The 72,089-nt window shown below is 38.6% G+C and overlaps 1 protein-coding gene across 1 annotated transcript; it reads right to left on the bottom strand.

Moving 5' to 3' along the window:
* Positions 1-25,944: 25,944 nt before the first annotated feature.
* Positions 25,945-41,240, bottom strand: CLDN1 (claudin 1). The gene is made up of 4 exons (XM_032337927.1): positions 40,766-41,240; positions 32,006-32,170; positions 29,719-29,803; positions 25,945-27,809 (listed from the first exon to the last, which is right to left on the bottom strand). The coding sequence occupies exons 1-4, from the start codon at positions 40,986-40,988 to the stop codon at positions 27,647-27,649; spliced, it is 636 nt and encodes a 211-aa protein (XP_032193818.1). The 5' UTR covers positions 40,989-41,240; the 3' UTR covers positions 25,945-27,646.
* Positions 41,241-72,089: the final 30,849 nt, after the last annotated feature.

Here is a 72,089-nt window from a genome sequence, read left to right as displayed (position 1 = left end):
TGAAATTTGAATAATACGATAATACATTGAATAACTATCTTACTATGTGACACATATAGATATTTTTTTCTTTATACCTCTTTTAATTTATAGATCCTTAGCCTATCAGTGAACTTCAAGCAACAGTGCTTGAAGTATAGATGTTATAAAAAAAAATTCCAGTATCAAAGTATCGAAAGTTATCCTGATGTTCCTTCCAATCCAATGGCAGTGCTTCCACTCATAGCATCTTTGTGTTCCTTATACGAATAAAGGTTCTTGGGTAAGTATATATATTTGCCCAATGTCATACAGATAGCAAAACTAAAATTAAAGTCTAGGACTCTCATCCCAAAGTGTAGTGTGTGTGTGTGTGTGTGTGTGTGTGTACATACGTAAACATGTATATACTTTTTTTTTCTTTCTTTTCTATATAAATGCTTTCCAATATTTTAGGTACATTTTCCTAATGTATCAGACCACAGAAATACTTTTAATGTTATAACGTAATGATAGAAACCCATCAGAGAATCATGAGGTGTAATAAATACTAAAGACACTAAAAATGATTTCACAACAGAATTATTGGAATAAATGATAAGAATTTATTTTCCGGGGCGCCTGGGTGGCTCAGTGGGTTAAGCCGCTGCCTTCGGCTCAGGTCATGATCTCAGGGTCCTGGGATCGAGTCCCGCATCGGGCTCTCTGCTCGGCAGGGAGCCTGCTTCCTCCTCTCTCTCTGCCTGCCTCTCTGCCTACTTGTGATCTCTCTCTGTCAAATAAATAAATAAAATCTTTAAAAAAAAAAAAAAAAGAATTTATTTTCCAATGTGTTCCCTTCAACTTTATAACAAAGGAAAATGAGAATTCATATTATTTTATATTTATTTGAGTACCACTCAATATGAATGTCCTATTTTATACATATCCATCATAGTAAAAAGAAGAAAATTAAGTACTTAACAATAAGCTGATAGATTTGGGGATGCCTGGGTGGCTCAGTGGTTTAAAGCCTCTGCATTTGGCTTGGGTCATGACCCCAGGGTCCTGGGATAGAACCCTGCATCGGATCTCTCAGCAGAGAGCCTGCTTCCTCTGCTCTCTCTCTCTGCCTATTTGTCATCTCTGTCTGTCAAATAAATAAATAAATAAATAAATAAACTTAAAAAAAAAGCTGATAGATTTGTATTAAGCTTTTTCAAGCATGGTTAGTACTTATATCTTGTAAAGATTATCACTATCTCCACCATCTTTCCCCACCCTCCCACCACCTGGGGCATCATACTTTTTTTTTTCCCTTCTTTTTTTGTTTTTTTTTTTTTAAACAAAGTCTCTAGTAGCTTAATTTGAATCTGGGGAAATCTGATTTTTGCTTACTCCATTTGGTTACAGTTTGAAAACCTCAAGCTTTTTTTTTAAGTTTTCTCCTCTTAGCCACAGAATCTACTTTTGTATAACGTAAGTATTCAAGATAAACATAAAATACATTGTATTTTCTAATAATAAAAAGATACAGGAGCACCTGGGTGGCTCAGTTGGTTAAGCATCTGACTCTTGATGTCTGCCATGATCTCAGGGTCTTGAGACTGAGCCCAGAGACAGAGTCTCCCTAAGATTCTCTCTCTCCTTCTCCTTCTGTCTCTGCCCTGCCCCCACTTGTGCTTGCCCACTCTTTCTAAAAAAAAAAAAGCATACAAATTATTAGAATAGAACTATATAGACAACATGCTTTCAGAATTAGCAACAATTATGATGCACTGAAATTTTCCAGCTCTGCCATACTTTTTTATAGCTAAGATTTCTTTCTCTGTATATCTGACCAGTTGTCACAAAGAAGTTGGGTTTTTTAAAATAACACTAAACTAAAAAGAAAGAGGCTTTCAATGCAGTTAAGTCTTCAAATATTCCAACTAAAACATCTGCTTATTTATATGTTCAAAATGGAATAGTACTGAAGTTAGCTGAAATCCATAGCACTGAGAGTTTTCTATACCTCATCACTTTTAGAAAATGATTTTTTGTGTGTGTCTTATCCATAAAAATTATAGTCAATGGAATTAGGAGAGCCTTTCTGTGTCTTAGTAAAGCTTGTCACCTTCCAACTGCATGGAATAGGCTGGCTGATGCCAGTCTCTCCCTTAAAAGGTCTGACTAAGGCTGCAGCTCAGAAGGGTCCTTTATTTAAAAAATGACAACTGGAGCGCCTGGGTGGCTCAGTGGGTTAAGCCGCTGCCTTCGGCTCAGGTCATGATCTCAGGGTCCTGGGATCGAGTCCCGCATCGGGCTCTCTGCTTGGCAGGGAGCCTGCTTTCCTCTCTCTCTCTCTCTCTGCCTGCCTCTCCATCTACTTGTGATTTCTCTCTGTCAAATAAATAAATAAAATCTTTAAAAAAAAATACTTTTAAAAAAAAAATGACAACTGCCTTCTAGGAACTCATTGCCACTCTTCCATACATGCTGGAGTACAGTAGAATCAATCAATTGAGAGGAATAAAAACTAGAAAATAATATAACTTTATTTTATCTATCTTCAAATAAGTTTAACAAACAATATGTGGCCTCAACTGTGGACAGTGTTATTGAAACAATCATGTTTTTATTTGAATGATGACACTAGATCAGCATATTGTTTTGTTTCATTTTGTTTTAGAGATTTTATTTGTTTATTTTACAGTGAGAGAGAGCAAGAGAGGGAACACAAGCAGGGACAGTGGGAGAGGGAGAGGCAGGCTTCCTGCTGAGCAGGGAGCCTGCCACCCCACTGTGGGGACTGATCCCAGGACTCTGGGACCATGACCTGAGTTGAAGGCAGAGCTTAAGGACTGAGCCATCCAGAGCCACTAGATCAGCATACTGTTAAACAATGGCATCTAAATGAGAAAGAATGCATTAACAAAAACTACAAAAATAGAACTGAAATTTAGAGTTCAAGGTCAAAGCAAGGTACCGAAATTTTTGGAACAGGGTTTGAGTCTTAGTTCTCTTTATTAAAAAATGGGCATTCCTGTACAAAACATGCCATTTCTGTGACCAGTTTCTTCTATATAATCAGGTAAGAAGATCTGTCCTGCTTACTTCACAAGATTTTAGGATGAACTTATGGTACAACTTAAAGCAATGTTATAAGAAACTAGTACAGAATGTATTAACACATATTATGTAACAAATATTTTGCTGGATGCTTTCTATATAATGATTAATACAATGCTTATACAAATACATTATAAATTATTAATTACTATACAAATATATAGAAATATTATTGTGTATAAGAGAACACTTATCCTTATACATTAAGTAATTTAGTATTTCCCATATTGAAAGGAGCAGGTGACATTTGAGAACATTTATTTCTTTCCATAGCCCATTGATAATTTAGCATTATGCAGAGATATTGCACCTTTGCAAGAATAAAAAATGTAAGTAGATTAGATTCCTTAGGAAAAAAACAAAGTCTCAAAAATAAAATAGGGTGACTGGGTTGCTCAATGGGTTAAGCCTTTGCCTTCAGCTCAGGTCATGATCTCAGGGTCCTGGGATCGAGCCCCGCATGGGGCTCTCTGCTCAGCAGGGAGCCTGCTTCCCCTCTCTGCCTGTCTCTCTGCATACTTGTGATCTCCCTCTCTGTCAAATAAATGAATAAAATCTTTAAAAAATAAAAAATAATGAAATAATAGAATAAAATAAAGTCTAACTATATAAGATACCAACTTAAAGTAAAACTTAGGCACAGGTTAAAAATAAAAGAGTGAAATGATAATAAATAATCAAAGGCAAATGAGAAAAGGGAGGTGGCAATAATGATAATAAACATATGACGATTCAAGGCAAAAAGAATTATACTGGATCAAAGTCATCATTTTATGTTGAAAAATATTTAATCCACACTAAATAGACAGAACCTTTATGAACAGAATAACATTAGAATGACATAAAAGGAAAAAAAATTAAAAATACATAAAACAACATATTGAAAGACTCATAATCTTTGGCAGATACAACAAGCAAAGTTAAATTTAAACTAAATCTAATTGGAGTCTAAGTATTGCAACTAAAAGGAATGACTATTAAACGGGATAAATAAAACTTTTACACTGTTCACAAGAAATACAATTAAAACAGAAGGATATAGAAAGAATAAAAGTTGAAGGATAGAAATACATGCCATGTAAATATTAACCAAAAAAAAGCTGGTGTAGTTATTGTGATATCAGACTTCAAAATGATTAAATATTTAATTCACAAAGATATAATAAATTTAAGTTCATATGCAAATAACACATATTGTACTAAAAACACAGACAGATTCCAATTATATAAGATAACATAAAAGCTATTTAACAAAACAGTAAAAATTCCTCTATGAATACTTGAAAAATATAGATAAAAACTTGATCTAATTAACATGCATGAAATACTATACTCCAAATTTCAAGTGATGCATTCTTTTTAATCACTGAGTAATAATTGATTATATTCTAAATTATAAAGTAAATTTTAGCAAATTTCAATGGACTGACATTACAGTGTATATCTTTTGACCAAAATAAAATTAAAATTAAAATTAATGATTTAAAAGAGAGATAGCTAAAACAAAAATTGTCACATCTTTTAAAACTTAAAAATGAACTTCATGGTACAGCTATTATGGAAAACAGTATTTCAAAACATTAAAATAGAACTACCTACCACATGATCCAGCAATGCTACTTTTGAGGGTTTTTTTTTTTAAAGATTTTATTTATTTATTTGACAGACAGGAATCACAAGTAGGCAGAGAGGCAGGCAGAGAGAGAGGAAGGGAAGCATGTTCCCCACTGAGCAGAGAGCCCAATACGGGACTCAATCCAGGACCCTGGGATCATGACCTGAGCGGAAAGCAGAAGCTTCAACCCACTGAGCCACCCAGGTTCCCCATCTTCTGAGTTTTTATTCAAAAGAATTAATCAAGATCTTAAAGAGATACTTGTTTTCTGGCAGCAGCACTATTCATAATAGCCAAGGTATGGAAACAGCCCAATTGCCCATTGACAGATGAATGGATCGAGAAGATGTGGTATATATACACAATGGAATACTATGCAGCCATCAAAAGAAATGAAATCTTGCCATTTGCGACAACATGGATGGAACTAGAGCGTATCATGCTTAGCGAAATAAGTCAAGCGGAGAAAGACAACTATCATATGATCTCCCTGATAAGAGGAAGTGGTGATGCAACATGGGGGCTTAAGTGGGTTGAAGAAGAATCAATGAAACAAGGTGGAATTGGGAGGGAGACAAACCATAAGTGACGCTTAATCTCACAAAACAAACTGAGGGTTGCTGGGGGGAGGGAGGTTGGGAGAAGGGGGTGGGATTATGGACATTGGGGAGGGTATGTGCTTTGGTGAGTGCTGTGAAGTGTGTAAACCTGGTGATTCACAGACCTGTACCTCTGGGGATAAAAATACATGTTTATAAAAAATAAAAAATTTAAAAAATTTAAAAAAATATAAAAAAAAATTTAAAAAAAATCAAATGTTGGTTGCTGGAAAAAATTAATAAAATTGCTAATCCTTGACGAGATTAGAAAGGGATGCGAGAGACAAAAGGAAAATAAATTTGTTTTACTTTAATGACTGGAAAGAAGGAGGAAACGTAGAATGAAGAAAAGGTTGTTATCATTGACAGAGTCTTTGCAAATATAAGTTAGCAAATGCTATACTGGTTTTTGCAAAGCAGTTTTTTATACGTGATGGGTTGTTTCCACAGGGATTCACTGTAGCAGCAGGATTTATGACACTCTTCATAACATTTTCAACTGCTGATTAAAAAAATAGGTATTGAGGTGCCTGGGTGGCTCAGTTGTTAAGTGTCTGCCTTTGGCTCTGGTCATGATCCCGGGGTCCTGGCTCCCTGCGCGGTGGGGGAGCTTGCTCCTCTCTCTTCCTCTGTGGCTCTCCCTACTTGTGCTCTCCCTCTCTCTCTGTCAAATGAATGAATGATTTTTTTTTTAAATTAAAAAATAAAAAAATAGGTTTTTATCTTCCCCGGATATTCTAACCCATAATACAGAACACAATCTTCTTTTCCTCCTTGACGTTCCATAAAAAGACAGAAAATTTCCCAATTCTCTATCAAGTGAATTGAACTAAAACACCTGAATTTCTCTTCATGTTTACAATGGAAAGGAAAATATGACTTGAGCTATTCTGACATGTCTTATGGCTTGTAATGAAACTAAGGAAATGTGCAAACATACTGGTATGAATATATTTATTCTTGTGGCCAAAGAATTGAAAGCACAAAAATACCAGTTGCTTAAATCTCCAAGCAGTAATCCAGATGTTCGTATTTTAAGTAAAAAAACTGGCTAGATCTTATTCTTGGAATTCGAGTGTTGCTGTATTTCATGTCTAAGTATTCTAGAATCTGAACCTAGGCAGCAAAGTTAATGGCAAGATACAAAAGTGCAATAATAAACAGTGCTATCTTGCCTTACAAATTTCTTTATTGACTATCAGATAAGATGCGCGTTGTTCATTCTGATGTTCTAAACCTTCCACAAAATGGTCCCAACCCCTTTTTCACTTTTGGGTACTGATCACCTCTACTCGGGAGAAGCCTTAGACAATAGTCTATTCTCAGCTCCCCACAAGTACCTCTGACATTCCTGGGACGTCTTTGCTATTCCTGTTTCTAGCTTTTCATGATGAAACCATAATTATCTTTCAAGGCTCCTCCACGAAGTCTTTTCTAAATTTTCTAATAAGTTGTGATCTCATTCAATTATTTGCAACCATGTAAAACATTTCTTATATTTCTTGTGTTTTATTCAAAAAAATAATTGTGCTTCATCATTTGTGAAGCATCTAATCTTGAACTTCTTAAGGACTGGACTGTGTCTTCCAAATATTTATATATACATTTTTCTGAAACACTCAGCTTGAAGATAGGTAGTCATGTAGTCAGAGCCCCAATGGAAGAAGACCATGATGTTTCCCACTCATAATTTTCAAACTATAACCATTACATTGCATCTGACTGAATACAGTTTCAGGCCTTTTTGCTTCTTTCCAATTTTGTTGCAATGCGCTTACAGGAAATGAAGTCTGTGAGGAAATAAGACCTAGTCAGGTTCAAAGTATGATTCCCAAGGGATATAAATATAAAAGCCTATACATATTTTTAAAAGCCTGTACATTTTAAAATTATGGAGTGGTCTAAACAGGTTTTGTGTTTTTTTTTTTTTAAGATTTTATTTATTTATTTGACAGAGATCACAAGTAGGCAGAGAGGCAGGCAAAGAGAGAGGGGGAGGCAGGCTCCCTGCCGAGCAGAAAGCCCGATGCGGGGCTCGATCCCAGGGCCCTGAGACCAAGACCTGAGCTGAAGGCAGAGGTTTAACCCACTGAGCCACCCAGGCACCCCTAGTACACAGTGTTTTGACCACCAGCATCGCTGAGAAACTGCTAAGGCTGCAGAAAGGGGCTTGTGTGCACTGCATAGGAGTCTGGCAATTAAAGATAAGCCCATACTGGTACTCTTTGCTCAGTAATTGTGCAAACAGCAGAACAAAAAAGACCCTGCTCACCAGAGACTTTCATCTGAGCACCATTGGTATACTGCTGCCTCTGCATCTGCCTTCGTGTAGTCTGTCTAGCCAGATGCAGAAGCTCCCACCAGTCATCATATTCAAAAAGAAAGAGTTAAATGGCTGAGAGAATCCACATGGTAAATAATCATTAGTGGTCTATGTGGGGAGTAAACAGTTCAAAGTCAAGTTTATTTTTTTTTTTTTTCTCTTGGTATGTGGTTGATGATTTTTCCTTCTAACTGGTGACTTTATTCAGTTTCAAAGGTGGGTTTGTAGTCTTGGGTCTTGATACATCTCATTATAATAGGTTTGTTACTTTGTGCCACTGGAGTTAACAAGTAGGACAACAGTGCTAGACCCTAAAATTGCTTGGTTGTAGTTGTCATATTTCTCTCCTGACAGGTCCAGTCTGGGAAGAATCTGCTGACAGTTTGCAGTTGATGAACTGGTTTAAAAGTCAAAAGGTAATGGGACACCTGTGTGACTCAGTTGGTTAAGCATCCATGTGGCTCTTGATTTTGGCTCAGGTCATGATATTAGGATTGTGAGATGGAGTCTCACGCGTGCTGGGCATGGAAACAGCTTAAGATTTACTCTTTCTTTTATTTTTTATTTTTTTTATTTTTTTTTTTTTTATTTTTTTTTTTAAAGATTTTATTTATTTATTTGAGAGAGAGAGACAGTGAGAGAGAGCATGAGCGAGGAGAAGGTCAGAGGGAGAAGCAGACTCCCCATGGAGCTGGGAGCCCGATGTGGGATTCAATCCTGGGACTCCGGGATCATGACCTGAGCCGAAGGCAGTCGTCCAACCAACTGAGCCACCCAGGCATCCCAAGATTTACTCTTTCTTTCTGCCCCTCCCTGTTCATGTGTTTTCTCTCTTAAAAAAAATAATAATAATTAAAAAAATTTTTTTAAGTCAACAAGTGACAACAAGGTAACCCAGAGTTAGCAACAGTAGGAGTCTTTAACACACCAAGGCTGAAAGGACCAAGGAAGGAGGTGTTATTTAAACTGGTGCCCAGGGTCCAGGGTCTCCTGGCAGAAGCTGGAGGAAGCATGGAAAATGGGAACGAGATCACAGAAGACAGACAGTGCCAGAGAGGCTGCCCATGGTGCGGAAGGAAGAGGGAAATAGCTGGTTTCTTCCTTCCTTCGTTGTCCAATCTCCTGCCACTATCTCCTATTGGCAGAACCAGGAGGAAGCCAGCTGACGCATAGCCTAGTTATCATGATCTACGAGTGGAGCGTCAGCCTCCTACAATGTCAAGCAGTACATGGGAAAAGGGAGGGACTGATCTAAGGGGATTGGCAAAGGAGCTGGGAACAGATGGGTGAGGGGTCACATATTTGTGGGTATTTAAATAGTTCAGTGGCTTAGACTAAGGTAGTGGCAGAGATATTGAAGAAAAATAGATGGTTTGAGGTATATTTATGAGAAAAAAAAAGCATGACTTAGTGACAGACTAGATTGAAAATTAAGGGGGGAAAAAAGTGTTGTGAATGACTTTAACAATGTTCGTTGATTGGGTTTGTTTTGCAGTTTCTGCAGAACTGTAAGGCTCCTACTCAGAAAAACCCCTGAATGCTTAACCACATTGTTCCTTTAATTATTAACATGCAAGAAGAAAAGGTGGTCAGCATTTGGTTGGACCACAGAGAAAGAAGGAGATTGGTTACTGCTAGGGTTACTGTGATTATTGTCGTTGGTGATTGTTATCAGAAGCCACAGAAGCTATATAACTGAGGAACAGAGGATTTGTGGAATAAGACATCTCCTGGATATCTCGTTAGACTGAAAAGCTATATTGTTTTACTAGTTACAAAGACCAGCTCACTAGAAAAATGAAAAGTATACCATAGCAAGCAGTTATGGTCATTGCTAGGAGTGTGTGTGTGTGTGTGTGTGTATTAAGTACTTGAAAGTACCTTGAGAATTTCTATAAAGAGCCAATTAGGCTGTCCAAAAATAAGGTTTTAAATTCAAGGTGTGAAAACAAAGGTGGAGACTAAGGTGTGTCTAAGGAATTCGCAAGTCAAAACACAAATAGCAGCAGACTTGTTCCCTGCAGCTGTCCCTGCATGTGAGGGGTGGGGGGTCTGTGAAGTGGAGTGGACAGAAGAGCTCAGTAGTCCCTGGACTCCCTGTCAGCAGCTGTTGCCTGTGAAATCCTCAGTGGAGAGCCAGAATCCAGACACGAGATGCTTCCATTACTACTATTCTATAAATTTTTAACTTTAGTAATGATGTGAGCAAAAGATAATTGAAGCAACTTTATTAGTAATAATCCAAGCATATGATGATAAAGTTAGCTCTAGGGCCCACTAAGGAGACATATTTAAGTGCTTACCCTAAGTAGAGCTTTTTATGCTAAATCCTGAAAGGACTACAAAGAGATATAGGACAAATTTCAACACAGTTACAACAAAACCCTTTCATTTTTAACTTTAGTAACATAATTTATTAGTTCGAATAACACTGAATTCCCAGCAAATTCACCTTCCTGGTACATATAGAGATCTCAAATATACTGAAACTTCCATCTACATTCATGGGAAAAAAAAATCAATGACTATGCATTTTTGAATCAAAAAAAGTTAATGTATGTACTTAGGTTGCAGGATTTGAATAGATCATTATAATGTGGATATTATCTGACTAGAATGAATGAAAAATTTGAGATAGATAAAAGAGATGTTAAATAGTTGGTCATGTCAGAAATGCCCCCAAATGCTATCTTGACCTGTACAGGATCTCTAAAGCCCAACAGGTAATTATTGGAGATACATTTCTGTACCAGGAAAAATAATTTTAAAAAAATGGATGATCTTCAAAGGAAAATCATTGAAAATCAGTTAGGAAATCAGGTGAATTATCGGTGCTGGGAACCTGAAGAGCAGGGTACAAATGTTTTGATAGAAAATATATGAATAACAAGTTGGCCAAACTACTGAGATTGAGATCTTTGATTTGTGGATGGTGTTAACATCTAACTCTCATTCTACAGGTACAAAACCAATAGAACTATACTGGGAGATAATTAAAAGATTTACAGATAGTACCAGGACTTGTCCAAGATACGTGATAGTTACAATCAGAGTCCAGTCAGAAATTTTGACATTCTAAGCAAGCAAGAAGCAGGTCCTCAAATCAAAAGGATTTATTGGACAGTAAGGCAGGAGAGGAAAAGATGAAAGTGAGGCTTCTGAGTAAATTCAGAGTAATGTCCAGTTATCTTTCTCTGAAAAGTTCGTTGACTATGGCCCTGGGTTTTTAGCTTTATTCAACTCCAAAAAAGGCTAAAAGATATCATCTGTTTTGGAGCTTTGGCAAACTGGTCAATGGGAGGAGAAAGATAACAGAAAGTAAGGTGTAGAATATTTACCAGGTAAAAGGGGGATTTAGAAAGTTTTGAAAAAACAACATTTCCAAATTTGGAGTCCTCTACCTTGTGATGTCTAGGCCAAAATCTGGCATTTGTGTATCATCCATTAGATAGCAGTTTGGTAAGACCTATGAAGTACTGTAAAAATAGCCAGTAATCTCATTTATGTCAGCATAGCAAAGAAAATTTAAAAGTAGGAAAACGGCTATATGCGAGAAGAACATCACCAAACTGAAAATGGGAAACAATAAAATGTACAGTTTTAAGAGAATATTTAAGTAAAATATGTCTCATTTTTAGGGGACAACATTAGGTGATAAAGCAATGATTATGGAGACTAAGCAGAGCCATGAAAAATATTAATACAATCAGTGTTGAATGAAATAAACAGAACACTAAATTAAAGGTATATTCTGGTAATAGTAATGAAAAGAATTATCTATCTGTGGACAGACACTGGACGATATTACGGTAAGCATCTTTCTTTCTGTTGGCTTGCGGCAGCAGCTCATAAAAGAACTTCTCTCATGTTGGAATTTTGGGGTGGGGGAAGTCTGCCTTGTCTCCAAAGGTGTAATCGCACATGTAAAATCTAGCCTTTTTTTTTCCTTTCTGAGTCCTGGCCAATGCTCGGGCTTCAGACATTCTTTTCTCCAACATCCTCCTATGGGTGAGCATCCGGGGACAGGCCCTGCCTCTGAAGAGAATTCCTGACATTTTTCAATTCCTCTGCCTATGACTAGGTGCATAAATCAGTTCTATGGGGCTAGAAACAGGATGTTCTTCTGGGCTTAAGATGTTCTTGATTAGATATTTTATAATCAAACTTTATAGCATAACGCTGATATTTTGATTTATACCAGAGGACTAGGACATGACTTTTTTTTTTTTTTCCTGGTCGAGGTAGAACAGTGATATGACTACCACCTTCAAGAAAAACTAGGAAAGACCTCAATGCAAAAATCCTCAATAAAATACTAGCAAACCAAATTCAACAGCACACCAACTGAGATTTATCTGTGAGATGTAAGGATAGCTCAATATATACAAATCCATCAATGTGGCCACCACATTAACAAAAGGAAGGATAAAAATCTTAGATCATCTGCATAGAGGGGGGAAAAAAGAAAACATTTGAGAAAATTCACCACCTTCCATGATATTAAAAAGAAACCTCTCAACAAATTATATATAGAAAGAATGTACCTCAACATGGCAAGGACCATAAACCCAGAGTGAACATCATACTCAATTGCGAAAGGTTGAAAACTTTTCCTCTTAAATCAGGAACAAGACGTGGACACCCGCTCTCATCCCTTCCATTTAACATACTACTGGAAGACTTAACCCCAGCGATTAGGTCAGAAATTGGAGAAAAGGGAACCCTGACACACTGTTAGTGGGAATGTAAATTGGCACAGTCATGAGGGGAAATACGGTGGTTATGTAGATAACTAAGATCACTAAGTTATGTAGATCTTCTACAGGGAGGGTACATTTCATTCCATGATGTTGACAACTCGTCTTGGTTGATACCACCAGTCTCATCAGGAAAGTCTAAGTATTGGTAAGCTGTCAAGCTCCTGGGTGCAGATGCACATTTTACAATTATAAATGGATATACAGTTTTATTTGAAAGTGCAAATGTTATCATTGGTGACAAATACTCTTAGTTGTTTTCTGTGGAGTGATAGTCTTGCTTCACTTATTTGCAAAAAAATGGCTGCCTTATATCCACGTTTGATTAACCATAGTTTTACCTTCAGTCATCCTTTCCAGTAGAAGTGGTATTCCATGAAAGAAGTAGTTAGTTCAGTTTTCAACTCAAATAACCATTCAAATGCTTTTCCTTGAGACAGCTATCATACTTTGGTATGTAACAGAGGTGCCTAATGCATACTTCTCATTTCATCACACAGAATGTTAACTAGGCGTGTTGCCAAGGGTTAAGGTTTGACAAAATCAATAATCCCTAGCACTTCCTAAAGGATATTCTGCAGTGAATGGAGGAAACTGATGTGGCAGAGAAGAATACAGTGACTATGAGTACAGTTGAATGTCAAAGCCTCGGTCCATGTTCATCCACTGGAAGTTTCACACCATTGGCAAAAAAGATACACTAGTTTTGAGTTCAGAAAATTCCTGAACAAGTCTCGAGGTCCTCCAGAAGATTGAACATCAAACTTTGAAAACCTTCGAATTTGGGTGATTGTGCTGCAGGACTGGAAAAGCCTTTAATTTTATGATTTTCTGCAACATCTTGACAGGACCATACCATTTGTGCAAAAATCCAAACCCACTATATCTGAGAGACCCAGAGTTACCATTGAGAGTAAATGTTAATAATAATGACAAGAAAAGATAAATGTCAATGAAAGTTATCAAACTGTTTAAATAATTGAATAAAATGTCTTGTGATTATGATACTACTTATTAAGTGGAATGTCTTCAAGTACTTGGTTACCTTTTAATTTTGGCCTGTGGGCCATGCAGTCTTTTTGTTTTTTTAAGATTTTATTGATGTATTTGACAAGGAGAGAGAAGAAACACAAGCAGGGGGAGTGGGAAAGGAAGAAGCGGGCTTCCCGTAGGGTGCCCGACAAGGGCTAGATCCTAGGACCCTGCGATGATGACCTGAGCCGAAGGCAGATGCCTTTGCCACCTGAGCCAAAGGTGCCCCCCAGGAGCCACCCAGAAGCCCCTAATTACCTTTTAATAGAACAATATATTTGCAAAATATAAAAATTCTTTTGGAATGATCAATAATCCAATTTTTTTTTTATAATTTCTGACAAATGTTACCTTTTAGTTACTTCTAAGTGGGAACTTTCACTGAACCAATAGCAAAGAATACTAGAAGATAAACCTTATACTATTTTCCCCATGCTATTTAAAGGAAAGAATAACTAATAATAGATAAGGTTACTAAGTGACTATTACAAACAAGAAGTGTAACTATTTAATACCAACATCACCACAATAAATTAGGTACCCATAATTCCCAATGAAAGCTGAGGAAGTTGAGGCTTTGAGAGGATTAATGACCTCACCAAGGTCACAGAGTAGTAAATGGAAGAGACTTAATCATAAAGCTATGTAAGTGTCATTGTAGATTCCAGAACTGGTTAGAGACAGTTAAGAAAGCTCATGTCCAAGTAGGTGGCTCCTCATCCTTTGAACTGTGACTGACATTACTATTCACTGGCACTGACAAGCCTCCCATAATCTAGCCCTCATGTATGTTCATGACAAAAGAGTCTCTCCCAGGAGTTTCTCAGACAACAGTGTCTCTTTCTGTGATCTAGGAGCTGAGTCACAGTTACAGAAAGCCTGACAACCTTGCCGCAAGGCCTTGAGCCTGGGTGGAGAGAGAATGGCCTGTTTTTGAGCTTCAGAAATGCTGACAGCTTTGACGCTTGATTAAAGATCATGGCTGACAGCAGATCTGGAAGGTAGTTTTTGGGGAACTTGGCAGGAAAAAAATCTCTAGTGACAAATAGGAGATAACCTCATAATGTACTAAAAGGTACTCCTGAGGGTAGAGCTGAGAAGTTTCTGACTTAATGACATCCATGGCCCTGCACTTCAGTGAGTTTCTTGCCTTTGGATGTAAAAGGATGATCACTCCTGTAGGAGGCTGAAGGGAGGATTCAGCCTCTTCTAGATTGTACCACTCTAAGCAGACTTAGGTAAGGGAGAATTTTGACCAAAGAAAACATATTGCCTTCTTCCTTATCATTTTCATCTCCCTTCCTGGTAGTCAGGTAGTCAGTTTGTCCCCGGAATTTAACAAACATGTAACTAAGCAGAATATTTCATCTTTTATTCCATACCTCTGCTATCTCACGACGAGTATCTTAAAACAGAAATGTAATACCACACCTTATAAAGGGGTGTGGAAAAAACCAGAAATGAAGAATTATTATAGTTCCTCTTTGTTAAGAATCCATGGAATAAACTATAGGATAATGTTAAAGGAAAAGAAGAAAAGTTAATTACTAATTAATCAAGAAGTTATTGAATACCTGCTCTGGGCCAGGCAGAGTTGTAGAAGCCAGAAATAGAACAGTGATCAAAGCAGAAACATCCTCCATGGTTAGGTAGCCCACATTCTGTTGGGGGAGATGAAAGATATGCACCTAAGTATGTATGTAATATATCTGTTTGTGATAAGAATTATGGATAAAAAGCGGGTAAGATGTCAGTCAGTGCTGGCGGTCTTGGTTACATGTTGTGTTTAGGTTGGTCAGGAAGGCTTTTTAAACAAGGCGGCATTTGAGCAAAAACCTGAGTGTAATGAGGAATGAGTGAACTACCCGGCTTTCTGAGAGAGGAGCTGTGCTGTCAGATGATACGATAAATGCAAAGGTCCTAGGTTGGGAATATGGTTTTTCTATGTGAGGGTTATTTGCGATTCAGAAAGAGTGAGCAGGGGGAGGGAATGGTATCAGAAAGGGAAGCAAAGGTCATCTAATGCATGGGGATTTACCGGCAATGGGTCAAGGTATGCGGTTGGAATTTTATTCTGAGTAAGATGTAAAAGCTGCAGAAGGTTTTGAGCAGAAGAATATCATGATATGAACTGGGTTCCAGGATAATCATGCTGCAGCCTAGAAATCAGACCACGAGAGAGTCGATGAGGACTGAAGCCCAGTGAGCAATGAAAGGTCTAATGAAACATCTGTAATCCAAATGAGAGATGATGGGACTTGGAAACAGGTGGTGAGAGAGAGATTTGAGACAGATTTTGACAGGATTCAATGATGGACTGAATGTACTGTGGGAGTAAAAGAACACAGTCAAAGGTGTAGTTAAGACTTTGGCCCGGAGCACTGAAGAAGCAGTCACGTTTAAACTGAAGAGGGAGCGGCAGTCTCAAATTTTCATTTGGATTGCTTTGGTATCAAGAACTTGTTTTTGTCCATGTTTTGTCTGAGATTCCTATTAGACTCCTGGCGGAGATGTTGAGTAAGTAGTTGTGTATCAAGTTTGGAGATTTTGAAGAAACTTGAGTCTGGAGTCTTAAATTTCAGATGGTTTTAGTTGAGAGAGTATTGACAACAAATTATGAAGGAGAAACCAAAAGAAGATGAGTAGTTTTCAGAGTTGTTTTCTGTTCAGATTTATCCCACTCTAGAGGATTTTTCAGCGAGCGCCGTTATTTTTGTTGTTGTTGTTGTTCTAACAAAAAACACTACCCTCTAAGCTACTTGTAGCTTAAAACGATGTCTCACAATCTTTATAAAGGGAAGTTCTGGCTTTAAGACTATTTCAGGGAGACAGCTCAATTAAAAAAAATGGTAATAATTTTATTAGTGTTAGGTAAGTGTTCAGAGCACACCATATACAGTTTGTTGTGGGTACTTAACTTATAATTTTGGTTGAATAAAAGGCTGATTAGTATAAAAGCACAATGTATTAACAAAGTGAATACATGAGCTACAAAATCTCAATCTAGAATGAGAATTAATTCACTAATGTTTTTTTAAAGAGAGTTTAAAAAGCCATGAGTAGTAAAAACATTTCAGCATACCCTGTTTAAACAACTGACTAATCTCCTTCGAGAGTTAAAAAATTGGTATTTTCATACAAATTGGTATATTCATATAAATGATATATTCAATAAACATTACTTTTATGCCTTATTTTAAAATAGTCAACTCTAAAGTCCATCTAAAGAACAACATTCTTTAACCTAATTTTATCCCAACAACTAAGTCATTGGTTCTGACAAATTCCGGTGTTACTTATGTTGTTCCTACTATATTAAATACTTGAATATAAACTAGAAACTCCATTATTTATAAAAATTGAATTAAGTAGAGTTTTTGAAAATGTCTTAAAAATCCAATAAGAAAGTAATGAGGATTAAAACATAAAGTCTATCAAATTTCTACAAAAGAATTCTATATAAAATCTACAAAATTTCATGTTTTTTCTTCTCCAGTAAAGTCAAAATATAATGTGGGGATTGCTCTTTTCTAGCTTTATTTTAATCATCTGCTAATATATATTAAAAGCATGGGGCTTCAATAGAAGTGATTGTTTCAGAGCTCGAAAATTGCAAAATTTAGGAAAACTGCCCTGCAAACTTCCTCATTACTATGGAAAAGACACATTCGTGTTCATTTTTATGAACAGAAGTTATCAGTTGCCTACTATGTGCCAGGTACTGGGCTGGACACTTTCTGAGATTCTCTGACCGTCCCGAGGTTGAATTTGTGGGGGTTGGCCGGGCCACAGTAGTGCACAGAAGCAATGATTCAGTTACATTCATCCGGATGCAGGGAATTAAAAGATTTATGACGTGCAATAAAACCAGGGAAAGAAAAAAAATGAATGTTACAAGTTTCTGAGGAAACAACAAGTCTTTATAAAAACAATTTTCCTTTCTTTAGAGAACCTATAGCTTAGGTTTGACTGAGAGGATCAATCCTACTATTGTTGTTGTTTTTTTTTTTCAAGGAATTCTTTTTTCCTTTTTTCTGATCTAAACTCCCCCACGGTGAGGGAGCAGTTTAAATTTTAAAAGATTAAATAACACAAGGAACTTCATCTCAATCTACTTAATTTCCTAGGATTCTTGGCCCAAATACTAGGCTGTTTTATAAATGCCCAATAACCTGAGATCATGAGGAGGGGGAGGTTTGAATCTATTTGTGCAGTCAATTAAGCAAGAGAGTGGAGAAGGACCAGGATTTGGATTCAGACATTCTTCGCCTAAGTCTGGGCTCCAACATTAATTTTGTGAGTTTAGTGAACGTGCCCCCTACCACACCGTGATATATTTGTATATGAAGAGATTGGTGATTATATTAGACAAGACTCTTTCAGAAAGAGAATTTAAGTCAAAAGAATTAAGAAAATAAGAAATTTACCAGTGCCCATAACGGAAAAGTGGAGTCACAGCTAACTTCAGGCCTGGCTGCAACTAGGGGCTGAAATTGTGTTATTAGGCACTGCTCCTCTCCATCCTACAGTGTTGCTTTTCTCATAGAGGGGGGCTTATTTATTATTTTTAACTTTTTTGGCTGTAGGTTTTTCTTTCTTCATCTAGCAAATTCTAGAAAAATAAAGGTCCCCCCCCCAATAATTATAATAAGGAATAAAACAAGAATGAAGTCTCATTGGTCAAACTTGGTTCATAGGTTCTGCCTTAATATAGTCATTCCTCACTTGTTTAATTAATTTATATAGTAATAACTACTTGAGGTCTACTATGGGATAGGCACTATGGTCCTAGACCTCTGTGATATAGTGGTGAATGAGTATATAAATATATAAACATATAAATTTCCTGCTTTCATCAAGCATTTAATCAGAGAAAGAGGCAGACAATACACTAACACATGAATAAATATACAGTATAACATTCTGCCATTCTTGTCATGTTAGAAAAAATGAAGTAGGACAGGAGACTAGAGAGTGATAGGGCTCTTTTTCATATAGGGTGATTAGACACAACTTTTCCGATGTGGTGATATTTGTGATTCTTTCGGGAGAAACTGGGAGCAAAACAATAAATTGAAGATGCTTACTTGTGTTGCAGGGCTGACTAGGAGACCAGAGATTGGCGCAGAATGATTTAGGGGAACAGCGGTAAGTTATGAGGTTGGGAAGACAGCTAGTGTCAGATTTCATTTTACATTAGTTGGAAATTCTGGAGGATTGTGAAGAATAAAGACAGGGAATTAGCCAACTTACATTTTCAAAAGATCAATCTTTTTGCTGTTTGGGGAATAGACTCTAGGGCATGGGACTGGAACCAGGGAATCATTTGAGAGGTTACCCCACTGGTCTCGGTAGGAGAGGATTGTGGTTTGGGCTGCAGTAGCAGATAGAGAGAAATGGTCTGATTTGGGACGAATTTTGAAGGTAGGGTTGACAGGGGTCACTAACGGATTAAATATCTTTCTTCAAGAGAAAGACCAAGAATCATAATATATGATATTGTATATCATATATTATGATTCTTGGTCTTGGCTATATGAAGAATCTGCCAGACATACCCATCTTCCTAGGGATGAAATGGAGATGGAAAATTAGATATGCATGTCTAAGGGAGTCTTGGCTATTTTTCCTCTTTATTCTATGATAATATTCATCATGATTATTACAGCCCACTCGAGAATATCGAATATACTGGTGTTCCAAAAAATTGTAAATATTTATGCACATATAAAATGTTCCTATACTGCTGGGTGGTAGGACAGGCCATCTGAACCATACCTACAGAGAGTAATGTAGGATATTTCTCTGAAACAAACCATAGTGCCCTTAGTTAAAAAGAGGGAGTAAATATTAGACCTTAAAAAAAATCACTAAAGATGACTAGTATCAAAAGATGTTTAGTGTAAAATTTTCTTAAACTCTAAAGCTTGTATCTGCCCATTAATTCTCAGAAAAAAAAAGTTATTTGTGGAGCATAACAAATAGCATGGAGGACATGGGGAGATAGAGAGAAGAAGGGAGTTGGGGGAAATTGGAAGGGGAGGTGAACCATGAGAGACTATGGACTCTGAAAAACAATCTGAGGGTTTTGAAGGGGCGGGGGGTGAGAGGTCGGGGTACTAGGTGGTGGGTATTAGAGACGGCACGGATTGCATGGAGCACTGGGTGTGGTACAAAAACGATGAATACTGTTATGCTGAAAATAAAAAAAAAAATTTTTTTAAGTTATTTAATGTTTGTAGACCTACCCAAATTCCTTCTTCTGAAGTTTGAATCTTTGCATATGCCTCATCTTTATCACATTTTTTCTTCTCTTTTTTAATACTGTTAATTCTTTTTTTTTTTAAAAGATTTTATTTATTTATTTTACAGACAGAGATCACAAGTTGGCAGAGAGGCAGGCAGAGACAGAGGGGGAAGCAGGATCCCTGCTGAGCAGAGAGCCCAATGCGGGGCTTGATCCCAGGACCCTGAGATCATGACCTGAGCCAAAGGCAGGGCTTAACCCACTGAGCCACCCAGGCGCCCCTTGATCACATTTTCTTTTCCGCTTTTGCTTCAAGTGTTCTGGGTCACTTAGCCTAGCTCCTGCATTTCATCCACTGTATTGTGTAAACCTGTGTCTGCCTACCCTGTTCTCCACTGGGACTGCCTTTTTTTCTTTTGTCCATTTGGTATGTTCCTGACCTTGCCTAGGTCAGGTGTTTCCCTCTCAGCTTTCTCAGACTCTGTAAAGCTCTTACCTGCTCCCTGCCTCTGGGCTCCTTAGCACTTAGCACCAAGAGTCTCACTTCTACCACACTCGCCACACTGAGGTGCATGTACATTTGCTACTCAAGGATTTCTGTCTCAAGTTAGCATTGCTGTATCACAGTGAAAGAATCAATATTCTTAGTATTTTGATATTTGATATCGGTTCTTTATAGTTAGTGATGGACCAGTTTACATTTGTAAATGAGAACCCATTTCTTTATATCCTGGCCAACACTTGGTGTTTTAGGTCTTAAGACTTTTATTGCTCTGAAGAATAGGAAACTATCTTTTTCTGATTATTTCTCACAACCTGATTTGTACCCTCATTGGCTTTTATTTTTCTCCAAATTTTTGTTTTTAAGGTCCTCGGTGTGGGCTTCTGGGCTATCCACGGCACAATCTCTAGGGAACATCATTCATATAGACCACCTTGAGAATAGTGTCATTCTGGGTGTTTGCAAAAAAGGTGACCCTGAGGCAAAGACTGTGTTTTACTCATCTCTGTACTTCCTGTTTGCATCAGGATTTGGCACAGAGTAAGCACTAAATTGAGGAGAGGATAGTTTCACTGATAACATTTCAGCAAAATTGCTTCCCTTCCAACATCTCGTGAAGAAGTAAAATAGTAAAGTGGGTGCTTCTAGACAGTTTTATATATGTGCATTTTATGTTTTATCATCTTTTTTAAAGTCATATCATCAGGAAATGTGCCTGAAATCGTAACCTGGCATTTTAATTCTGTAATATGAGTCTCTTAATCCTGAGCCTGTGTATTATTCTGGAAAGCACATATGGAGGTAAATTAATATGAAGTCATAGAAAAGACCCTATCCAATCAACAGTGCACTTGAAATTGTCAAGGTAATGGCTTTCATTTTACCAAGAGAATTATTCCTGAGAACCATAATCCTTTACATTTGTTCAGTGTTTTTGGTTTATAAAGGACATTCACATGTATATGTCATTTGATTTCTGCTAAAACTCTGTGGGTTAAGTCACACACAAATTATTACTGAGGCTGAGACCCATTAGTAAGTTGGCTGAGGTGATATAACTAACGAGACAAGCAAAATCTGATATTGATGGGCAGCAGTGTGCGCATCTGTGCAACTCAACTTCCCGACTTGCTATGGAATGTGGCCATGGGAACACCATTCTATTCAATGAGACATAAAAGTGAAAGCTTACTGACATTTCTTTGTTTTATTACATATTTCTTCGTTGTCTTTTATGACATATTATTGGATACAAACAAAATGATATATAACACATGCAAGTTTTAAAGAATAATAATTATATGTAATGAATACCTGTGAACCCTCTACCTAACCCAGGACTAGAACGCAGCCAACAACATCCATCTGCCTCCGAGTTCTTCACCTCTGCCACTTGTCTTCTCCCATGGGTGACATTGTTCTGAGTTTTGTGTTGATCATTCCTATGCTTTTCTTTTTCCATAGTTTTGTCTGTTATGTCTATATACCTTAACAACGTATTACTTAGTTTTGAGTTTTATAAAAATGGTATTTTATGTTCATTGTGTCCCTGTGGGACTTGTTTTTTTTTTTTTTTTGATGACTCAAAATTACATTTCTAAATAACATAGTCATTGAATGAATAAAATGATTTATTTTATGTATAGCTCTACCTTATTCATTTTCACTCCTACAAGATATTCCATAGTATGAATGCACCACAATTTATTATTCTCTCATCAATGGACATTTGGAAGTATTCCAGTTCTCTTGTTGTTATAGTTACTAGAGTGGTCATTTGTGCTCGTGTGTCCTGTTATATATGTAGGAGTTTCTCCAGTAGTGCATTTTATGTCAGGTTGTTTAAATTTACGGTACAGCAATATTTCCAACTTTGTTGGACCAACTGAGGGGCCCACCATCATTCATCCACATTCCCTTCCACATTTATATTATCAGACCTCTTGAATTATGCCTATTGTCTAAAGTTACATTTCACTAATTTTATTGATAAGGTTTTATTATTATAGCTATTAATGAAGTTGGACATACTTTTGCATCTTAATGACCTTACATCATTCATCTTTTATGAAACGCCTTTTTATGACCTTTGCTTATTTTTCTATTGAGTTGTATATTTTAAATTAATTTATCAATGTTCTTTATATATTCTGCATATTAAATTTTTGTTTATTATATGCTGTGTGGTGATATTGACTCCTAATTATGGACTGTCTTTGTATTTCTCTATTATGTTCTTGGTGAACAAAAGTTCTTCATTTTGATAGGGTTGTATACATCCTTTTTGGAAAATTGCTTCCTTTTGTGTTTTACATTAAAAAAAAAATTCTGGGGGTGCCTGGGTGGCTAAGTGGGTTAAAGCCTCTGCCTTCGACTCGGATCATGATCTCGGGGTTCTGGGATCGCGCCCCACATCAGACTCTCTGCTCAGCCGGGAGCCTGCTTTCCTTCATCTCTCTGCCTGCCTCTCTGCCTACTTGTGATCTCTGTCAAATGAATAAATAAAATCTTTAAAAAAAAGAAAGAAAAAAAATTCTGTAATTCATAATAAAGACTTGGTTCTCAGATTTTTTTTTCCTTCTACAATTTTTTGAGTTTTTGTTTTCCTATTAAAGTCCTTAACCCATATGGAATTAATTTTTGTGCTAAATTTAAAAAAATAAAAGCTCCTTTGGGAGAATAAAGTGCTTTATTTCAGTTCAACTTAATTAAGAAATACTTGTCCAGTTTTCAGATTTTATCTTTCCCAAACTGAGGTGTGTGTATATGTGTGTGTGTGTTCACTTTTTTTGGGGGGGTGGCTGGGAAAGAGAATCAAAACAATTATGTCATAGAGATGATGAAATAAAGGAAGTAAAATCACTAATCAATTAAAAATAAATGTATCGAGATTATGGTTTAGCTAAGGACTTCCCTGAAAATTTCATATAACAGAGGAAAATAACTCAGACTATGCTTTATAATCATTTATCCTCTTAAGACAGTATTATTTGTTAAATAGAAGTAAGCTTTTAAAAAAAGAATTTGCAAACAAATAAATACAAATTAAAAAATAAAAAAAAAAGAGTTTGCCTTGTATTAATGCCCATTTTGGGGGGGGTAATTTAAAGTTATGGAAAATGACAAGAAAATAGGTTATTTATTAAAAAAGACAACAGTAGTCCCTGAAAACCACTTCCCTTTAACTCCTTTTCTCCTCTCACTAAAACAAACTAACAACAACAAAAAAGCCAGAAAATAAAACCACAGCATAAGAGGAAGGGTGTAGACAACAGTGTAATCTATAGAGTACTTGGGTATATTCTTTAGCTAGAACAATTTTTGGGCATCACTGATGCTAGAGGATGACACAGCCCAAGGGGTTATAGTCCAGACCATGCATTCTGGAATCTCTCGTGAAGCTACTACCTACGACCTTCCTCTCAGAGGTTCTGATTGCTGTGACCTGGCATAATGCCCTGGAATTGGCAAGTTTCAAAACTTCACAGGTGATTCCAATTTTGTTATGGTTAAGAACCACCACATGGGGCCAAACTCCTCATTTTACAGATTGAAAAACAAGGGATGGAGATCTCCACAGCTCACTGTGGCTGACCCATAGCGGAATCAGTGTGGATTCCAGTTAGTTCTCTTCCTACACATCATTCACCCTGCGCAGGCCCAGGAGAGGGTCCTACTCATTTCCTACATCATTCAGCCTTGTCTACGTTTAATAGCACTGGGTCTATCGTAGATGTTTAGTAAATATTAAATGAATAAATTCCTATCTCATGTCCAATTCCAATGCTGGCCACGTTGGAAAAACCTGCCAATGGAAGTCCAGTATACAAAATGGATGAGGTTGCAGAGGCTCAGAGCATTGAGGTTTTTTTTTTATTATTTTTGGACTCAACAAGCTGTCCCCACACCACCCTAGAATCTGTAGGGACTTCTGTCAGTTTCCATGGCACCAGCTAATTGTAGAGATTTTAGGGCAGATTGGGGGCACATGGAATGTGTCTGGGGTGGGAGAGCAGGGTACAAGGAAATCTTACCCCTCTGCTACATGCAAAAAGAAGGGAAAGAATTCACTACCAGATTTTATTAGGATTAGCCACAAGCTTGAAGATGGGAAATATAAAAATGGCATGGAGTTTTCCCTGAACTGGGGCACACATCCACATAGGAAGTCCTACGTGAGGAAAGGGGGAACAGCATGGATTGTAGAATAATGGCATCCAATAAGGATGAGCTCACATGAAAGTGTATGCCTACTTGGTATGATTTACAATCCAGGTTTTTCCCTTACAAGTTCTTGTCAGGAGTACCTAGGCATTTTATTTCCTCTCAAATGTCATGGGCCTGGACCCCACCCCCAGAGATTTAAATTCTGCAGAAAGAGTGGGGGATTCTGACGCATCTGCTTAATTAGTTCAGGTCAAACTGACCTTTGTCTCTCACCCAACCTGCTGATGCCTGAAATTCCACACAGAGCCATAATCATTTGTTGACAAGCCTATCTCTTTAATATGAAAATTGCCCAGGGAGAGGTTACAATTAAGGGTTTATCAATTAATGATATTTTCAGATAATGAATGAATGTGTTTCATCACTTGCTTTCCTTGGAGGTAGTTTTGATAATAATCTTTACCAAAATGATAATGGATTTCTAGCTTACCTTCTGTCACTCTTCTATCTTCTGAGGAACACACCCTCCTTAAGCTTGGACAATAGTTTCCAGTTGGCTCTTTTACCATTTAGTCATTCTTTGTAGCATATCCCCTGTTTGTGGATGAGGAAAATAAAGCAACTTCTCTTGGCATTCTCTTCTATTACCACCAACCTTGATGAGGAAGAAACTCCGTTTGAGAGAAATAGGACATTCAAGTGGGCAGAGTCACTCAGTTACTTGACAGATGGCCCAGAAGCACAAGAGTGCATTCCCAGGTTCATAAAGTGAGTCAGATCCTATCCCAAACCACAGCAGCTTTCAAGCATGGTGATCTTGAAATAAATAATTAGAAAAACAAGCTAAGGGTTTTTTTTTTTTATTTAAAAAACACAATTTATTGAAAAAGAGTAATGCTTTATACAAATTCCCATTACAAAACTCCAAAATATCTATTTGTCTGTTTCCAGGCATAGAAGCAGAATACAAAAATATCAAAATTAGATGAATTCTGGTGTACAAATTCTGTTGGCCATTTTGAACTATCAATTTCTCTGTAGAGTTTAGCAACCAGTAACCACCATGCATTTACACTCAGACATGATTAGAACCTTTGTATATAGCAAAGACTCTTTTGAATTATACCTTCTAAGAACACAGAGGTTCAGGTTTGGAAGACATACTAAGCTTTATGGGTTCATACCTTCATATGATGTAGTCCTTTGGATAACTCCCCTGATGTGGTGTCACTATGAATTACCATTCCCCAGCTACCTATTTGAGCAGTGCTCCCTGCCAGCCTAAGCAACACCTCTGATAGCATCACTTAACAGAAACTCACCTTGTATACCCTTGCAAATTATTTTAATTCAAAAAAGTCTTCTGTACCTTGGCTTTGCTGATGCTCACACGTCTACATTCTAAGTGTAAGTCTGCATTACTGAAAGGAGAAAAGCTTCACCTTAAAAAGCATCAGGACACACCCACTGAAGAAACTAAGACTTCCTTAGAATCTTTTTCATTTAGTAAGCAAATTTCACTTCAGTGTCTCATCACATGAGAGATTAAGGCAAGAAAACCATTTCTTAGAATTTCTCTCCTTTCAGGGATTTGAAAAGCAATCCGAAAGCAATACACTTAAATCCTTAATTCTTTCCCCAGAACAGTACACATTTTTTTTTTTTTTTTTTACCTTTTAAAACCACACTTACATGTATCCCATCTTACTGGATCCCCACAACAGCCCTGTGAGGTAGGCAGGTCAAGAATTTCAATCTCCTTTTTACAGATGAGGCACTGAATCTAGGGCAGCCAAGTGCCTTGCTGAAACCCAAACAGTAATTGATAGCACCAAGACTCCAGTCACCAAAGCCAACACCTTTCCATTACATCATCTTGCTCGTGTGAAGTAACAATTTCTCAGTCAGGAAAACTAAGAGCAATTGTTAAAATGGAGCGGAGAACCAAAAGCATGCTAGACACCGTTCATAGAAAGGAGATGGGCCAATGAAGAAAGGAAGGTGCCAACCAATATAAAAATGTGTTCATAGGTTTGATTCCGTGACTTAACCGCCAACTGAGCAAATAAAAACACTACTTAAGCATGGTTCATGTTCAAAGAATGAGCATAATATCAACTAATTAATACTCACACCGCCTCTACCAGCTGGTTAAGTGTCATTATCTCAATTTGACAGGTGGGAAAAGAGGAGAAAGACTAGGTGACTTGCTTACAGTTAGAGAGAGAATATCTGTCATCAGATTATCACTACAGGAAGTCTAGTACTTCATTCAGACCAAACAGACAAATGAGCCATTTTCTCTCTAGAAAGGGGTAAACTACACGATAAGTACATCGGAGAAAACAATACAGTTGAGGTGGGTGGGGGAGAAAAAGTTTGAGGGCATACACAACTGTGAATAAGTAGCTTAAAATTCAATCAATAAAATTGTGTTACAACACTTGGGAAAGCAGCACAAAGCAACTGAATCAGACAAATATTTTCAAAGCAAACAAGAGCACTGTAGGTCAGAGTCCAGAAATCGTGTGGAAAGTAAGCAGGAACATATCATCTTGGTCTTGCAGAAAGACATGCTCCCAAAGTTCTGATCTGTAAGAGATTCTTCCTGACTCTTGGAATTAAATTGTAGGCTTATGAAATGTGTTATCAGATTCAAGATTTAAGCTCAACCTCATAAAAAAAAAAAAGGCATGAAGGAAGATGAAAGCACATGCTATAAGATCATAATTAAAAATAATATAAAAGAAGCACATGAAAAGCCACATGTGAAGAAGTAAAATCCATACTTAGTAAAGCAGGTTAGGTCTTTTGTCAAAGATGGTAAAAGCTGATGAAAGTGGGAAAATAATATTTCACCTATTATATATGTGTCCATATAGAAAAAGAAAAATATACCAGATAAACTACTTTTTAAATCAATATAGAATTAAATATCTTTTTCTTTTTTTAGATATATTTTAAGTATTCTGGTACCAACATAATAAGAATTTTTGCTATCTAACTTTTAATAGAAAAACATGTATATGTACATATCTATATATATTTAAGGAGCTCCCCTTCCCCACATTTGAGATGATTACTCAGTGGGAAGCAGTAATAAAAATGGAAAAGGCTTCCCTCCTGCATTGAGGAAAGGAGGTAAAATAAAACTAAGCCATTTTTAGCAATGTGCATTTTAAAAAAATAACTTTTTTTTTTGCATTTGTTGTTTTTTTGCAATACCGTAGTTCATACTACAATAGTCAAAAGTCTAAAGTCCTAATGTCAATGACAGTATTTCAATGTCCACTTTCTATTTGTTTCAACAGCTGCTGTCTCCTTTTGCTTCTGTGTCACACATAGTCTTTCCCACTGGAAGGTGCAGGTTTTGGATAGGGCCGCGGTGTTGGGTAAGATGTTGTTTTTCGGGGACAGGAGCAGCAAAGTAGGGCACCTCCCAGAAGGCAGAGAGAGGCAGCAGCCCAGCCAGTAAAGAGAGCCTGACCAAATTCATACCTGAAAAGATAGTACATTACTTTAGTCAATGAATCATTGGGAATTTTGTAATATAATTAAGGAAGGAAATCAACATCATAGTCATTATACTTTTTCCCACTGGGAAAAAATCCTCCATAGTCCCCTGAGGGAGGTACTCTAAGGTTCATGAATATGGACACACCAGAATGTTCACACTGCCGTTGTAGGTGCCCTGCAATAGTAGCTCAGGCAATACGGTCTGTAACACCAGGGTAAGCACACCAATATATCCTAAGACTTCACCACATGTAGGAGACTTGTGAAGTGTGTTTATGTATTTTAGAAGTCGAGTTTGGACCATGATTCCCAGGCGAAAACTTTACAATTATGCTATAGCCAAGTAGCAACCATATCCTATGAAGAAATTGCTGGGAAGTGATGGAGACCAACGAAATTTTCAATAGTTGATCCGAGGTATCTCTATACCCTGAGATCAGAAATCACAAAAGAGACTTCTAAGCAATCCATAGACCATTCTGGATTTAGCTGATACAGGTGGGTGCATGCAGCTGGCCTCCTGCGGAGAGACTCTGTGAATGATGGCAAGACGATGGGCAGAGCAGGCCTGGCCTTCAGTCCCGATGCAAACTCTCTCATGCTACACTCTTGGCTAGTAACTTTACCTCCCAACCTTAAATTTCTGCTTTTCTCTCTCTCTCTCTTTTTTTTTTTTTTTTAAGGTTTTATCTATTTATTTGACAGACAGAGATCACAAGTAGGCAGAGAGGCAGGCAGAGAGAAAGGAGGAAGCAGGCTCCCTGCTGATCCCAGGACCCTGAGATCATGACCTGAGCCGAAGGCAGAGGCTTTGACCCACTGAGCCACCCAGGCGCCCCAATTTCTGCTTCTCTTAAGGCATGACAATCCCTTCTGCCTCACTGGACTGCTTTTAGGATCATGGGAGACAATGTAAATAACACACGGACAGTGCCAAGCAATTTATAAAGTGCTTTCACATCCATTACTGGTAAAAATTTAGCCTATTGCTGCTTGCAGTTTCAGTTCCTATACTATAAGCCTTACAGATCTAAGGCTCCACCACGATCACGATCACTGCAGTATACGTTCTCCAGTGTAGGAGATTATATGAAGAGAAGCACACCTTCTCCCTCTAACCGCAGGGATTCTGCATCCATTCATCCCAGCATGCAACAAATAATAACGCTGCCTTAACATTCTGACTCTTAATGAAGTCATTAGGCTTTAATGATGTGAACACAGTGACACAAAAAGCCTTGGCCCTGATCAAGGAGTGTTGTTACAGGAGAGCCCAGAATCAGCTCTTTTACTTCCACAAATCACAATTTAAATAAAAATGTCTTTTGCAAAGCCAATTTTATAGCTGCGATGGAACATAAAATTTGAAAATGGCATTTCAACATATTTTTTCATAAATAAATTAAATTTTGTTTTCCTACATAAAATTAAACTATTGGGAATGAAGTATTATTCATTAACCTCTACAGTAGTACTATCTTTTCAAACAATCATAAACCATGTGTTAAGTTATTTAAAAAAATCACTTAATCAATTAAGTGTTGGAAGTATTGGGACATACCATAAAAAGGAAATTTTAAATATGTTAGCATCTTTATTGATATTTTAAAAAAATGAACCAGAAAAAAGGTCCAGTATACAGTTGGAAAGTACAGAGCTTGGAAATTTACTACTTCTAAGTGTATTTTGTCATAGATATAAGCTGTTAAAGCAATTACCAAGCTCATTTTAACATGAGTCACAGGCCTTTCAGATTATTTTCAAATTTGACAAAAATTTCACAAAGTTCCAGAAAGCAAATCTGAGAAATTATGGCACTGGCTGGAATTTGTAGCACATAAACAAGGTATGTTCTAAGAGAGCAAACTATTTTACACATGAATAGCATTACCTGGCATTGACTGGGGTCATGGGGTCATAAAATTCTTGAACAATTCTATTGCCATACCATGCTGTGGCAACTAAAACAGCCAGACCTACAGAAATTAAAAACAAAATACTGTTAGTCACTATGAAACAATGAGCATAAATATACAGCCCATGAAATTTATAAGCATTTTACAAGAATTAAAACTCATCAATAGTGCTGACATTTTTAATTTAGTCAGTTTTTTTTAGATAATTTTCACTTAGGGAGATTAGAGATTCAGACACGATTTATTCCAAATACTCTGTTAAGACAGACAAAAATATTAGGCTGAAGTTGGGCATAGTTTATACTCTTGATGTCACCTAATTCACTTACAGTACAAAGTCATGGACAGTTATAATGCTTTTTTCAAAACAGTTCAACAGGTTGATGTCAGTTAAGAGCTCTTTCAAAGATATTGTTACACATTAGTATACTAAACTACTTTTGATAAAACCAATGTCATTATTAGTATACAGAGTCACTTGCAAAAGGGAGGGTGAAAACCTGTCTACATTTTTCCTTGACCAAAATTCAAAATTTACAGTACTGCAGAAGCAAAAGGAAAGTAAACACCTAGATAGCAGGGAGAAGCATGAGCTGTCTCAGTATGGACCAGACCACCCAAACCCTACTGCCCTGCTGGCCAGACATGCCAGGTACTATCTGGAGATTTGCTGAAGTATCACATCAGAGCAGTTTATACAGTATCCTCTCAATTTCCCATGCATTTCATATTTCAGCAATACCCAGGAAACTACTTAGTCAACATAATTACTTCTATCATTTATAAGAAGTATAAAAATATCTCAATATTTCTTATCCAAGGAAACTAAATAACTTCTTCGTATAGTAATTATACAAAACCATCAATATAAATAGATTAAATATTTCCATGCTACTCCCTCTCCACCCCCCCCCCCCAAAAAAAACAGTCCAATCTAATTGCCTCTAATACTTGACAGAAAACGCTACTGCTTTGGGCTGCTTAGATACACCATGAGAATATTCTGGAACTTGCCACCCTTACTCTGTAGGAAGTCCCTGAAACAGAAGTGGGGGTGTTGTAGTCACTTATGGGAGTTATAAGAAGGGAAGCAAAGGAAGGGCGCTATGCAGTATGTTTATTCACAGCCTTTGGGATCAAACCATTGGGAATGAAATGCTACTCATACTTTTTCTGGCCAAAGCCAATTTGAAAAAACGGAAAGACTGATCCCTTTAACCAAATCTTTAGCAAAGCCATAGGCACTCTTCCTTTATTATTGATTAAATCCACATATGATGCTGGGGTAAAGGCTCCTAAAAAGTCTTTTTCCAAAGAGAAAATGAGAAAATAAATTCTAATTCTAGCTCTTCCCAATGGTCGATTATATCACTGATCTCATTTTCAAAAACAATAGACTGTATATAATATATACTGTATATATGCTTATGTAATGTAAACTCATTTTATATATTTGCATGCACATACCATTTTATCTGCACACATAATACTATCTTATTTAAGATAATCCTTATTATAGAGTTTTATAACGGAACTACCCATGTCTTTTCCTGATACTCATTTTTCAAAGGTCACATATGTAACTCCTCAATCAACACTTGAATAAAACAACAAACACATACGTATTTTCTATGGAAAATATAACTTCATTCCTTTATCAAGGTTTTCTCTTTGTTAACTCATCTAACCTAACTTCCTACCATTCCAGCCTCTTCTTCCACTCCAACTGGCCGTCACTTCACTTGTCTATAGTACACCCTGTTTATTCTGGAATCAGATCTGCCTATCTGGAAGGCTGTCCTCATTTTTCTCCAAGAATCCTGAATCCATCCACTCCTCGAAGACCTGTGTGATTCACACATTCTTCACGTTCTCTGTCATAACTCCCCGTCTTTGCCACATAATGTTCATGGAGACACTCCAGAAATTTTCTGAATTTTATAGAATCGTTCCTTAATGCTTGCTAAATAGAAAATATCCCTCTTCACCTGGGAGACTGGTTCTAGCAAATCAGTTGGCACCCGGAACCTCAATGAACAGAGCTGCCCACCGTGAGCACAGATCTCTGATTTTCATTTGGTCCTATTTGGGAATGTGCAAGTTAACTAGACAAGGTTTCTATGTCTTCAAGATCTTAAAGGAACTGAAAAAAAAATCAATCCAAGGGCGATGCATCCAACAAAATGTAAGGACACTCATACCTAGGTCTTTACCCATGCCAGAGACAGATTAGTAAGGTGAAGGGGGCAGGGCCTCTCTTACCTGCAATAAGAAAGATCACGCCCCCAATGACAGCCATCCGCATCTTCTGCACCTCGTCGTCTTCCAAGCACTTCATACACTTCATGCCAATTGTGGCCACAAAGATGGCTATCAGTCCCAGCAGGATGCCAATCACCATCAAAGCGCGGGTGGCTTGCAATGTACCTGATGGGAAACATTTTAGAACATGTAAAAATCGTGCCTAGGGCAACCAGAGAAGAGTGAGTGAAGGCATGTCTATTTCAATCATGTATGGAAAGATAAAAATGAACTAGGAGACACAAGACCCCAGCTCCAATGATGTTTCCGCAGGTAACCAACACAATTTCCACTCCAGAGAAACAAACGCCTGGCTGGCTGATGAATGAGAAGCCTCCAGCTCTCACATTTTACGTTTTTAATATGAACTTCAAATCCTCTGGAGAAATAATTAATGATCTGGTTGAATAGGTTTAGCAGAACTAATACATCTTTAATCCTCACTAACACAGTATTTTAATTCTGAAACAACAATCGTATGTATGATCCTTAATGTTAAACCATTTATAATTAAAATGGCTTACAATATACTTTGGTAATAGTCAACAGCTTTATACTCCAGTCGTCAAGCCTCAGAAAATAAAAACAAAACAGGTGAATTTGGAAGATAAGTAATGAATTTCTCAAAGATTGTCATGGCTGGATAAGTAACATCTGCGTCTCCAGTGAGTGGCCTGGGGGTGGGGGATATAAATGCCATTTTCTTAGAACAAAACAAAATAACCTTTGAGATGTTACTTTGGAACATGGCAGTTTCATATTCAGAGATATCACCAGTGTTCAAAACTATTAAACTGTCCTATTGTAAAATAGAAGACAATAATTTAATGTAGTATTTCTCAAGATTACACTAATTTTCTGCTTTCCTGTTATTGTCATTAGTGTACTAAATCACTATATAGTCAACTTTGGGAGATTATGCCAATATGTTTAACAAAGAATAAAAACATGATGCTATCATTGTGGTATAAAGGCACAGATTTAAAAAAAAATGAGCTGAAACTACTCTAGTAAATGAGTTTGATTAATTTTAGATTTATTTCCTCCTTCTGGTAAAGATCATTATCCTATTGACAGTGTTTACAGGTGGCAATTATTTTTCCATGTATAAATGGTATTTACATTGTAACAAACCATGCTATCTTGGGTAAGCTACTTATTATTCTTTGGGACCATGTTTCTATTATGTAAAGTGTGAATGATGATATCTCTAACCAGGAAGTTGGAACAATTTCCTGATGGTCTTCAGAAGTGGCTGACATGGTGGAAAGGTTCTGTATTTCCCAATTAAATTGATATCTAAACTCAGTCTTAACGATGTTCAGGACTGCAAACTTACATTACCAATCATTATTAGCTCTAGAGATTTCTAAGACATTCTATTTTAATTTGTTAATATTTATATCCTTGCCATAACCAGGCAATCTCTGCTAAAATCACAATAACCTCTTTCTAAGAGGAATCAAAAGTATTTTTTACTGTATTTGAGAGATATTTTGGAAGCCAAGATACATTTTTACTTGATTTAAGTAAACAGCAAAATGGAGACACTCCCCTCACATACCCAGCTCCTTGTAAACATGTGGGGCACACATGCACCCTACCCACACACTTCTCATAAGATTCCTGGGGAGTGTAAAAACTGCTGAATCAAAACACATGTTCCATGCACTGTGGGTTTCCCAGGAACTGAAGCTGCTTACAAGATTAGCATAAAACTTCTTCCTTGGATCACAAACAATCCTGTGGCAAGAAGAGGAAAGTACCAAGGAATCCACCGTTATGGCATGCCCTTTCTTCTCATTTACCAAGAGTTTTTGCCAAGACAATCATTACGTGACAGGAAATTGGTAAGTAAAATAACGAAGTTCTAATACACAACACACATCTCAGATTGGGTCCTAAATACCCCTCAGAAGAAAGGCATTTCAGGCTAAAGAATGCTGGAAGGAGAAATACTAAAAATCACAAAAATAATCTACATGCCAGGAGGATAGGCTGAACTGCCGTCTGTTTGCCTGGCACTGTCTCAGTTTTAAAACTACAGGTCCTGCCTCCTAAGAAGGACCTGAATCCTGGACAAATGGGGACATCTGGTCACTCTACTGGACGGTAACAGAATATGACAAAATGAGGTGCATTTAGCGTGGTGCTCAGAAAGCTTAGATCCTACAGGGCTTTGCAAGCTAGAGAGCTAGAGTAAGGTGTTCAGCATTTATTCTAAGTGTAATCAGAAGTCATTGTAGGGTTTTAAAGAATGGGTGGCAAGATTTTTACCTTCAGCAGAGAGAGACCCATTAGTAAATATTCTTCCTATGCTAAGCCTTCAAATACACATAGCCTTCCACATCTCTCAGCCACTCCTGTTGTTTTTCTCATAAACATTGTTTTCCAACCTTTATTAATCACCTTTATTTTTAATCTCTGATCTCTGTCTCCAAGTTTTCCACTTTGTTTGAGTTGTAAGAGCCCCAACCTGACCCAGCTCCTATAATAATCATTCTGATCTGCACTTCATGTAAAAACAGCAGGCCACCAGCCCAGCAGGTCTGAGCACATGGATCACAAGGTATTCTTCACGAGGAGTCTAAGGGGCCTCTCAGTCTCATGAGTCAGACTTGCACAAAACCACCCAGGCAGGGAGCACACACAGATAAACCAGTCCAGGGCTCCATTCTGTGCTCACCTGGAATGATCTAACATTCAAGTTTTCATCTCTGATTTTTTCCCCTTTGAGTTCTCCAGGAAAGCACACGTGATTCATGCCATACCAATTTTATTCTTCCCACCTTGTTCACAAAGTCTCTAAGGGGGAATGAGGCAGATATCTTGTTTTGTTCACTAACAAAACTCCCTATGTTTTCTTTATAGAATGATGACTTATTTGCCTAATTCACAAAAAATAATGGAGGAAATGGGGGGAAAAAGTCCTTAGGAATCATATAAGTCATCTAAGCATTCATGCTTCATTTCTAAAAATATGATAAAGCAAGAGCATTATTTTTTTTTAAGATTTTGTTTATTTGTCAGAGAGAAAGAGCGCACAAGCAGGGAGAGTAGCAGGCAGAGAAAGAAGCTCCCCTAGAGCAAGGAGCCCAATGCAGGATGCTGGGATCATGACTCAAGCCAAAGGCAGCTGCTTCACTGACTGAGCCACCCAGGTGCCCCAAGCAAGAGCATTATTTTGCAAAGCAATATTTCTCATCTATATCTTAACATCCATTGACTTAAAAATTTCTTTGTATTTTATATTACTGGATGGGCATCAAACACAAAAATCTCATCTTGCTCCACTGGAGACAGTTGGATAAATTCTGAACTATAGTTATATGAAGGGGTGGGGAGGATGTTAAGAAAAAAAAAAAAAAAAACAGGGTAAGAATCATAACAACATGAAAACTCACTAGTCAGGAATATGTAACAATGGATTACAGAGTCACAATAAGCAAGTGTTGTGCTACAAGTTATGAGGGTTTTATGTGGAGATAGAATCTAAATTGCACAGTTTTAAGCTGGAACCAGATGAATCCTTCAAATTAAGGTATTATGGAAGCCTTTTAAGTCAAAGATCTAAAATATGTAATTGTGAGCTCCTTGATGTCTTGGACCAGATATTTTTCAATCCAAAACACTAAGAACAAAACCTGAAGGCTACATGGGTTATTCAAACTGTTTTCAATTATTTCAAATTAGCACATGTTTTTAATTTTTCAAAACTGTACTAATACTATAGGGAAAAATACTCTCCTGTGGTTAGCTTAATCTTTGATATACTACTGAGAAATGCCTCTCTAGTGAACCTGGAGATAATAAAATTTTGCAATATAAAGCCAAACTTAGTTTCAATCATTAAAAGCCAGAAACTTATACAAGGAGGAAAAAATCATACTTTTTTGCTTAACTTGATTATTTTCTTTTAATTTTCAAAATCTTAAAATTCTGCATTGAATGAGCTTCCAAGATGAAGTTTTTCTCCTATTGGAATGATGATGAGAAGGGTAGAGAAGTTGAGAAATATTTGAAAGCCACACAATAACATTTTGGACCAGAGAGATACAGGACAGCCTTGAATTATTAACTCTGAGCTAGTCTAATTGGATCAACTCTAGAAGCAAATATGCTCCTTTCCTGGCCCTGTAAATTTAGAGATGCTGCTACAAAATTATCATCACTGACTAAAGTTGTCTGTGGAGAAAATCGTTTGCAAGCATTCAAAAAGTTCCACTATTGTCTCCCATCATTATTCAGCAGTAGAGAGAGGAGGCAGTCTTTTAATTACATTTAGCTAGACCGATAATCTTGAGATTAAAGACCCCCTAAGGAGTTCTCACCACTTTCAACCTGAAAGTATAATTTGAAAAAATACTTACAAAGATCTCTACTTACAAGACAAGAAATGAGTGAGAAGTTACTGATCTACTACAGTTGGGTTAATCAGCGTAAGTGTGGAAAGACAAGCACAGACAAGTATGTCAATTTTTTTTCTAAAGGTTGGTAGAAGCCTAAATATATAAGCAGCAGAATCTGCTATAAATACCTGATGTTGTTTACGCTACTTACTAGCCATATAGTTATATTATTACCCTGTATAGTATGTATCAAACAAAACTGATTTTAATTAAACCTCCATCCTCACCCAGTCCCCCTCCATCCTCACCCAGTCCCCCTACACGAGTCCCTCCTTAATAAGTATTAGACAGGCAAATTAACTGACCATCATAACTGACTATGATTAGAACATAGTCTCTTCTCTGCAGTTCAGTGAGCTCATCACAGGCCATCACACAATCATATTCCCATGACTTTTTCACTTGGACTCAAGTTCAAAGTTTCTCAGGAGTTCTCATTGTTAGGATTTCTATTTTCTTGGTGCACAAGCTGTTGGCCCATGGGTATGACCTCAATACACCACCCCAGTCAGTAACTTAAGGGATCTGGGATGAGGTAGGACTTACCACTTTTCAGGATATCCTAGTAGTTTTGCTATCTTTTCTGCTTGTTTCTTAGAGAAGCTGCTTCAGGATTGAATTTATGTTTCTCTTTTACCACTTACTCATCACTCCAATGAAGGAAACTTAAACTATGCCACTTGCTTCTTTGTCTTCCGTCATGGCAATGAGTAATAAAGAATGTTGGCACTGGGAGGAATCAATACTGACACCTTATAAATCATCTTAGCTGCATCCCTGGGAGCAAGAATAGGGCCCGGCTTACATTTATCGAGTGGATGAGTGACTTGTGGGTTCATCTCCCCTTTCCTCTTACTCTGCACTGTTTTACAAGGTTTCTAAAATAAGCTCTATTTTATTTCTCTTCACCCCAGAAAAATCAAGAGGCTTACCATAATATACATAGCTAGTTAGTGCAAAACCAGGGTGAGAATTGAGAACTTCAGAACTTGAACTTGGATTTTTCTTTTTCTAGTTCCATCATTCCAAGTGTCGGAACTAATTCACATTCGAACACCAATGGCTTCTTGAATGCCCTTAGTATGTGGCAGGCATTATGCAGTCTAGGGACGTGTAAGTGGATGCCTTCCTCTCTGCCTGTCCTTTGAGGACTTTCAAGACTTTCAAATCCAAGTCAGTGATTTTTGTCTCTTTGACTGAGTCTGACATCATGGGGAGAGTGCTGGGAAACCTCACTGACAACCAATACTCATTAAGTACACCTACACACATGTGGATTCATGCAAAGCAAGTTGAACAGGCTAGAGGAGCTTATAAACAAATTACAGAAACTCAAGGTTAGATGAGACTTAGAGAGAGTCTAGCCTAACCTTCCATTTGTCTGGTGCTTGGATTTTCCCTACAGCATTCCTCCAAAATGCTTACTCCTCTGCTTGCACACCTCCCACAATGCAACCTCCCAGAACAGCCCAATCTTCGGACAGCTTTAGCTATTCAAATCAAGCAAGAAGAAACAATTAACTAAGGACCTAAAATAGGCACAAGCTTGCCAAAAGTTTGAGAACTGGATCAACAGAAGGCAAGATGTAGTTTAATCCAGAAAAAGTCTACTGCTGCTGTACCTGGGACCACCCTTCGTATGCGCCAGCTCTCAGCTGTCGGAGTCCTCAGTGTCAATAAACATCGCACACTTGGGATGGAATTGAAGTTGTCTCAGCCACAGTAAAACCACAACACACGGTATAATATTTTGCCTCCCAGGGGAGTTTCTCGGTTACATTTTCATAAACTGTTCTGCAAGGACCACCTAAAAGGAGCGCTGTTGTACCTCATCTCCTATATTGGTTTAAATAACCCATAACCTTTTAGATATTTTATGAACATCATGTTTTTTTTATAGCTGACAACTATACACATCTAGTGTTATAAACCTTGATAAATTTCTGTGTCTCCACCCTAAGATGCCAAGTGGGCTCCACTGGCAGAGAGCAAGATACACTTTCAGGAAACTTCTAGCCAAGCTAGAAGCTAAAAGCACTTCCTGGAATGCAGCCCTTTACAAGGAAAGATACTTACATCCAGAATAACCCTGTTTTCTTCTAGACATCACAAAACTGCACCAAAACCAGCCAATGAATCACCACCCCAGGTCTCTACATCAGAGGGGAGTGAGGACCACATCCCAGGCAGAGAAAAGGAGACGGGTTCCCTGGGCTCTGTTCAAAGGCCTCCAGGGAGCCATTGGCAGGTTGGGAGAGCACCTGTGAGTCAAGGCTCCCTCCTCTGGGAAACAATTTTGAGAGAAAGGCCTCAGCTCCGCCTTGAATAAACCCTGGTTTTAACCAAAACAAAAAGAGGAATCAGATCTGGAGTTAAAAAAAAAAAAAAAATCAGTGGGAAGAAATCTCTAAAATCTGTATGGGGAAGCAGGGTATTGTTTAGTTCTTCTACTATACTTCAAAAAGTGTAACAACTATATAAACTAGGAATAAATGAAAATAAAACATTTTAACACATTATTGTGTATAGCAATGGCCTGCTGGAGTATTTACAACATGGATCAATATGGTCATACATTCTATTTGGTCACCTAAGGAAGTAAAAGGAAACCTATTTAAACACACTGAAAATAAGCTGCTTTGGTCAGAAGAATCAGAGATGTTTCTGGAATTGCCTTTAAAACCTCCTCCATCTGTCAAGTCCTCGACACGACACCCCAAATGCCTGACGCCATTTCCTTACACACATTTATCTTTTCACGGGGAGATTCAATGATGATATAGAGGGGTGTGCTTCATATACTTCTTATATTTGGTATAAAGGGATCCTAATATGGGAGCTTTGGAAAGTGGAAGTGACAACGCTCAAACCACCATGCGCATTGATGAACCAAATCCCACAGGTGTGAAAGCTGTTTAAACAGATTCAGAACAGATTTAATAACTCTAAGCTGGGTGGGTATTGACCAAACCACAGGCCGGAGGTGGACGGGGCAGCTGAAGGAAGCTTGAGCAATGGCAACATGGCTCACCCTCAGCACGCGAGGTGGGCTGGTGGACAGTCTTGTTTATCCAGCCAAAGACTAAGGAAGCTTTTCTTCAAGTTCGTTTGAAGGCATGACAGACAAAGGTGCAGGACAACTAACATAGTATCTCCAGGAAGGTACTCTGGCCATGAATTTTTATGACCTCAGTAAGTGGGAATTTAGTGCGTTTCTAAAAAGGCATTTATAACCTTGTACCTAAAAAAAAAATAGAAGTATAAAGGCCATCCTATCATCCCTCTTCCCATAATCCCTAGAAATAGCCCTGTCTACATAATTCTTTTCAGCTTGACAGAAGAACGGATATTCCATTACTTAGAAATTAAGGAAGATGGAAGCTTGGAGAAGACCCACCATTTCTCTCACTACCTTCCTCTCTGGCTGAGCTCTGCCTTCAGCAACTGAGTCTCCCCTGCTTTATTTTCTCCAGTGCCTTCACTCTCTTTCGTATTATGCTGGAGCCTACTTAGAACTTTTCTTCCTTGTCACCCTTTTCCACCTGCCACCCAACTTCACTTTCCAAAATAACACTACACTATCTGCCTCCCCAGCGGATTCCTGGCTTGAAAGCTAAACTCTTCAGGGGAATCTCAAGAAGCTTCTTGAAGGAGTCATAGGAGGGGATTCAAGGGAGCCTCCCCATACTTACTGGATCTTAAAAAGCAAATAAATCAAAAGATTCAAGCTCAAGTGTTAGTAGTAGACACTAGCTTGGGATATTCTGCGTAGAAATGTGACTTTTACTATAAAACTCAGAGTAAAGATATATTTAACAGCCCCTCCCCCAATTTACCTAAAACTTTAGGATTACCTATTAATTACAGAATCCAGAAAAAACTACCAGAGTCCCAACTTTTCAAAGCAACCTGTTTTTTTGTCCAAACCCCACCACTCTTCAATTTATAGAGAATTTTACAATGTCCAGAAAAAAAGCCTAAGAGCTTAAGTTGGGAGGTTGGCCTTCACCCACTCGATCTCCAGACCTCACTCTCACGGGAATTTAAGATGAAACCACACCTAGAGGAAAAGTGTCACCTGGCGAGTTAGAGGAAATAACAGAGCTGAGGCCAGGGCTTCTCTTTTCCCAAACCACAGTTTTCTCGCTTCCTCACGATAAAAGCACGTGATCAGAAGACTTGATCAACTGAAGTTTCACAACCACGTAATTACACCACAGAATCAATCGGTAGCTACTACTCCAAAGCGGAACCACTGGGGGCTGGGGTTTCAGGTTCCTGGACTGGACACGGGGGTGGGGAAAGCACTCACTGTTCAGATTCAGCAAGGAGTCGAAGACTTTGCACTGAATCTGCCCGGTGCTCTGCGACACGCAGGACATCCACAGCCCCTCGTAGATGGCCTGGGCCGTCACGATGTTGTCCCCCGCATAGGAGTAAATCTTCCACTGGGGCAGTGCCGTGCTGATAATGGAGCCGATCCAGCCCAGGAAGGCCAGGATGAAGCCTAAGAGCTGCAGCCCCGCGTTGGCCATGGCTCGCTTGGGTGCCCGCGCTGGCTCAGGGGTGGCAGGTGCAGAAGGCGGAGTTGGCAGGTGCGCACCGGGCACTGCCCGGAGTGACGGAGCCGCGCGGAAGAAGTTAGTGCGGAGAGCCCTGCTCCCTGAGCTGGCACCGGAGAAGCTTTGAGTCCAGGTCCCGTGTGGGTCCGCGCTGGAGTCGGGACGCGAGAAGCTGCGCGGTTCCCAGGCTCTGGGACTGAGACGCCAACCCTCTGGGCGCGGGATTTAAAGCAGCTCCGCCCCCGACCCGCCGGCTGCCGCGCAGCGCCCCCTGGCGGTTTCAGAGCGGCTCGCTGGGAAAGCGACGGGGAGCGGGGGCCGGTGATGGCTAAGGGGTCTTGGGCAGGAAGATCCCGCCGGCCCGCGGTGTGGGGACTCCCTGGGCAGGATCATATCTGCGGAGTGCTCCTGTCCTGGACTTCTTATTTCCTTTCTTCCTCTTTTTTCTTCTTGTGAGGTTTCTCAAACTTTCCATACATTAAATCTACATTTATCTAAAATGACTGAATGTGGAAACACTAAAAATTCCGAAGGATGAAAACTAGAGACCTCAAGAGACCCACGGGTTCATTTGCAACTTTATTTCACTTTCTTATTAAAGGCATTTTCTATCTATTCCCGAGATAACCCCCCTCCCTTACACACACGTCTCTTCCTTTTGTTCGTCTCTTTCCTCCTTCTGTCCCCTTCTTCCTTTCAAGGTCTCTCCTAGAATCGTGTATTTCTGCGCTGCTTGGAAGAACTCTTTGTACTTTATAGATCAGGAAACTGAGACTCAGAGAGGGAAACAGAGTTTTCATAAGATCACACAGCAAGTTAGTAGCACATCTGTACTTGGTTCTCAGACTACTCTGCTTTCCACTACATCTCAAACTGATCTGAATGTATACCCTTGCTCTATGATCATCTTTTATACAAATGCAACCCACCTCCCCATCCCTACACACACACACACACACACACACACACACACACACACACTTCTCCACACACTTCTCAGAGGGATTTGGCCAATGGGCACACTCCATGTCCAGAGGGTGTTTTATTAACAAATTATCAGACAACCATTCATCAAATGTGAGAGCATCTAAAAAGTCTTGCCCCAGAGAAAAGAGAACTGGGCTAGGATTTAGGAAGTCAGCATCCTGGTTCCAGGTTTTGCAGGCACTGGCTGGGGCCACCCCCTCAGGTTTTAGTCTGACTGAGTCTGTAGTTTCCCTCCATGGGTTTCTAAAGCTTCCTTCTTGGTCGTTACTCAGAAGTGAACTTGTGGTTTGGAATAATTGAAATGTTTTCCCAACTGTTTTTTGTGTGTGGTTTGAGTGTGGTGAGAGGAGAAGCTTCTGTGATTTTAGTAAAGACAGAAGCCCATCGGAGGCAGAATAATCATGCTCAGGAGAAAACAAGATATGTTCTCATATTTACTATGAAAACTGTCCATTTGTAACAAGGAAGAAACTGAAAAAAAAAAAAAAGAAAAAGTTTGGAGCATGAGTGAGGGGAACAAAACAAAAAAAAAAAAAAAAAAAGAAAAAGAAAGAAAGCAACTGACACCTAGGAGATGCTGGATGGAGAAAGGCCAGGTAGGCTATGCATATGTGTGTGTGTTGCGGGGAAGGCAGGTGGTGCATGAGAATCTCTGTACCTTTTGCTCAACTTTGCTGTGAACCCCAAGCTGCCCTTAAAGTAAAATCTATATAAAAGTAACAACCCTCCTCCTCAAAAAACCCTAACACCCTACCAATCTCATTTCTACCTGGCTATCTCCAGATAGTGTTGGAAGGCTTAAGTCCAAAGGACCAAAGGACAGATCCGCATGGGAATTTGGGGACTAACAATGACGAGGGAACACATGAGCCGATAAAGAGGCTTCATTCAGAGTAAGCCAGATTAAAACCATCATTCTGACCCCAGAAATTCTCCCATTCAGCTTTGAAGGATAGGATCAAATCCAGGTTGAGTCCCCAGAGTCTGAACCTGAAGTTAGTAATTCTTTCTAGGTCCCGGTGGATGCTCTCTGAGTACCTGTGGGTGTGGGTGAGGGGTATCATTCACATTTGATTTGTCTATTCCTCAGGAATATTTAGCTCAAAAGAATTTCTCAGAATTTGCTATAGGGCTCGAGCACTACCATGTGAGTCATAATATTTTGGCGGTGGTGTTGTTAAAGTCGATTCAGAATTAAAACTGTTTTAAATTTGTTTTTCTTGGTTGCTCAGATTGGAATAATGAAGGCAAGATTGGTGTTCAACAAATAGACTCATTCTCAGATCCTTTTAATCGGCAGTAGGACCTGTTTCTATCAACCTACAGTTTGCAGGGAGCTGAAAGTATGAATTTTGTGGTCAGTATGGTCCCGTGTTTTTGTTTTTGTTTTATGTCAGGGCTGTGTGAGACTGATTACCTCATTGCCCACAGCCTTGTTTGTGAGGCTGTGGTGGATGTTGTTTACTCCCCTCTGTTCCATGCTCATCTCTGGCATCCCTAGTCCTGTCTAGTTTTCTGTCCTTCTCTCAGCACGGGTAGGTGAGATAATGGCTCAGCATAAATCTATCAACTTAAGGGGAAAAACAACCGACAAACATTGGCCTCTAATATATGAAGCATAAGTAAATATTTTATATATATATATGTGTGTGTGTGTGTGTGTGTGTGTGTGTGTGTGTGTATATATATATTTAGCATAAATAAGCACTGTGACCAAGAAGTTTCTAAAAGGACGGGTGATGGCATGGCAAACGTCCTGGCCTGTTGAGTAGGAAGATCTACTATGTCCCCTTAGACAAAGTACTTCCTTTCTCCTCTCAATTTTCCTACCAATCAAAATTAGGAATTAACTTCTAAACGGTCGCCCAAGTGTAAAGCTTTATGACTGTAAGTAATAATAGCTGACCCTTGTGGGTAACATGCTATTATGTCCAGGCATTGAGCTCAGACTTTTATATGCCCTATCCTCTACGTGAAGGAGACAGAGATACAGAGATGTCAAATCACTCACCCGGGATCATGGTTGCTAAATGGCAGCTCTGGGATCCCAAACTGCACACCTTGGCCTGGGGCACAAGCCATTAAGCACAGTCCTATAGCAGTTCTCTGTGTGAACCAAATCAACAGAGAACCCTCAGGTTTTAGAGCTTAAGTATCCTTCATCATGTGTTCCCACTCAGGGAGGCGCTCCATCCTGTGACTGCTCTCCTGCACCTTCCTGCCCTTTCTCCATCTGTTCTGTTGCCCACTAAGATCCACACCTGGGGAATCCAGATCCTGCAGAGGAAGTGTTGCTGCCAGGGAAGGAGGCATGGATGAAAAGAGCAAAGAGTCCGTTGGTTTACTCCATGTCCATTTGTGGCTGATGCCTGGGCTCAACCATCATCCCGAGAACCAGGAATAGGTTTGAGAGATATGCCCAGAGACAAGCGTAGAGGTGAGACGAAGGGTCATAGAGTGAGGCAAAGAAACACACTCCCAAGGGACGGTGTGACAGTCTCTCAGAAACTAGTGATAAGAGTAAGAAAGACATCGGGAGGTAAATTTTTGCTTCAGTGGCAATGCATGTTTACACTGACTTTTCAGGCTTCTCAGGTAAAAGCAGAATGGATGGACACATTTCTAACTAAACAGTCTGTTACATAATTATTCAGGGTTCGAGAGACAGATCAGAGTACAGATGGGAAAATTTAGCATGAATTTTAGTGTTCGAACATGACGGTTACCAATACTAAAAACCGCTGGGGAGCACCTATCATTGCTGCTTGAAATAGTCCTTTGACTCACCTTGCAGTTTTTGAGAGGGTACTGGGGTATAAGTTGGTACAGGGACAAACTTTTGGAACTTAGTCCTATCACTTACTAATTCAGTAACAATACACTTGGGCCTTAGATTTTTTTCTCTTTCAAATGAGTAAAACTCTACTTCATCATGTTATCATTGTTAAGCAAGTTCATACGTGTGGATTACTTAGAAGGTAGTTAGTACATAAGAAGCACATGAAATGGGGGCACCTGGGTGGGTCTTGGGTTAAAGTGTCTGCCTTTGGCTCAGGTCATGATCCCAGGGTTCTGAGATCGAGCCCTACATTGGCATTGACCTCTCTGCTCATCAGGGAGCCTGCTTCCCCCTCTCCCTCTGCCTGCTGCTCCCCCTGCTTGTGATCTCTCTGTATCAAACAAATACGTAAAATCTTAAAAAAAAAAAGAAACACAGGAAATGGGGTTATTCCTTATTATTATTTTAAGCAGAACAGATATTTCTAATTTGCTAATGCTGCCATTTGCAAATGATCCTCACATGTGTCCAGGAAGCCTCTTTTACTTGCCTGGATTCTATCAGAATCCTACTTAATGTCACAGTTAAATCATGGTGACATGGTATATGGGGTTTCCAGCAGACAGATACAATTTTGTATTCAGAAATGGACAAAGCAGCAAGGAAAGGGATGGGGGCTTTAGACAAGATTTTCAAGCCCCTTCTCTCTGCCCCGGACAGCTTTTCCCTCTGTGTAGTTTCCATGGTGATGACTGAAGGCTGAGGGGCTCTGTGGAGGGGTGGGCCAAGAGCAGAGGGAAGATGGAGATGTGGTGCCAAAGAACTCTCTTGCAGATCAGCGTGGCTCTTCAGATGATCAGGCAGAAAAAATCCTTGGTTTAAGATCCTTATTAAGTCTTATCATGTGGATATACCGCTCCTCTACGTCCTCCCCTCAGCCCCCAGCCTGGCAAACAAAGGTGGGATTTTTGCAAAATCTGGTCTTTGAATTATAGAAATTTATTTTCAAGAAAGGGAAGGATTCTTCCCCTGTTTTATCCCTTTGTTTTAATTCTGTTTGGGGAAAGGTTTCCTTGTAATCATTACAGACACTAGAAACACTCTACTAATTTCATCATCAAGAATCAAGGTCAAATTACTAATGATATTTTACTGATAGTCTCTGTAATGTAAATCCAACTCTATTAGTCAGGCTTCTCCACAGAAACAGAACTAATAGGAGCTATGTATATATCCGTATCTTTATCTATCTCTGTATATCTCTCTTCATCTGTCTCCCTATATATCTCTGCATTTGATAAGCTGTTTGGCATGACATTAAACAGAGACAGAGACAGAGTTATAGAATGAGATAAAGAGCTAGATCAATTTTAAAGAATTGGCTCATACAAGAGCTGTCTAGTCTCAAATTGGTAGAGTCGACCAGCAGGCTGGAGATTCAGGTAAGAGTTGATATCGTAGTTTTGAATCTGAAATCTTGCAGTCTTGGGAAAAATTCCTTTTATTTCCCAGAAACTTTCATCTTTGTTCTTAAGGCCTTCAATTGTTTGGGTGAGGCCCACACACATTTTGGAGGGTAATTTTCTTTACTCAAAGCCTAGTGATTTATGCTAATTGTGTTTAAAAAATATCTTTACAAAACATCGAGATAGCCCTTGACTAAACAATGGACACTAAGGCCTAGTTACCTAGTCACGTCAAGACATATAAAGTTAATCATCACACTAACTAGCGCCTTCCGATTATTTAGATTCTAAGGGCTTAATTTCTATGACATCACTTAGTAATCAAAAAGCCAGTGAACTAGGTAATGATTACTATAGATAAGGAACCAAGGCTTAGGTAAGTAAAGTAGTTTACTGAAGTAATACAGTTGGGAAAGGGCAGAGTTGACACCCAAACTCAGTAGGCCTGGCTCCCAAGTACTAACCTGAAGCAGATGCTTCTCTTCCACCTTCTTTGTGACTCCCCAAACCACCCAGAGAGCGCAGTCATAACCACAAGTTGAGCCCTCAACAAGTCCCCAAATCAGAGCCATACCTGAGTGAATAGTAGGTGTTCAGTAAGGGTCGGTAACTAAGTGAATGAGTGCGTGAACAGATGGATGGAGTGTCCACTCTTTATGACAAGGCATCTGAGGCCCACAGCACAGCAGAAAGGAAAAACAGTTTTGATGCCGAAGAATATCCTGGTTCTCATGGTGGTGGTGGTGGTCATGGTGGGGAGATCCAACAAAAAGAAATGGCAATATGATAAAGATCATAATTTTTAGTCCTTTGGTCTTTGGGAGAAGACAGACTTGAGGATAAGGTACTGCTTTCTCCCTGTCATAGTCAGGATACTATGCAAGACTATCTCTCTGGGTCTCTTTTTCTCCATCTGTAACATAAAATACATATACATAACACAAAGTGTTATGAAAAATAAATAAAATTGATCGAGGTAAAGCTTATGAAGTGCTGAGCCCTGTGTCCAGAACATGGGAAGTGTTTGATCAGTGGTAGTTGTACTGTAAGTACCTGGGTGAGTGCCCCATGGTCAAAAGTAAGCAAGGTGTGATTTCATCACATTGACCTCAATATTTGAACTCAACGGCCAGCTAACTAAAGGAGAGAACATTTTAGGCAGAGGAAGGAATTTATACTGTAATGTAGAACAAAGGTATAAATTTATGAGCTGCATCTCATATTTGGCCTGAACATGCATTTTGTTTGAACTTCCCAATAATTTTTCAAACACTAAATTAGCTTTAACTTTGAAACAATTGGAAGATTTTTCCTAAAACTATCTAGATACTCTGGCCAAAAACAGATGGATATGTCATGCAGCTCTTAATGGGCTCTCTGGTTTCCCATTTCTCCACAGTGTCTGCTCTTCCTATTCCTTTATGTTACTTCTCTGGATCTTGTAGTCTTTGGGGTCAATATACACATAGGAAGCTCATGGAGTAAATAGTTGAACTGACAGGTCTTGCGTGCCATGTTATGAAGTATGGATTTTATCATGCACTAGGCAATAAGAAGTGATCACAGACTTTTAAGCAAGGGCTTGAGTATATTTGTGTTTTAGATTCTTCTGGGCTGTAGGAGACAAAGAGAGAAATCAGTTAATACAAAGGCTGTCTTAATTGTGTAAGAACAGGTTGGTGAGAGAGTTGGAATAATATCAAAGCCAGCAGCATTGGAGGCGGAGAAGGAGAGGACCTGCCAGAGATGGGTAGAGAGGAAGCTTGTACACCTTTAGGTGACTTTACATATTTATGCTGAGCTAAGAGTGATAGTAATTTTTGAAAATCCTGGGTGGCTTTCCCCACCAGCACAGGGCAGACATGTATGTCCTTGAAGGAGAACATTGGATGGAAAACAGGACTCTCTCTCTCTCAGTTTCGACCATTTCAAAGATGGTGGAGAAGCTGGACTTTTTGGATTTACATAGGACAATCAGTCTTTAATGTAGCTGCTTACTATGAAATAGTCAAAGTCAATTATACTAGACATGATTGTGGTCTGTAAAATGCAACACTTCTCTATTGTATGGAGGAATAATAAGACAGGACAAGGAGGACTGGTGAGGAAGAATGACTGTTAAAGATTATTTCCAACTAATATGTAGATGCAAAGGATGAGTTCCACCTAGGGAAATTTGGATTTTTTTCTTGAGGGCATTAGGGAGGCATGAAAAATTTTTAGGTAAGGACAAGATCTAATAAGGCTTACTTGATAAAGTTTTTAATAATACTGTTCTCAAGAGGGAAGAATGGATTGTGGAGAGGGATTGTGGCTTGGTACAATAGTGCACTCCAGCTAGAAGGATGTGACTAAAATTCGGCAGGGGATGAGGGGAACGGGGAGCTGGAAGCTAGGATAGGGGGTCCAAAAGGAGAGAAAAATGGGAATAAGCAGTTGAAAAACTATGATGGGATTAGATCATTGGTATGCTGGAGACTAGTTAACTGCCTAAGTAAGGGACTCTTAAAATATTGTAAGACAAGGACCTTAACCTTTTTCCTTTCAATCATCTCTATATGGTGGAATGCTAGATTATATATAATTCCAGATCCTGGGGCTATACATATTTCCCAATTCAAGAATATAATACCTAACATTTATTAAGTCCTGACTGTATGCTTACTCTTCTAAGTCCTCTTCCTGAGACTTAGAAACATAAAGTCTCTTTATTTTTTGAAAATCTGTTTTTTCATTGACAAATATTAGCTCTAAGGAATAAACAAACTATTCATTTATTACATTAACTACATATTTGATAATATTAACAACTGAATTATCATTCATCTTCTAACTGATGCCCAAAGGCTGTGTGTCATAATCAAGTTGTTGATGTCAATGTGGCAAAAATGATAAAGAGCAGGGATTGTATCTCCAGATTTCCTACATTCCAATCCTGGCTTTGCTAATTGCTGGCTATGTAACATTAAGCAAATTGCTAACTATCTTTTGGACCCCTTCATCATCTGGAAAGTAAGGGTACTAGTATTATTGTCATTATTGGGTGGTGGTAAGGAGAGCAATGTTACATGAAACACATGTAGAAAATAGTCTGGTGCGTATTAACTGTTCAATAAGTCTTATCTCTAAAAATAGTGGTGTGGGAAGAAGATGATCGGGATCTGAACCAGTACCTAACAGAGATGATGGAGAATGGGGTGAAGGTGAGAGATTTTGCAATGGGAGAAGCTGCCTTATTGTGTCATAAAATGAGGTATAAGTAAATAATTAGGACCCCGTAATCCACATAAAAAAATCAAAGCTAACTGAAATTAATTTCCAAAGGCATGTGTGTATGTATGTCCTTTTACCTTCAAATTAGAAACTAAACTGTCAAAATAAAGTCTTCCATTGTTTCAACCCTCTCTTCCACCCCATTTTCCCCCAGCTGAGAAAGCCTTTGAAAAGATTGCTTATTTTATGAAAGTTGCACAAGGTAGAGGTTAAATTGGGTGGAAGCAGAGTCAGCGAGTAAACATGAGAAAATGGAAAAGGACAAAGAATGTGGCATTGCAAAAGTCCTCCAGTTAGGAGTGAATTTGAAACTGATTTCCTATAACTCTGACCTGCAGCAACACCCATTTGTGGGGTCAGAGCCACAAGATGTGAACAGTTTGCTGGTTGGATACCCCTGGTCTTACGGTTGTAGAGGTCTAGCCTGATAGAATTTGTCTGCAAAAAGCTGGTGTCTTTCCCTGAATAACTGTCTTCTCTATGTCCTAAATGTTAAGGGTGATGGCCACCACCTTCCCACAAGTTCTGTTAAATATTTACTGAGCACATTATTTACCTAACAGGACTCCATCCAGTACTTAGAACTGGCAAAGACTTATTTCCGATTTGCTCCATTATTTTTCTGTGAGAATTGTCTTTCGATCCGCTGGCAGGAGATAGGAGAGAAACATTTAATTATAGCTCAGATAAAATAACTGGGCTGTCCAGTTTGATATCCACTAGTCACGTGTCTATTTAAAGTTTAATTAAAACTAAAATTAAAAATTAATTTTCTCAGTTGTACTTGCCACATACTGAACAGCCACACATTGGACAATTGCAGGTGTAGAACATTTCACCATTTCAAGTTTTTCTATCATTTAACACTGTATTACAGTGTTCTGGTCACAGTTCTGCAATACATTTGACAAAAAATATAGGTTCTGCACTTTAAAAAATGTTTTTATATCCCTTTAAAAATGAATTATTTTTCTATGGATACTATAACAAATGGCCACTAAGTTAGTGGCTTAATTAATGAACTAAATTAACGAATTTGTTATCTTACAGTTCTATAACTTGGAAGACTGAACTGGGTCTCAATGGACTAAAATAAGGTTGTCAGCAGGGCTTCGTACGTTTCTGAAGGTTTTGTTCCTTTCCTTTGGAGATGCTGGAGGCTACCTGCATCCCTTGGCTCTTGACTCTCTTCCTCCATCTTCAGAGTCAACAACTTTCGACTAAGTACTTTTCTCACTGCTAACTCTCAACTTCCCTCTCTTTTGCCACCCTCTGCCACTTACAAGCATTCTAGTGATTACATGGTCCCACTGGGATAATGCAAGTTAATCTCATCATCTCCAACTCAGAGGATTAATAAGCTTAATTCCATCTTCAACCTTAATTTTCCTTTTGCCAGGTAGTGTGACCTACTCCCAAGTCTGGGGAATTAAGGCACAGACATCTTTGGAAGAGGCTATTATTATACCTGCCTTGATGAGTAAATGTTTTGAAAAGTACAGTGATTTTCTTAAACGAGAGAATTATGTAAATATATTATAGGTTATTATTTATATGTTACTGATTTAACAAAAATTATGATTATATATAATGAAATAATTTAATGAAATGATAGTTAGTTACAAGGAAAAGAAGCTTTAAAAGATGCGATGGGCACCAGGCACTAAGTCCAAGATTCTAAGAGCTTATGTGTATGAACGCATGAAAGAATGGGTGAGTCAAGGGATTGATAGTAGTCTAAGAAGTAGTGTGGGATAAATGAAGGAGACTTGGGGAAGATTAATCAGGAAACTGGGGTTCTCTACTTAGGATAGCCACCTTAATTACCTGTGCGATTTCTCTGGATTTAGGTTTTTCATGTAGATAAAAGAAGAAGACTGATAAAATTCTCTGCAAGGTCCCTTCCAACTCTTAAAAATCTCCCTTATGAATTCAGGTAGAATCAAAGATAAGACGGTAAGAAAGGACAACATTGAGCAATGCAGAATTGCTTCATATTACTTCAAAATAAAAAAATAAAACAGTGTGTACAGACAAATTAAGCAGAGTTGATTTAATCAGAGATAGCAAAGCATGGTTTTATTTTTGTTACTGATGAGATACATTAGGACACAGAAGGCAAGGAAATTGGATAAAAATAGTCAACCCGAGCCTGGGAACTGTGATTGCACACACTCAGCTTTATTAAGAACCAAGATTAGAAGGAGTAACGCCAAAGGAACGAACAGTTGTATTTCCAGTTGGGTTAGACTGACATTAATTATTAGTCTGAAAGATGTATAAACATCTTTTCTCTTTCTTTGTTTTAATCAGGTGTTTTGGAAAGAAGATGGATATTGTTTTTAAGAGCTACAATTCTTCAAACAGTATCAGATTTCACACAAATAAACTTTTGCACTGGTCAAAGTTCATAAATAACTGAGACTCTCTGTGCTAGAGGCATTAACATGTATGTAATGAAAAAAAATGTGTGTGATTCAAGTGCTCACTGAAAGATCATCCCAAGGAATGAGACAAAGACATCCTTCCTATAATTCTGCAAGGAAGTGCTTTTTAATTAAATACATTTTGGGTTTGAGAACCCTGAAGAACCACAACTTTCCGATCAAGTTATTTTAAAACCATTTTGTCTAAAGGGTGTTTGTTCTAGAAATCAATCAGATTCTTAGAAATCTTTGAGCCAGTGACTCTTGAAATGTATTAAATTATAGTGTTGAGTACCTCAAAACACTCTAACTGAAGTGTAACCTTAATCAAAGAGTACAGATAAAATTACATATACTATCAAGTGGAAAATTTCACTTACAAGGATTGAAAACTAATTAGATAAAACTACTGTATTCTTATCACCTATTTCTGCATTTCTCTTTCTGTGTAATCTATCATCTGTCTATGATATTCTGTGACGTATCATGCAGCCATTGAACATGCCATACTTATTAAAATCCCATTATAATTTGCAATTCTTCCTCTGATTCTAAAAAAATAAATAAATAAATGTCCTCCCCTGGACCTGGAATGGTTTCTCACTGTCTATTATACTCATTCAACCATTTATTCATCTTTCATATTTTTCAAGGACCTGTTATTTTCCAGGCACTAGAAATATAATGATGAAAGTCTCATATTACAGTATGGGTGACAGACACCTAACCAAACCATTATAATATCATATTGAAAACTCTATGGAATACGAATATGGAAACAGAGTGGAGAGGGCTCTAAAACTTGATGGAGTAGGAAGCAAGAGTTGGCAATAAAAAGATGGTACTTAAAACTGAAAATTGATGGATATGAATAAATCATTCATTATGTCTTCCATTCATTCACTCTTTGCTGCTCTGTCCCAGAACAATGAAAAAACAAAGACATCCCTTTCCTCAAGTAATTAAAAATCTATCTAAGAAATAGATTTATAAAGAACCACAGTACAAAATAAAGATTGGTGTTAGGATAAAGTTATGTGTATGTGGCACAGTAGTGGAAGGGTAGCAGAAGGGTGTACTGAGATTGGGAAGGGGAACATCAGGCAATAATCAAACTATGTCAGAAATAGAAGTCAGGGAAATTTTGGCCAGAGTATATGTTATATTAGATAGGGAGACAGAAAACAGAAAGCCTTAGGGCTGGTGAGAAGAGACACTGTGAAGATCTTGCACACTGAGGACTTTGGGCTTTATTTTTTAGGTTATGTGGAACTTCTGAATGATTTTCTATATAAGCACCTTTTCTGTGTACTCCTGTACATCCATTCTGCAATCGTCTCCACCCAGCTCTGTGTCCCAGGAGATGAATCTTTATAGTTGCCTCAGTGGACTCTCTTGCCCTCGAGCTTTGACCAATGAGAAACAGATTTAGGAAATCAGAGAGCTGGAGAAGGGTGGCACTGGTGTGGCAGATCCTATTGAGGTCCCTCCCCATCTTCTTTGTCAGGAAGGCACACTCATTTCCCAGATGCTGCAGGTATTGGCTGCCAACAACATATTTTAGCAGCAATGAGGAGAGGTCTTGGACAGTGAGGGCTATTTTGCAAAGATATGCCTAGGAAGTTATGCAACCCTCACATTTAGCAGTGGCTAGTAACCCGTGGTTGGCTAATGCAAGAATACTGACAGTCCAGCACCCTTGGCTCTGGGCAGTACATCCTCTGTAAATAACTGAGCCTGCAGAACTCTTCATGTGTTCAGGCTGAAGATGAATTTCTCTTCAAGCTACATCTTTGTCTAGTTTTTGCCCTTCCCCTAACCCGTTTCCCTTGCCCCTTTAAAAGTTTATCCTAAGAGTATTTCCTAAATAAATCATTTGCCTAAGATTCTCAGCCTCAGACTCTGCTTCCCGGGAACATAAATTAAGATAGTTGGTACCAGAAAATGTCTTGTAAAGCAAAGTATAGAATTTTAATTTTAGAGGTGCATCATACACTAGCTGTATGGCAATGAAGACCCTGTACCTAGTGATAAGTGAAGTGTTGATAGTTTCTTGGATTTTGTAGCAGTACAATTACTAAGATGTTGGAGATACATTAGCTTGTATAATGTCTCTGGCATTTGAGATACAGGAAAATAATAAAATTAAGGGATGTGGAATTGAGTGGCTATTGGTTGGTGCCCACTGGCACATTCAGAAGGCAAAACAACTAATCCAGTTTAAAACTAACTGTGAAGGTCAGAAGTCCTCTTTGGCAGATTCTTATCTGCAGCTGGAGGGCTTACTGAGCTGGTGAACAGACACAGAACTTAATTGTGAGAATGGGAGAACTTCAGAGAAGGCTGAATTCATAGCCTAGCTAAGACTGTTGGTGCCGTGATAAGACAAGTGTGCTTCAGAGAATGGGAGAGCTAAGTCATACAAAAATTAAGTGACTTGGGATATCTGTGGCACTTTTAGGGACCAGCGGTGTAGGACAGAGTGGGATAACCCCTTCCAAGGTAAAAAGGAAATTTTGCATCTTACCCATCCTACCACTTAAAAAGAAGCAAAGTGCAGCATATACTGCACTTGGGAATATATCACTGAATGAAGTAGTATGTGATGTGGAAAGCTGCCAATTTTCAGTGGAAGCCCTGGGCAAGAAAGGGCACATCCAGTTGTGCCACTTGGATCATATGACCCAGAAGATCCTGCAGTGGTGTAAGAGTTGTCTGTAGGAGATAAAGGTATATGTGGAGTCTCTGGCAAGACCAAAAAGAAGAGTTTCAAAACAAGCAACTGAGATTCTGGAGCAAGGTTATATCATCTGCAGTAGAGAGCACCATTCACAATCCAGTTGCTGGCATGTTTCTTGACATGGATATCAGTCAGTGTTCTTCAGAGAAACAGAACCAGTAATACATAGAACATATTTATGAATAAAATACATGAATTTTATTTATATTTATAATATGAATTGGTTCACACAATTATATATAGAGAGAAGTCCTAGGATCTTCTAACAATAAGGTGGAGACCCAGCAAATCTTGTGGTATAACTCAATCCAAGTTCAGTGGTCAGAACCAGGTACATAGAGCAAATTTACCCTTCCTTTGCTTTTTTTATTCTATGTAGGACCTCAGTGTATTGAATGATGCCCTCCTGCATTGATGAAGAAGATCTTCTTTGCCTTTGCTCAGTTAACTGATCAAATGCTAACTTCTTCCAGAGACACCCTCACAGACATACCCATAAATAATGTTTTACCAGCTATCTGGGTATCCCTTAGCTCAATCAAAGTGACACATAAAATTAACTATCACAAGTCTACCCCTTGTCAACTTGGCCTTTGTATGCATCTTCTTAAATGATACTTAATCTCCAAAAAAGACATTAACAAGGTCATAATTCTACTTTATGTGATATAACAATTCTGTATGTAACTGAAAATGCTGAATCTCTTCTCCAGAAGAGGAAGTGAAGTCCTTGAGTGATATATACTCTTCTCCTCAAAACCATAACTTAAATACCGTGAAATAAAATTAACAACACTTAAATATTGATATAAAACCAAGAAATTAAAAAAAAACCCCAAGAAATTCTATGTTACATGACAAAGAAATATGAGAGGGAAGAAAACAAGGTTTTTGCTTAATATATGGTTATATACACAGAAGCTTATCAATGACGACATTAGAAAGAAATTCTCATGACCGTATATTCCTTGTTTCGGATGCTGGTTATTTGTTCGTAATTGGTATTTATACCTACTTTTTTCTACTACCCATTCTTCATTCCTTTTGCCTTCAGTGAAGGCATGGTGGTCATGGTTCTTTACTGGCAGGGTGACCCAAACCTTCATTCCTGAAGGATCTGGGCTATTAATAATCCTACCTGGAATAGCTTGTAATTTTCCACTGACCTAAATCACAGGCATGATAATACTAATAGATGCCCTAAAGAATCTCCTGTATTTTAGGCATACTCTTCCTTACCTCTATTGTGGAGCAGTGGTCCAATTTCCCCTTGAGAGTAGAGATCACAGAGGATTAAATATCTGACCAAAGGACCTCAAGTAACCATGACACCAGAGCTATTCATTATGACTTGTAACTGTCAGGCTCACCAACATATACATTTTAGCAGCTCCAGCAAAATTATTCTTAAAATTGAAGGATTACATCTTGTATGAGACAAAAGTAGATCCAAAGGGCATAAGTAAGCTGGGCAAACAAGTGTCCCACATTTTCATGTCCCCTAACACAGTCTCAACAGATGCCAATCATGTAGCTCATAATTGTGACCTCTTGGATGAATTCTTAGTAGAAGAAGAACACAAACCTAGATGGTTCTGCTTTGTATTTTAGTGTGCAGCTCAAGGAAGCTGATGTTACAAAATACAACCCTACTCAGGGGCAGCCTTGAACGATAGTAGTGATGAGAAAAAAGTAGACAGAGTTTGGTTCAGTATTATTCATCATCCAATTTTACTGAGCAACACATGTCTGAAAATAAACATATACACAGATTCATGACCATTGGTAAATGTCTTGGTTCATTGGTTGGAGGGATTTAAGGAAAAAAACTGGCATATTCAGGACATGGAAGTCCAGGGAAGAAAAATGCAGACAGATATACGGGAATAGGCACAAAGTAGTAGGAATTTACCATTATATGTTAACACAGTTCAGAGAACATCCACTGTGGAAGAGACATAAAATCACCAGCTCTTGAGGATATCAGCTCCTCCTGACAGATTATAAATCAACCTCTGTGCTTGCTCAAGGGACTCATGAATGGAGTAGTCATGGTGACAGAGATTGAAACTATCATGGACCTAATAACATGGACTCCATTTTCTCTCTAAAGAAGATCCAGCTAGTGCCACAGATAAGTGTTGAACTTATCCAGAAACAAATTCTGATTTTGAGCCCTTGATATGATGTCATTCTTTGAGAGAATCAAGCAGACACTTGATGGCAAGTTCATAACACTGGACCCTTCTCATCCTGACTAGGGCAATAACTTGTCATGAATAGAGTGACACATATTCCAAGTATGTATTTATCTTACCTATCAGAAATATCTCAGTCAGCTTCATATACAAGAGCTCATAGAGTGATCTATTGGATGATATTCCATATAATATCAACTCAGACCAAGACCTTTACTGCAAAAGAGGCATGGTAGTGGGAATATGGCAAAAGAATCCTCATATATTTAATCATTTGGAGGCTGATGACTTGATAAAGCATAGAAATGCTCATTTTAAGGCACAGCTTTCACTACTAGCTTGGAGATGATGCCCTAAAATAGGGACACTAGTCTTTAGAGAACACCACATTTTCCCCAAACCAATGGCCATTACATGGTGCTGTGTCCCAAATAGGTAGAATACATGAGTCCAAAAACAAAGAGATGGGGGAAGGCATGACCCTATTTCACCACCACTCCAGAGCCTACCTGGAAGAATTTGTATTTCCTGTCTCCTCTACCTTAGACTCTACAGATTTAGAGATCCTTTTTCTAAGAGGAGGAATACTTCCACTCAGAGACATGGCAGAAGTGCCACTAAGCTTAAGCCATGGTTGATACCTGATCCCTTCGAGTTCTTCAAATAGATCTTCAAATAGATTCAAATAGACTTCAAATAGCAAAGAAAGGAGTTACTTTACTGGCACATGTTTATATTGGGGTATTTTAATACACACTGGGATATTTTAACCTGATTATCCTAAGGAAACAGGGTGGATGCTACTTAACAAGAGGAATACATTCATGTTTAGGTGGACTACTGGGTATCACTTGGTACTTCCATGACAAACTTTAATTGTAAAGAAAGGACAGCAATCGTGGTAGAAGAATGGTAACCTGGGCATCAACTCTCAGGGATGAGAGTCTGAGTCATCTCACCAAACAAGGCACTTTAAGCCATCTGAAGTTCTAGGTGAGAATAAGGGGGATTTAGAAGGGTAGGAGAAGGAAATGATGACTATCACTTATAAACTTGAAACTAATACCAGCAAAGAGAACAGTAGTTCATCCTGCTAATGCTCCTCTTAAAAGTTTTCCTGGAAATGGAGACCAACCCAAACTCTGAAGAGTCTGAGAAGGGATGGGAAGTGCTATTGTGAGAAGCAAATGGATCTGAGGATACAAATGATGGACTGTGGCAGAAAGTACTGGACTTCTCCTGATGCCCTTTGCTGGTTTGGTGCACCCACATCCCAGTGGCTGCCGGTCTTAGCTGAATTGCTCAAACTGGCATATTAATCTGAGGGATAGCCCAAGGATGATTAAAACTGTAACACCCAGAGATTTCTGAGAAGTTAAATAATCTCTTCCTCCTTGGGCCGACAAACAGTTAATGACTGACAAACACACACATATGACAATGCAGCCCTCCTTTCTCTAGGGAAGAAAACCTCTCATTACCATCTATATTCTATGGTTTCCTATGGGATTAGATTGAACCTAACCCTGTTCTGAAATCACATTTTTTTTTTTTTTACAAACTCTGCCCTTAGCTTCCTTAGCTCTCCTTACTCTCTTTCCCTTGAGAACTCCCTCATAAATCATTTAAACAAGACTACTTGTCTTACTTCTGCTTCTTTGCTACCAGATCTAAATCACCTGGGGGTACTGATGGCTTCATCCCTCTGCTGAGGACCACAGTTTTCTCTGGCTGTCATTGCCTATAGCTGCAGCCTCTTGCTAGGGTTTAGTAAAGGCTCTTTCCCCCTTTTTCTTTAGGATGCCTCATGATAGTGACTTTCTCCTGTTGATAGTCCTGGGGCCTTTACTATTACTTTAATCTTGTTCACCTCTTTGAAGACAGTCCCTTCATCTAATTCCTCTCAATTCTCCCATTTTTGTGACATCGATTTCCTGTCACAATCCTGACTAATAAGGTGAGGACAAGCAGGGAGGTATATGATTAGATTTATGTAGGAAAGATCAATCTGGCAGCAGTATGGAGGAGAGATGGTAAGAAAGGCAAGTTATAGGTTATTGTAATAATTTAGAAAGTAATTGAGCAGTTTAACCTTCAATATTCATGGAGATAACATTTTGGGGATAAATTTGAGAGATAGGTAGACAGTAAAACTGGTTTAAGGATAAATATGTCCTAACTTACTGAAAGAACTAAAACCTCATATGCTATCTTGTGGATTCGTTAAACAATAATTGTGTTCCTACAGATAAATTTATTCTTACCCTCTAGAATCTTGTCTATCTTGATAGTTATTATAAAAGGCAAAACAGGGTGCCTAGGTGGTTCAGTTGGTTAAGCTCCTGCCTTAGGTTCAGGTTATGATCCCAGGGTCCTCAGATCAAGCCCTACATCTGGCTTCTTCCTCAGCAAGGAGTTTGCTTCTCTCTCTCTCTCTGCCCCTCCCACCATTCATGTACATTCCTGCTCTCTCTCTGTCTCTTTCTCAAATAAATAAATAAAATCTTAAAAAAGAAAAAACAAAGTGAATATTATACTAGAGTTATAAGCAAGAGCTTATGAAAGCACATAAAAAGGAATAGCCATCACTCGAAGGTTATAAAGTACAGAATTGCCTAATTTCTATAACTAAACACACATGTCTTAAAAGAAATTGTTACATTATCCAACAGATCTGAATAAGTTCTTAAAATTACCCCAAAAGCCATACATGGATTTTTAGGCATTCATCTCCCAGAGGCCATGTTTAATTATCTTAATCATCATCACTACTTCTGTCAAAAGGATTACAAAGAAGTTGCTTTTAAATATTATTTAAACAGTCATTGGCATTTGATGAGTTTTATGTGCATGTAATTGCTAACTCTAAAATTTCACATAAATATAGTGAGGTAATGAATATAAGTTATGTATATAGACTTCATAATTACACAAGCCATTTACTTTATTACATATTATATATTCTCTATATGTGAAAATATGTTAAAATTACATAATATATTGAAATTGCAGGGGTGCCAGGGTGGCTCAGGTGGTTAAGCATCTGCCTTCAGCTCAGGTCATGATCTCTGGGTCCTGGGTTGGAGTCCCATGTTGGGCTTCCGGCTCAGCGGGGAATCTGTTTTTCCTCTCCCTCTGCCTCTCACCCCCTGCTCATGCTCTTTCTCTCTCTCTGTCTCTCTCTGCCTCACATGAATAAATAAAATCTTTTAAAAAAGAAATTGCATATGAATATATCATTTTAGCCCAAATATTTATTTTAGCAAAATTCAGAATTGAGTAAGTAGGTTAACACTTGCTCTTCTAGAAATAAGTAATGAGCAAAAATATGAAAATGTAAAAAATACCTGAAGATTTCAGAAAACAGTTTGGCTCTAGGGTATAGTGTGTATGAGGATAAAGTTCTGGAGAGAGGGTTAGAAGTTAGCTAACAAGTCATGAAAGGTCCTCTCGTCCATGCTAGAAATTTAGTTGGGATTTAGGGACTGATTGAATCTAGCAGAGAATCCAGGTATCTGTGACTTTTCCAGTTTGGTTGACTGGATATATTTCTATTTATCCAGAATTATAAGTACAGGGAATAGGAAGACTGGCTTTCGCTCAGAAAAGAATATAGGAAAAATGGGCAAAATTCTGGGACAGAGGAAAAGGTAATCTCACACCAGTGTGGACCCTAAAATTGGTGGATTTGGTGGATAAAAGGATCTGACTACTGGCATCCCTGCTTTACCTCGGTACACTCAGGGCTGCTGTTATCTGTGTGAAACTGCACTGTCAGTTCCTGGCTCTTGTTCTCCTACTAACTCTGTGGGCTCCCAGTGTAGATACTACTAGATAGGAGGTCTTTCATGAATTTTCTGCTCCTTCTGTGGTGGATCTCAATTTAGGGAATTTCTCTTCTCCTCCTCCCCAGATTACATACTTGCTGCACTGCAGGAATGTAATTTCTCCTCCCTTAGTTACACATTCTCTCACTGCACTTAAGGAATTTGAGCTACTTCCTATCATTTTTTAATCACCCTATTTGGCAATCCTGGAGGCTTTTGAGCATACTCTCATCTCCTCCCTATTCCTGTCCTCTATAAATGAGTGTAGTGTTCTCTCCAGGTCCATCCCTTCAGTTCTGCTTTCTCTAATTCACTTATTTTTTAAATGTCCTGGCCCTGTTCTTTCTTTATAAAAACAGCAAAATGCTCTGGAAGGACTTTTTGGAAAGGAAAAAGCATTTTGGTTCTGGTTTTACCATTGGTGGCTGTTCAGCTTTGGAGCAAATGTTTTACCTCTCTGGGCTTCTGGTTACTCATTTATGAAATATAGGAAGAGGCCAAAATAAATGCATATTAACAACTTTCTTATCTGTAAAGTTCTAGGACTCTTAGTTTGTCCAGGTGATCTGATAGTGGATCTGTCTATTGACCCTTTATGGGTCATGGTTGTATGTTTATTACTATACTTGTGACTTTGTATTTAAATAACCTCATTCACTTCTTTAGGTAATATATGTTTCTTAAGCTAGGGCTGACCCTATGCCAGGTCCTGGCTAAGCACAAAGAGAAGGACAATTGTGGCCAGTCCCTTCAGAGCTTACTGTGTAACTAGGAATACAAATGAACATTTACAAGTGTGATGAAAGTAGCAGATGATACAAGTGGAGGTACTCGGGGATGCAAGACAGAGGAGTGTCTCCTAATCAGGAAAGCCTCCCTGAAAGGACTCCAGACAGAGACCTAAAGGAGAGTATTCTGGAAAGGGAAAGGAAGAATACTCCAGACAGAAGAATAGCATCTTAGAATGCCTGGAGATAAGAGAGATCAAGGATTTGAAAGGATGTCTGGATAGCTGGAGAAGAAAGAATAAGGAGCAAGAAGCAAACTGAGGTGGGTACATGGTTAGATTTTGTTCAGGGCATTTTGAATGAATTTAAGGTTTTGGACTCTATCCTGTGAGGAATGAAGAACATCTACAAAGTTTTAAGTAGGGAGGTTCCCTGTTTATGTCTACATTTTTAAGAGTCTCAATCTAGATTCATAGTGATGATGCAAACGAAATAATTTTTACTGCATGCTTACTGCAGGCACAGCTATAAATTATCCTGCTTAATCCTCGAAACAACTATATTAGTTTCCTAGGGCTGCTGCAACAAATCGTCACAAAACGGATGGTTTAAAATAACAGATATCTATTCTTTCACAGTTCTTGGCTAGAAGTCTGAAATCAAGATGTTGACAAGGTCATGCTCGCTGTCTTTGCAGGCTCTAGGGGAGAATCCTTCCTTGACTCTTCCTAACTTTTGGTGGTTGCTGACAATCCTTGGTGTTCCCTTACTTGTAGATCTACCAGTCTGATATCTGCCTTCCTCTTCATATGGCCTTCCCTCGTGTATCTCACATTTTCTTTTCTCTGTCTATCTCTGTGTCTAAATTTCTCTCTTTTGGGGGGACCTGGGTGGCTCAGTCTGTTGAGCCCCTGACTCTCGGTTTTTGCTCAGGTAATGATCTCAAGGTTGTGGAATCCAGCCTCAGGCTGGATTCCACACTCAGAGGGGAGTCTCCTCCTTTCTCTCTCTCTTTCTCTCCTCCTCTGCACCCCCCCCAAAATAAAAAATAAATAAATATTTAAAAAATAAATAAACGAATAAATACTAATCACACTGTAATCCACTGTGACGTGATCTTGATTACATAAGCAAAGACTATTTCTAAATGATCCCATTCTGAGATTCTAAATCAGTTTTAATTGATTCTATTTAAGCTACCGCAATGACTCTAAGAGGTTAACCCAATTTGAGAGATGCGGAAACTGAAGCACTGTGAAGTTAAGAAGTATGTATAAAGTCACAAATTTAATATGGGACCAAGGTGGGGAGCAGGGAGATCAATAAGGAAACTATTGCAGAGTGATGATGGTGGTAGCAGGCAGTGAGACAGGAAATGTGGATCATTCTGGTAAATAATTTTAAGATTTATTTACTTATTTGAGAGAGAGAGAGCATGAGTGTGTGGGAGCAGAGAGGAGAGCCCAACTCAGGGGTCAATCCTACAACCCTGACATCATGACCTGAGCCGAAATCAAGACTTAGCACTTAACTGACTGAGCCACCAGGAGCCTCATAATAAATTTTTAAAATTAAAACAAGTAACACTTGTTAAAAATTTGATGTGAAGGATAAATGAGTGGAAGGAGTCAAGAAAAACTACAGATTTCTGACATGAGCAACTGAATGGAGTTTCTACCATTTACAACCAGAGAGTGCACCGGTCAAAGGGCAGATTTAGAGAGAAAAGGGATCAGTTCAGGGTTGTCAGTGTTGAGTATGATACCCATAGGACATGTGATCATAGATGGATATAATAGCCTAGAGCCCCAGAGAAAGTTGGACTAAATCATCAAAAAATTAAGTCATTCATTCATCATTTATCAAATATTTATGAGTGCCTACCATGTACAGTCACCATTAAGACTGCGAGGACACAGCTAGGACAACAGGCAAAGTTCCTACTCTCATGAAAATGCTATTCTTAATGAGAGAGACAGACAATAAACAACAAAAATAAATAAGACAATTTTAAATAGAGATAAGTAATGTGGAGACAATAAAAACAGGTAATATCAAAATGAATGATTGGCAGAGAGTACTTCTTTCAGTTTAGGTGGTAAGAGTGGGTTTCTCTGAAGAGGAGATGTGTCGAAGCTGACTTCATGTCTAAGTGTACAAGAGCCCTGAGGCAGGACATTCTTCGCAGTTTGCGAGGAACACAAAAAGAAAGAAGGCCAGCATAGGCAGAGCACAGAGAACCTAGGGAGTGGGGGAAGGGGGATCGTGGAGAATGAGGCCAGCATGTCAAGGTCGGTAGGAAGCCTCAAAATTCTGTGTGTGTGTGTGTGTGTGTGTGTGTGTGTGTGTGTGTGTGTGTGCCTGTGTGTATCTTTGGGAATAACATGATCAGATTTTTGTTTTTCGAAAGCTATGAGAATGGAAGATACCACCCACAGACAGAAGGGAGAGAGAGAAGATTGAGGCAAAAGAAAGACCTACCATTACATAAGTTTCATGAAGAAGAGGTGGTGAGACCATAAAATAGAAAATAATATACTTTCTTTTCTACTTCCCCTATTAAATTAAAAGCCACCACCTGAATGCCAAAAAAGTGTCTTGCACAAAATTATCTCGATAGTTACTCAACATAATAGTAAAGCAAAGATAAGATAGGACTCCCATTTGTAGTATTTCTCATCAATGGCACTTAGTTCTTTTTTTTTGTTTTTTTCCTTGAGTCCACATCCTTGGCTATGTGACTTACCTGTTTTTTTTTTTTTCTTTTACTTTTAAAAAAAATTTTTTTTTATATTGGCAATTTTTTTTAATTTTTTATTTTTTATAAACATATATTTTTCTCCCCAGGGGTACAGGTCTGTGAATAGCCAGGTTTACACACTTCACAGCACTCACCAAAGCACATACCCTCCCCAATGTCCATAACCCCACCCCCCCTCTCCCAACCCCCCTCCCCCCAGCAACCCTCAGTTTGTTTTGTGAAATTAAGAGTCACTTATGGTTTGTCTCCCTCCCAATCCCATCTTGTTTCATTGATTCTTCTCCTACCCACTTACCAGTTTTTTTGTTTGTTTGTTTGTTTGTTTTTTGTTTTCCATGAAAGTAATATAGTATAATTCTCCAGCCCTTGACTTTCACAAGGGTTGTTCAACTGTGTGACTAGTTTTGACCAGTGGTATGAGCCTGTTCTGAGTGTGGATGATAAGGGGCTTTGTGTGTCTCTTCTTAGACTCGCTCACATCTGCCATCACCTGAGAAAGACATACCCCAGCTAGACCCAGGAACAAGGAAGAGAGAGGCATAAAGTGCAGCTGCCCTTCTATGCTGCCCCATCGGGCCGGCCCTATAGCAAAGGCCCTTTTCTAAGTGGCAGGTCTATAAATGAGTACAGCCCAGATTAGCCTAGATCAGTAGAGTCAACTCACAAGCATAGAAATTAGAAAATGAAGGTTTGGTGTTAAAACTGTTGAATTTGGGGGTGATTCTGATGCACTACAATCGTTACTGATTCACCAGTCTTCGGAGGGGGTGACCTTGTTAAAAAGTTGTAGGATAATGAGATACTGATGGGTGAGTCAGGGAAGGGCAAAGAAAAAGCAGCCAGTCATCTCCCACACCCACAGCGAAATATTTCAGAAAGATTCTAAGAGCCCAGTAGAAATATCTGAAGATTTGGTTTAGAAAGGAACATAACTTTGGGCTATGATTCATTTTATTCCCTGTGTAAAATCTGCTAAGTTGACCCAAAGTCCAGCGTAAAATAATAAAGCTTTTCTATGTGAGAGCGGTGCTTGGGGTTTAAAAATCATCATTTATGATGACAAATAAACTATATTGTAGAGGTTGAACTATATTATTAAATTACTTACCATTCTCAAGATACTGAAAATGATTTACTCACTGTGAAAAAGAAAAATGGCAAAGCATACTTTTTTAAAAGATTTTATTTATTTATTTAACACACACAGAGAGAGAGAATGAGAATGAGAGAGAGAGAGAGAGATCATAAGTAGGCAGAGAGGCAGGCAGAGAGAGAGAAGCAGGCTCCCTGCTGAGCAGAAAGCTTGATGAGGGGCTTGATCCCAGGATCCTGAGATCATGACCTGAACAGAAGGCAGAGACTTAACGCACAGAGCCACCCAGGCACCCCTGCAAAGCATATTTTTAAAAGCAAGCAAAAACTGCTAATTCCAATTTTAAATGTTGAAAAGAGTAGTACCAAAATTGAGAGAACATGCAAAGGTCATAAATGTGGCAACTTTGTAAATTCATCCTCTGCCATCTACTTGGCTTCTTCCCATCTTCCCTACCTGTTGTGATCGCTTTTATCTATTCTGTGGGAAGACAAACAACCTTGATTTTCAAATTCTCACTTTACCTTGAATCTTTGTGTGTCTGATACCTTAAGAAAAAGCATGTGTGTTTTATACTCATGTATTTGCATCCTTTTTTTTCCCTTTCTGTATTGGTTGACTCAGAACTATTGCCATTTCTGCCTTGTCAATATCAAGATGTCATTTCAAAACATTTGAATATTATTAGGATATATATAAAACCCAATACAGATTGTGCAACATGATTTTTTAAGGTCTATAGTGTGATGATTTCATGTATGTACATCTTATGAAATGAATACCACACTTAAGTTAATTCACACATGGATCTCCTCATATAGTTTTCCTTACTTGTGTGCCTGTGTGTGGGGGGTGGAGAACCCTTAAGATCTATTCTCTTAACAAATTTCAAGGGTGTAATACAGTATTTTTAACCTTAATCCCATTGCTATACAGTGGACCCCAGAACTTTTCATATAACAAAATTTTATATCCTTTGACTATATGATTTTTTTCATATACAATTTGCCAGTCGTGACTTAATAAAGCTGGGAAAATGTTAAATAAATAAATAAATAAAAAGTCAAGGAAAATTAAAAAAAAAAAATATATATATATATATAATAAGCTTAACAGTAAAGGGAATGGTGTCTGGAGTCAGGAATATGCCAGGTTGAATTTCAGCTTCTCTGCTGACGTAGCGGTGGCTGGCATAAGAATTGCACCTCCCAGAACTATAGAGAGCATAACTGACTACTCCGGCCCTGGCTACTGGATTTGAAATCCCTTCCTGTGTTTGGGTTGAGGCCATGCCTTCCACAGCGGCTTAGGCCAATGACTGAAAGTGGCAGACATATTTAGCTGACCCATTCTCTTTTGTTAATAACTTTGGCTCAAGGGCTCCCCAAAATTTTGCCAAACTTCTTAGACTTCGGGAGTCTACGATGCTTTCATCCACGCCCCTCTCCCACCCACCCCTCCCTCATTCTGGGTCTAACTTGGATTGCGGTCTTCCGCCTTCACCTCCCTTCGTCTTTCCTCCCACACAAAGGTTTTCTCTAGTAAATTTTTTGCACATTTAATACCACCTTGGAAGCTGCTTCTTTAGAACCCAGAATAATATCCTAGACTTCCCTGAGTCTCAGTCTCTTCATGTGTAAAAGAAAACCTATTCCATAGGATTATAATGTTTAAGTGAATTTAAAGCAAAATTGTACAGTGATGAATTAGTTAATGGAGCCCCTCATTATTGATGGTATAATTATAACTGTTAAGGGGATGCTGTTGTTGCCGTTGTTGTTGCTCGGGTCACAAACATGCAATGCGTTAGCAGATCCTGGACTAAGGATTGTCTGTTATGGAGAAATAGATGTCAAATAAGTGAAAAATGAAATAATAACCAAGAAATGAACTATATACACAATTTATACAAATATAAGATCTTAAAAAAATCACCAAGACCTCAGATTATTTGACCTAGTAGTCATCTGAAGTGAAAGATGGTATTTGATCTCAGGGTGAAGTAACCTGGCCTTGGTGTTACAGAGCCACTGGGGACTCAGTTCTCTTTGATTAGGGAAATATTCAAGAGCATTCAGGTTAAACCGACCCATATTCTCCCAAATATAAATCAGCATGTTAGGGAGAGGTCTCACAATGCAGCAAAATATTTTTCTTAGCTTGAATTATCCTGGCAATTATATAAATTCTGTATTCTGCTTCAGTTGAGAGCACACAGGTAATTAATGATCTTCATTTGATAGTGGTTACAATGTGGGATCATGATTTACTTAATGTTATTTGTCTGAAACTGAAGATGGAGGGCAGCTGAAGGAGTGAATTTTTTTTTTTAAGGAAAATAATAAAACTTAATAAAAGAGTTCAGGATCACTTCTTTCTAATGTCAAACATAATTAAATATGTTAAAAGAATAAGAAAGAACTACCAAGGGAGTTTTTGTTGTTTTTTTTTTTTAAGACATCGTGCCCAGCACATTAGTTCTTAATAAATACATTGTAGTTAATTATGTTGGACTATATCATACATAGGGTACAAGATTAGGATACTCTTCATTCAGATCTGCCCTACAGGTCTAGGTAAAAGGATGAAAGTAGAATGATGAACAAGATGAACATTCAAGGTCATTTCCAGCTTTAGGAATATTTATGACACAATTTTAATCCAACAGTGAATTCCATTTTATGTAGCAAAGTGATGTTTAAATTACTTATCCCAGAAAGAGCAAATCAGGTTAGCTTCTAATCATATAATTAGAAATCAACTTACTATGGTTGAGAAAAGTTGCACAAAAAACTGCTATATTTGAATGTGATGGCCTTTCCCTTTTCCCTTTCTTTTCCTTCCTTCCTTCCTTTCTCCCTCTCTTCCTCCCTCCCTCTCTTTCTCTTTCTTTCTCAGTGACCCATTAGTATAAGTCAAAGCTATAATTCAAGGATATCCAAAGGACCTTGAAATGCTGCTATTGCTTTCAGAATAGTTTGGGACACCCAATGAACATCTTTTACAGTTTATCATGGCTTTGTTGCTTTTCTTACATCAAGTGCCTGCAGGCAGTAGGTAGATCATTGATTTAAAGCAGTTATGATAATGCTGTTATTTCATGACTTGCTTTCCCTTTTCTTCTGCTCTTCTCTCTGCTCTTCAAAATTAGGCGTCAGACAGATGTGAGTGTAGTCCCAGCTCAGCCTCTAGAAGTTGCGTGGCCTAGGAAGGGTCCTTGACCCCAAGTTCAGCTAGATTTCCTCCTCAATCCTTAATAAAGTACTAAGGCCGTAGTAAATGCTCAGTAATATTTGTTGAGTATATGACTTTATAAAATGAGATCAAAACAGCATCTACCCTAGAGAATTACTATAGGATTCCCACAAAGCCACCGAGATTGCCACACACTTGGTTATCCTTTATGTTGCTTATTATATTATTAACAATATTAAACACAAGATGGGCTACATTTTTCCATAACAGTGTGAGTGATGTCGTGGGATTCTCCCTGCTTTCAATCTTCAACTCCTACTTTCCACACTACTACCCTATTTTTTTTTTTCTAAAATCTAAACATTATCATGACAAGCCCACGACCTCCAGGAGCTTCTCATTTTTTATGACTATGGCCTTCAAACTCCTAACAGTAAAAAATTAAAAATTTAAAAATTAAGTATGCATCACAGAAATATGTATATTTAATTACTTATGTGTAATATCCATGGACCGCCAAGTTGTCATATACTACTTACATTATAAACATCTAAAAATAAACTTAAGAAGAGTTTATGATCAAGATGAAATAAATAAAAGTTTTGCTGATCAGAGTGGATCTGTTTTGATATTCAGGCCACAACATACACCTAGGGTCAAGTCCATTTTAATAATTGAGGTATCAAACAGTCCTCTTGATATGTCTTTTTTCCCTCTTTTTTGGTCTGACTCTATCACACCTGCTTGCAACCATCATTTTAATTTACAAATTTGCTGACAAAGAGCTGGGTCCAATATTGAATGTGACAGCCCTGCTATTTTGGTCTCCTACGGTTGGTGCAACAAAGTACCACGAATGTGGTGGCTTAAAAGAACAGGACTTTATTTTCTCACAATTCTGGAGGCCAGATGTCTGAAAATATTTTCACCGGGCTGAAATCGAGGTGTTGGCAAGATCTGCACTCCCTCTGGAGGCATGCTCTGGAGGACAAGTCCTTTCCCTGCCTCTTCAAGCTTCTGCTGGCTGCTGGCAATACTTGGCTCGAAATCACAAACTCTCTGCTTTCATGAGGACGTGGCATTCTCTTCTATCTATATCAAATTTTCCTCTAACTCCCTTCTATTAGGACACATGCGGCTGCATTTAGGGCCTACCCTGCTAATCACAGCTAATTTACTTATATTAGAATCCTTAATTTAAGCACAGCTACAAAGTCCCCTTTTTTTTTTTGCCATATAAGGGAACAGTCACAGGTTTCAGAGATAAGGACAGAGGTATCTTGGGGGTGGGGAGGCAGCACCTCATTTGGCCTACCACAGTTTCTTTGCAGGAATGTTTAACAAGACTGAGTAGGCAAGAATTATGAAATGGCTCCCAAAATTCCTACTGTCCCTGGTGCGCATGCCTTGTATAAAATCCCTTCTCTTGGGGGCGCCTGGGTGGCTTAGTGGGTTGAGCCTCTGCCTTTGACTCAGGTCATGATCTCCGGGTCCTGGGATCGAGCCCTGCATTGGGCTCTCTCCTCAGTGGGGAGCCTGCTTCTCCCTCTCTCTCTGCCTGTCTTTCTGTCTGCTTGTGATCTCTCTCTGTGTGTCAAATAAATGAATAAAATCTTAAAAAAAAAAATCCCTTCTCTTGAGTGTGGGTAGAACTATGATATGATGGATTTCATTCTTGTGTTTATATTATGTCACATGGCAAATGGATTTTTTAAAAAGATTTTATTTGCTAGAGAGAGAGAGGGAGAGAGAGAGAAAATATGAGTGGAAGGGAAGGGCAAAAGCAGGAGGGAAAGGGGTAAGAAGACTCCCCACTGTCCAGGGAGCCCAACGAGGGCTAGACCCCAGGACCCTGAGATCATGACCTGAGCCAAAGGAAGATGCTTAACTGACTGAACCACCCTGGTGCCCCACATGGCAAATGGATTTTGAAGTTGCCATTAAGGTCCCCAGTCTGATTATTTTAAATTAATCAAAAGGAAGACTACCTGGATAGCCCTGGCTTAATCAGGCAGCAGCCCTTACAGGAAGTTGCTCTGAAGCTTGAGATTTTTCTCTTGCTGGTCTCAAAGAAGACAGAAGCTGCCATGGGTTCTATAACTAAAGGAACAGAACTCTGCCAACAACTTGAATGAGTTTGGAAGAAGACAGCAAGGCTCCCATGGGATGAACGTCCCAGCCACCACTTTGCAGCCATCTGAGACCCAAGCAAAAAATCCATCTAAACCATGCACAGACTCCTGACCCGTGAAAACTATGAGATAATAACTAAAAAACTGGTGTTGTTGTGAGCCACCTGCTTGGTCATACACTGTTAGTTAAACAACAACAAGAGGTGCCTGGGTGGCTCAGTTGGTTAAGCCTCTGCCTTCCGCTCAGGTCATGATCTCAGGGTCCTGGGATCGAGCCCCGCATCGGGCGCTCTGCTCAGCAGGGAGCCTGCTTCCCCCTCTCTCTGCCTCCCTCTCTGTCTACTTGTGGTCTCTCTCTCTCTATGTCAAATAAATAAATAAATAATATCTTAAAAACAACAACAACAAATAGTTCATAGAATAACGATAAAAAGACTTGTAAGAATTAGGGTAGCTAAATCTAGACAAAAGTGTGCACTGATATGGATACATGTCCATTGCAATATGTGGCCTTATTCTCAAAGTGAATAAATGAGAGGAAGTGCTACTGTCAACCTGTTGGCCTTGTGGGCCTTTCCATTTATTCCTCTTAGGGTACTTGGCTTACCACATGTGTGACATCTGACTAGCTGACAGACAGCTAGAATGTCCGGCAGGTCTCGGAGTACCTGAAATCATTACCACAACATTTAAGGGCCTCTACAGTGTGATTTCAACCTATTTTTAGAATCCTATCCTTCAATTTGCCTCCTATCTTTATCGTCCCTTTATTTAAACAATGCTGGAACACTCCCTGATCTCCAAGTATACAGTTCTATTCTCCATGTTTTCTCAGTCTCTAGTTCAACAACTTTAATGAGAATGCCCTCGCTTCCCTTCACATGCTAAGTTCTTTTTAATTAGTCGAGATGCAGTTCTGACCTTTTTGGAAATCCTTCCCAGACAACTACCATCTTTAGTATGGCTGACATTTGTCATGTCTTTGTCCAACAGGCCTTTGCACATCCTTTTGATATAGCACTCATATTACATCATTATAGTTTGTTTTTATTGAATTTAATGCTTGATTGTGAGTGCCTCAAGCCTCCTGCATTTGATCATTGCCCCATTTCCCCTTTGTGGTGGGCATCTTCACTTCTGATAATAATATATGTGCTTCTTTAGGAAATGATTATTTTTCCATGTGTTTTGTGTTGACCAGCACAGGCTTCTTGTTCCCGTGATGGCAAGACAGATGGACCAATCATTGTACCCTGGTGCTGAGGTCATAGTCTGTGATAGCATGTGACTAAAACTGGGAAACCAGGAGCATCTCTCTACTTGTTGAATAGGATGCTGCCCAATATATAAATTGCTTAATAAAACCAATGTCATCTTCAAAAACAAACAAACAGAACTGGGAAATGAGAGCCCTTTCTATTTCTTTTTTTAAATGATGCCATTACAGGATAGCTCTATCCTCTTTGTGA

Source organism: Mustela erminea, chromosome 1 (assembly GCF_009829155.1).
Source record: "Mustela erminea isolate mMusErm1 chromosome 1, mMusErm1.Pri, whole genome shotgun sequence".
In the NCBI taxonomy this organism is placed as follows: Eukaryota; Metazoa; Chordata; class Mammalia; order Carnivora; family Mustelidae; genus Mustela; species Mustela erminea.
Note: the sequence above shows the minus strand (reverse complement) of the source record. Positions and strands in the feature narration are given on the sequence as shown.

Excerpts from the sequence above, each read along its gene's own strand:
- CLDN1 (XM_032337927.1), bottom strand. The coding sequence starts at position 40,988 with ATGGCCAACGCGGGGCTGCAGCTCTTAGGCTTCATCCTGGCCTTCCTG. Across the intron at positions 32,171-40,765 it reads CTCCTTGCTGAATCTGAACA|GTACATTGCAAGCCACCCGC; the intron begins GTGAGTGCTTTC and ends GTTTCCCATCAG. Across the intron at positions 29,804-32,005 it reads CGTGATCTTTCTTATTGCAG|GTCTGGCTGTTTTAGTTGCC; the intron begins GTAAGAGAGGCC and ends TAATTTCTGTAG.